Source organism: Coffea arabica, chromosome 1c, assembly GCF_036785885.1.
Source record: "Coffea arabica cultivar ET-39 chromosome 1c, Coffea Arabica ET-39 HiFi, whole genome shotgun sequence".
NCBI classification, from domain to species: Eukaryota; Viridiplantae; Streptophyta; class Magnoliopsida; order Gentianales; family Rubiaceae; genus Coffea; species Coffea arabica.
The window spans coordinates 3,645,044-3,717,132 of NC_092310.1; the positions used below are offsets into that span (position 1 = coordinate 3,645,044).

Sequence of the window (72,089 nt, forward strand, 5' to 3'; positions counted from 1 at the left end):
GCCAGGAAGCGCGGCAACTTGCAGCCACTTGCAGACGCAATTGGAACACGCGATTGATCCTTATTAGGTGCTGTTAGAAGTTGTTAGGAGCTGATAACTATATAAAGTAGGCCTAATTGCTTTGTAGAGTAGTTTTTGAATCATTTCCATTCCAGATTGGTTGTAACAGTCTGAGGAGCAATCCTCAGAGTTTCCCTCTCAAATTTTCCTTCAGTTCTTACACCTTCTTAGCTAAATTCATCATCTCTGTTCTTGTATTTTGTATTTCTCGGATTCATTAATGAAATTGAGCTCAGTTCAATCACTGTTTCATTGATTCACTGTTAATTAGCTCTCTATTCGAATTGTTCTTTCTGGTTTTCTCCAAAGCTCTGGCTTCTCTGGTTTCTGATCCATAACAAGGGATTGCATTTAAAGTGGGGATTTTTGTCTGAGAAGTTGCCTTCCGAGAGATTCCATCTTGTAGGGATAAAAGACTTCCAGCAGTCTCTGCTCGCATCAATTTTAGGTAAAGTTTGCATCTTTGTGCATTTTTTTTTACTGATTTACATCGTAATTGGTATAAAAGAATAAAATTTTGTTTGCTCCTTTCCTTTGCTGACATATAAGTGTTTAAATTACTTGAATTCTGTTGATTCTTTTATCTCTGTGCATGAATTGGGTAAATTTTGTCTAGTTTTTTTGTGGAAAGGTTTGTGTTTTGTGGATTGGAAATCAGCTAAAGTTTTCCAAGTCACGTGTTGGTCAGATCATATATAGCGGTTTCTTTCCTGTTATAGCTTTTGATGTTTTACATTCAGCATCAAATGGGCTGTTCAGTACTGGAAATGGAGTTAGGATGGGGATATTTTCCTCAAAGTTGGGAAGGGGAAAATGCTGGAACAGCATTTATGTTACCAAGTCTATATAAAAACATTTTTTTCAAAAATATCTTGAAGGGTAAGTTCAGAGCAAGTTGGAAGAGGGCTTCAATTTTATTCCGGCCTTCGTGGTGCAATCTGATCATTTGTTTGTGCTTTATATATTGGCGAAACGCAAATTCTGCTCCTGTTTTTCACTTTGCTTGCTGCAATAAAAGTTGATCAAGTTGAAATGTAGAAAGATTGAAGAAAGCTGGATTTGTGATCATTTGAGGTCAATTAAGTGGTATAGGATGATGCCAGTTCAAAGAATGTATACCCATTCAAAATTTTGGTGCATCTTTCTCTGTCTATGTATTTTTAGGCAACTCAATAATGAATCTTTGCAATCTCTACTTTCTTCAGTATATTCGAGCCTATAATAAAAAAATTTATACATGGGCATCATTAGAAATTTGGCATTACCAACAACACTTGGGGTTTAATCGTGGGTTATCCACAGCAGTATGTTATAAGGTACCAAAAGACGGTAAATCTATCTGCTTCCCAAGCTTCACTCTTTAGCTGTTGCTACATTTCCAAATTCTCTTTCGGCTTGTTGAAAGAATTACACTTTTATTGTTAAAATCTAGTTGGTAAACTTAAAACATTTTGTCTTTTGTGAGTAATTGTTATAAGAATCTGAATACTGGCCTTTACTAAAGTACCATATGCTAAACTCTTTTCCATTAAAACCAATATCTAAACAGATGATTTGAGCACAATCAGGTCAACAGAAGAAAGGTGCTTACCTATTTTACCATTTGTATTCAAAGGTACTGAAATTTCTTTTAATGTTCAAATTTTTTATAATTTTCCCTGTTATTCTTATAAGGATGAAAATCATTGGCAGAGCAGCAACCATGAGTAGTTCACCATGTGTCCTCCCAAATTATATATGGATGAACATCGCTGTTGAAAAGTTTGCATCCTTGCCTATTAACATCCCTTTCTTGGATGAAGTAAAGGCTACTCCTTCAGTTGTCTTTGTTGAATCTTCTCAAGGAAACTAGAGACAGAATTTCTCGTTTTGTTTTCTTGTTGTCACTCTAGAAATGCTCTCAGGTTCCATGACAAGGTGCACAAGATGGAACCTTATAAGATATGATCAGTAAGTTGCACGTGTAGATACCATTAAGCCTTACAATAGTCCTCATGTGACGAAACATTTGCTTAATGGAACTTATGACATGTATATGAGCCCTTATAAATATCTTGTCAGATAAGCTTCAGTACATCATTTATCTCATGTAATGGACAACCAGATGGAAGTACTCTACTTGAACAACAAAATTGGACAACACTGACTCCGGTATTTATGCACCATCAAGTGTTGAATATTCTACAGGTTAAGTATGCTCTTCGTAAGGTCATCTCTTTTTCACGAGTTCTTGGCTGATTAACCTTCACAATTTATTTATTTTTTTCACTATTCAACTTTTACAAAAGTAGGGAGCAGCTTCTCGAGATTTTCCTGGGACCGTGACTTCAGCGTGCCCACGCGCACCCCCAGCCCACGCGCGTCCAGCACCGCCACCTGCATCACAGCCGTGCACCATCCGTGCGTTTCAACCACGCACTTCGCCACCTCCACTGCCATCTCCACCACACCCCTGCCTGCTCCCAAACTCCGGTTATCTCTTTCCCTCATTTTATCTTTCTTTTAGCTTAGGACATTTAATTTTTAGCCGAGGACAGACATTTAATTTTTAGCTGATGACAGATAATTGGTGCCTATTTGGGATGCTGTGAATTCGTATTTTGCAACTCCTGACTGTCTACTTAATTTTATATCAAAATCGTTTGTATTTGGAGAGTTTTGCTGTGTTGGTTTGTTTAATTCGTATTTGTGTGTTTGCTGTGTGTAGGTAGTCATCGTTAATTGTTTTGTTTGTCTGGTTGTCTGTATTCGAAGTTGTGATCAGGGACCCCTTATTTAATTGAGGTGCTGGTTGACTTATTTTGAGTGTTTGTACCTTGCTCTTGTCCTGTTTACTGGTGTCAATGGCTAAAACAAACAATCCACTTTGTCCCCACAACCCACTATCCCTTTGAGTGGACCTTCCCAAGCAACTGCTTCGGCGGTCCCCGAACCCGCCTTGGGAGGAATAGGGAGGTTCACTTCTCTTCTCCGCCCCACTTTGGCGGACATTTGACTTTCACCAGGGCAGCCGATAAGGAACGGTATGCCGCTGCGTGTACAAGGAAAATTATTCCTTGTAAATTCATCCATGGCCCCACACTCGACCTTTTAAACATTAGGGATGAGGTCCTTAGGAGGATAACCGCCATTGGTTGGACAAATTATGCTTCCATTGTTTTACTTGCTTTCACTGAGTTAACATGGAAATTCTATGCCACTTTCGAGTTCAATGTACCTGATGAATTCTCTGTTACGACTCCTGAGGTGATTCGGTTTAGATTGATGGGTAGGGAATTCAAACAGTCCATCACTGAATTCAATTTAGCTCTTGATTTCATTGACATCCCCTATTCCCAAACTGATGAATATATGGCGAGTGCCTGCGAGTACATTGAGCCCTTTTTCTCCCATAACACTGGCTACTGGAAAGAATTGTCGATTGACACTCAATCTTAGCCTCTTTCCTTAAGAACTCCGTTTTTCGTTATTTACACCGTTTTATGGCTTATAACTTCTTAGGTAGGAAAGACAGTTCGGGTAGTTTTTTTCTATTAGGTAGGGAAGCCATTGTTTTTTTTTTTTCTCTAGAATGGCCGGGCTATAAGGCCCCAGTTAAAGACCTGTTTACTAGATATCCTAGTATGCTTTATTTAATCAGATATACCAAGAGAATAGTTTTTGTTTTTCTTTTTAATCTTTAATCTTATTTTTCTATCAGAGTCTAGAATTTCCTTAGTTCTTAATTCTGAATATCTATGGTATATTAAGTCTATCTTAGCTTGTCTAATATTTCTAAGGAATGATGTGGGATGGTGGTGTGCCACTTTTGATAATCTAGATTTTTCTATATCTATGTATGCCAAACACTGATCTGGTGTTTCTAAATCTTCTAAAATTTTATCAAAATAATAATATGTATCTGGTTGTCTAAGAGTTGCTAATGCTAGTCTATATGCGTTTTCTGGAGTGGTTGTGAATTGAAATGGTGGTTCAAAATTCATGTAGATGTATGCAAATGTCAGCCTCCCAAATATGCAATCAATTATATCAGAACTATATTTTTTTGAGTACTTGGTACTTGAGAAAGGTTAAAGAAATTATACCTTCCTTGCTTTTAACCCAAAGTTTCCTTCTGATGCTATAAGAGTTAGAATCTTGTTCTTGGAGATTTGCCTCACCAGATCTTCCCCTAACGCCTTGACGCCCTTTTGGCTGAACGGCTTAAATGGATACTACACTGTTTTTTGGACTTTTAAGACTCAAAAACAGGGTATCTCTCTCAAAGTTTTCGGTTATTTGAATTAAATTTAGGGTTGGTTGCACTAATTTCTACTCTCTGTTTCCCTTTCCTCTTTATGCTAAGAATTGATAAGAATGAAAAATTTGAAGTATGAAAGATTTTTTTTTTTGGATGCTCTGTTACTTAGTAGATATGATCGCATCGTACTCAACATTAGTTTGAGACTGATGCTTATATAGACCTATAGTGCGGATTTCAAATCCGGACTTATACTTTCTAAAAATTTGTGCGGATTTCAGCTTAGGTGGAATCTGGATTCTTTTCTAAAAATGAGGTCGATAGATGGCAAAAAAAAATTCTAATTTTTAGTCAGCTGATGGATATGTACAGCTTCTTTTTCGGATTTCAAAATGGTGGAATTCGTAAAGTGCTTTCCAACTGGTTGTCTTCTATCTTGGTGGTCGACAAGGTTAAGTGTCTGGGTCTTACTATCCTACCATCATATTTTTTATGTTGTGAAATTCTTCTGTGCTGTTGAAATAATGTGCTGCGTCCCAAAAGTCTTCCATTTCTTCTTGTTCTTGTCCTGGTGCTATAACTAATGGTTCTATATCTAGATTTTTTCGGTCTTCTCCCATATAATCATCAAGATGTTTTTGGAATAACTCTGGATAAGTGGTATGGATTGTAAAATTTTTTTTTAGATTAAATCTATATGGAACATAAATTTTTTGAATTCTGTTTTCTGAAACCAGCCGCATGTTACTCCATTCTGCTTTGAAGTGTTTGTATGCTAATTGTACTGCTTCTCTGAGTTGTTCTTCTAGCAAGAGTGGACATTCTACGATTTGAGTGCCTGGTATTATTTCAAAAACTGGTCTAATATTGTTAACTGAGATTTTAATTCGATGGATTGCTGGTTCTAAATCAAATAACCCTACCCATTCTGATGGTGCTGATCTAATTTGTACTTTTACCCAATTGCCATAATCTAACATTCTTCTGACAAAATATCCCAAATGTGTCCCCATTCTAAAAGTATCATCAGGTCTTATGAAATATATGTTTTCAAGAAATCCACAAATCCATAAGAAATTGTGGGGTTAACACTACCCTTTCTCCATTGACATTTATTTTAGGGGTTTTAGAATATCTATGCATGATAATTGAGGCTTTAAGGAGAAAATAATCAAGATATATACACAATGGTTATTGATTTTGGTATGTTGGCAGGATTGATTTGTAATATCTGGACAATGTTTTGTTGGGTTAATAAAATAATTGCAGGAAATTTTTAGGTTTCTATTTGAGGCTTCTATTGGGTTAAGTGCTAGGTTTCTGAGGTAATTTTTTACTGCTACTAACTTTGCAAAGTGCTGGTTTTGTACTTTGTGGCTAATAATTTTTATTATGGGTAAAGGAAGGAATTCTAACATTTGATGGATTTTAAAGAATAGTCTGGGTTTCAACTATTCAAAAGGCCTTTCAGAGGTGGGTTTTTCGTTGATAAAAACTTCTTTTATTAGGCCGGATGAAGAACTGACCATTTGTGATATTGTATAAGACAATCTTCCTTGTAACTCTCCAATTTCAGAGATTTGTGCAATTATAGTGTCACTTTGTGGCCCTGATATTTTGCACATTTCTTTAAGTTGTCCTATCAAAGACTGGACCTTTTCTTTAAAAGATTTATTTTCTTCTTCTAAATGTCTACATTTAAAATTTAAACTTCTAATTGCTTCTTTCATTATTTTATAATGTCTACAAAATTGAATGCAATGAGTATTATTATATGCTACTGAATCAGAATAACTTCTACCGCTTGTACTGTTACTAGGGGCTTCTGTACTAGTTTGTATTGGCACCCTCATACTATCCATGCTAGCTTTACTATCTATATGAAAACTGATGCCAATGTGTTTTCTAGCAAATTCTAAGACTTCATGAACGTTATGAAAAGCTTTCCACAAAGGATTTTGAAAATTTTTAATTTGTTCAACAACTGTAATACACTTGGAATAAATTCCAGGCATTTTTCCTTGGACTACTACATAATATGAAAAACTTTGTTTTGGAAGATTATTGAAATAAAATGCTAAAACTTTTAAATTTTTAATTCTATAAGAATTACTTCTACTGTTCCAGAGGTTATCTAGGATATTCTATTGGATTTCTTCTAAATTACGTTCTTCACAACTGAAAAAAATGTAAATTGGATCTTTTGGGGTACTTGTTAAGTTCCCATTGACCAATCTGTATTCTGGGTAACTGTTGTGCCATCTTCTAAAAGATCAAGAGAATTGTTAAGTAAGCGAGATAAAAAATCTGCTAAATTATTATTTTTTCCTTTAATGTGTTAAAAAATTACTTTATATCCATGATCTATGATGCTATCTACAAAATTTAACCATCTAAGAGTAGAACTTCTTTTTTCATTATGCTTGTCAAAAAACTTTTTTATTGCCTCACAGTCTGTTCTAATAGTAATTTCTGATTTGTTAAGAATAAAGAGTCTGCAATTATCTAGACTATATTTAACTGCTAACAATTCATCATCTATGCTACTTCTATTACCTTTTTCTTTGTATTTACCACTAGCATATCTACAAATCTGTTCGCTATTGTTGTTACTATATTTATTGGGTTTTGCAAAAAGAACTGTTCCCCATCCTGTACTACTACCATCACATTCTATTATTAAATAATCTGTATCTAGAGGTAATTTTAAATCTGTTAATTTTCTTACTGTTTGTTTAATTTTTCGAACTAATTTCATATCTTCTTTATTAAAAAACTTTTGTCCTTTTAAAGATGCTTTGTTATATAATGGTGCTACTAAATTGTTTGAATTTTTAATAAAAGGTCTGGCATAATTTAATAATCTTAAAAATTGTTGTAATTTCTTTGTTTCTTCTATTTTATCTGAAAATTCTAGCACTTTTTTACAGATATGTGGTTGTAATTTTATTTTTCCTTGTCCTATTTCTGTTCCTAAAAATTCTGTATTTCTTCTAAAAAATTGTGCCTTTTTATTACTAATTATTATTCCATGTTTAATAAATTCAGCGAAGACTAATTTTAAGTGTCCTACATGTTCTTTATTTCTTGAGAATACTAAAATACCGTCTATGTATACTATGACAAAATCTTTATATTTGCTAAAAATATTATCTATTTTTCTTTGAAATATTGCCGGTGCATTTTTTAATCCAGAAGGTATGACTAACCATTCAAATGTCCTAAAGGACATGTAAAAGCTGTCCATTCTATACTATCTATATGCATCTTAACTTGTCAAAATCCTGATTTACAATCAAATTTACTTAAAATATATCGATACTGAATTCTATTTATTAGCTCATTTTTATCTGGTATGTCATAACTATCTTCATTAGTATTATCATTTAACCTTTTATAATTAATTACCATTCTACTTTTTCCTCAGGCTATTTCACTGTGTTTTCTAACTATAAATGCTGCACTTCTATATGGACTGATACTTCTTCTAATTATTTTTAATTTATTCAGATCTTCTATATGCATTTCAAATTCTTTTATATCTTCATTACTAGCTTCTATTTTGGTTGTACTAATTTTTAAATTTGGATTTAAAATTTCCAACTTACATTCTGTCTTATCTAGGTCCCAATGAATTGTTGGGTTTTCTTCAAAAATTTCTAGTTTTTCTAACTCACTTATTAATTGATCTATATCTTTATGTTTTGTTTCTAACATATTATAAATTTTTTTCATTTTCTAAGAGATCTAGACTAATTTCTATTTCATCAAATTCTTCTGTACTTTCTAAATGATTTTCTATCATTTCTATAGTTTCTATGTGATTACACTTGCAATTTTCTATGCTTTTGCAATTACATTCTTTTATTTTTTTTATGTGCTATTCCCATAATTTTTTCTATTTTTTTTATCATCTCCTAGGATTTTTATTGCTTTTTTCCCTTCTTTCTCTGAAAAACTATTAGGGAATCCCTTCTTTCGCAGTTCTGATGTAATGAATGTATTATATGGTAAGGTATGATCTCTTAAAAATGTAATCCTATCCTTGTAAGAATCATGCCATGATATGCTTGTAATATGAATGCTAAACCTAAAATCATTTGGTATGGAAAATTTCTAACATATATTTCTTCTACTAGATAAGGTGCTGTGCAATGGTTGTTGTTAATTTCAAATTGTAAAATGCTATTGTGAATCGCAGTGTCATAAGTATATGTGTTTCCATCCATCTGTCTTGCTGTTCTAATATTATATGCTTTTTCATAATATTTTTCTGGTATTAGTTCTTGTTGAATTACTATATTGCTGGCTCTTGTATCTACTACTGCTAAAACTTCCGTTTCAAAATTTTCTATTATTATTCTAGCTCTTATTTCTATAGAAGTTACTGTTGGCATTCTTGCCTGTAATAATTCAGAATCATAATTATGTTTTATTAATTCTATATCTGGGAGAATTTCTATATCTATATTTTCTATAGATACTTCTTTTTCTACTAATATTGATTTTCTTTTATCTAATTTTTCTATTTTGCTCTAATTGTTCTACTTTATTTTCTAAGATTCTTATTCTTCTTTCTAGATAATGTTCTAAAGATGTAGTTTCTTTAGCTTTATCTTTTTTAATGGTTTCTATTAAAACATATATTTGTGCTAATTTATCTAAGTAAAATTTACATCCTTCTATATAACATAATTGGCATTGGAATCTTAATTCTATTGCTGGGTATTTATTGCAATTATAACAAGCTCTACTATAGTTACCTTTTCTATGTTTCCATTTATGAATACATTCTACTTATGCTAGTTCTAAGTCTTCTATTTTTTTTTTAAAATCTTCTTTCATATCTTCTAAGTATATGTTCTCCATGATGGTTTTATTTTCTGATTTTTCTAAAATTTCATCTATGAATCTTATATCTTCTTGTTCTACAAAATTTGTTAAATCTAAATATTCTGATACTATACTATAAATGCTTTCTGTTTCTAGTATATTATCATCTATTTCTATTAAGTCTTCTGAAAATAATTCTACTAAATGAACTTCCCTGTTAAATGAATTATGTTTATTTGGACAATTAGTTGCTAAATGATTGGATTGTTTGCAAATAAAACAAGATAACCTATTTCCATAAGTTTGTTCTGGTCTATATCTCCTAACATGATGTTCTTTTTTAAGAAATGGTTTTCTAGCTTTGCTTTTCCGAAGATAATATTGTTTTCTAGGATACCTTTTATACTTTTTATATGGTTTTCTTTGTTTTCTTTTTTCTTTATCTCTTTCTCCAAATCTTAGTGGTGTGTATATTTCTGAACAAAAACTATATTCTCCTTTTAGTTGTCTTTGTATTTTTATAAATGTACATTCTTCTACTAACCTATTAATTATAAATCTGACTGCTGTACTTACATTTTTTAATGTTGGTTCCATAGGTGTTGCTTTATATAAAGTATATATTTTCTTTCCTAAATCATCTGGTAATTTTGCAAATAATTTTTCTATAACTCCTTTATCATAAAAACATCCTGCTAAACAGTTATAATACAAGAAATCTTGTGAAAATGGTTTAATATATTTTCAATTTCTAATTGATAATTATTCTAATTTTCTGACAGATTCTATTTGTGTCATTACTCCCTCTCTATTTGGATTTGTTGCTAAAAAAATTTCTTCTACTCTGTTAACAAAATTCATAGGATTAACTCCATGTGCCTAGTTTCGTTGTAATCTATTTGGGAATTTTTGTTTAAATGCTTCCCATGCTGCTCCTGCTATTCCTCCTAAGAATGTTTCTAAGTACGTATACATTTCTGTTACACTTTTGGTCAAATCCTTTTTGTATATAATTTCTAACTACTCTTGCTTTCCAACTACTTATTACGTCTTCTATCATTTGTGGATCATAAGATGTTAACATTAAAATTTTTCCTTCATCTACTGAATTTTCTTTTATTTCTAATTCTAATGGTCTTCTCTTATCTTTAGAGTTATATTTTTCTTCTGGTTCTTGGTATTCATTATAAATTATTCTGGGTGGTTGTCCTGATTCGTATGTTCTAACATTTCCTGCTTGACTAGTATCAGTCTGCATGTCTGTTGGTTAATTGCTTCCACTACTTTATTGTTGTTGATTTCTATCCATTAATTCTCTATATGATGTTATACTAGATGTTTCTATATTATCTTCTGAATTTTCTTCTTCTTTTTTAACTCTAATATTTCCTATATTATCATAATATAAAATTTTATCTAATGCTATTTGTCCTTCTGATTCTAATTTTCTTTCTAAGTCGAACAATTCTTTTTCTGTTAAAATCATATTTAATTCTGTTGGGTATATAATTCTATGTTCCAATTCCAATTCTACTAATTCTTCTTCTACCAAATTAATTTCTATAAGATCTAATTCTATATTTGATCTATCTAATTCTTCATTATCGGTTCCCAAAGATGTTGATTCATAATTACAAAATCTAAGACGTTTTTCCTTGACCATTTTTATATATTATGCTATCTCTAGGTATTATTGGGTTATTTTCTTCTATGAATTTGCTAATTTCTCATTCTTCTCCTGCCAAGTTTTCTGAATTGACTTCTATTAGTTTTATTAATTTTATTCCTTTACTGGCCATAGCTTCTACTATTGGTTTAATTTCTACCTTATATCTGGTCTTACTACTATTTGTTAATCTTCTTATAAATTCTATACTGATTGTTAAATTATCTCTTTGAAAGTTTTCGTACCCTTTAGTTTGTATTCCTGTTTCTAAATTTTTAATATTTTCTAGGGTTATCATAAAATCTGGACTGCAATAAAATATACCTTCATTTTGGTTCATGTCTATTTCTATACTAGCTATTAATGCATCTTCTACTTTTTTATGCCTTTTATCTAATACTGCTAATAGTACCTTTTTCCCAATCCTTTTCTTGTTAAACCTTTTATTCCTATAACTATTAATCCTATATGCATATATGTATATTGTTTTCTAATTTGATTTATGTTTTACTGTGTTATTATTCTAAGATTTACCGGATTTATTAATGCACTTACTGGTTCTTCTCTACTTTGTGTAAATAATCCTATATTACTTCTAAGAAATCCTACTGAGTATAAAATTCTTGGATTTAATAAATTTATTTCATTATTTCAATATATTTCTAAATTTCTATCTATATCTATTGCTTCTTCTAAATGCATGCTTTTATTTCTTCTTAACTGTCTTCCTATATTTAATATATTAGTTCCTACTTGTGCATTTTCATTAACTGTTCGACTGGATCCTGTGAATGACCTTCTACTTGTCATTTTAAAATTTTTGTGGTTTAGGATTTACTGAGAATACGTTACTAAGATGTGGCTTATTTTCTTTCTTTGTTACTGGTAATCTTTTAAACTGATATGTGATTTCTTCTAAATTCTTTTCAAATTTATCTATCTATAAGACTCTTAACTTTTTTTGTTACTGTATCTATCTTCTTATGTAATGATACTAATAAAGCTATTATCACGTTATTTTGTTTAGGATATGTTTTATCTAATGTATTGGTTCCTAAATAGTTTGTTAAGCCTAATGTTTCCTGGTGATAATATTTTAATTTTTCTAATATTTTTATATATTCTGGATAAAAAGCATATTGTGAAGGAAGTGGTTTGTTATTACTACTACTCATATATTAACTTAAAATTATTTTTTCTATTTTATGTAATAATACTTCTACTTGATTATCAGATTGTTTTAACTCTACAGATTTTTGCCTAATTTCTTCTAATACTTCTTTGGTTGTTTTTCCTAAATTAACTTTATGTTCTATTTTTAATTCTTCTAAATATTTAATTATTTAATTATTTTGATTCTTTATATAGTCCTGATTTTCTACTAGAGTTTTTAATATTTTATTTTTATTTTTGAATGATTTAAATAAATTTTCTATTATTCTAGAGTTACTTTCTTTATGTTTTTCTAAAGATTCTCCTAAAGATATTATCAATTCAACAAGATTGTTATAATTTTTATTTTCTTTACTATGTAAATTATGCTTGTATGTGTTGCTTAAAGTAACAAGTATGTGATTATCTAAAGTTATTATATTCCTAGATTTATTTTTAATTTTTAAACCTAAATGTTCTAATTTTTTTATCTATTGCTAGACTTATTTTATGGATCAGGCTTATCAGAAAGGCAAGCTCTGATACCAACTCTTTTGAGGATGGATCCCTAGAATGGCCAGGCTATAAGGCCCCAGTTAAAGACCTATTTACTAGATATCCTAGTATGCTTTGTTTAATCAGATTTATGCTTTTCTTTTTAACCTTATTTTTCTATTAGAGTCTAGAATTTCCTTAGTTCTTAATTTTGAATATCTATGATATATTAAATCTATCTTAGCTTGTCTAATATTTCTAAGGAATGATGTGGGATGGTGGTGTGCTACCTTTGGTAATTTAGATTTTTCTATGTCTATGTATGCCAAACACTGATCTGGTGTTTTTAAATCTTCTAAAATTTTATCAAAATAATAATATATATCTGGTTGTCTAAGAGTTGCTAATGCTAGTCTATATGCGTTTTCTGGAGTGGTTATGAATTGAAATGGTGGTTCAAAATTCATGTAGATGTATGCAAATGTCAGCCTCCCAAATATGCAATCAATTATATCAGAGCTATATTTTTATGAGTGCTTGGTAATTGAGAGGGGTAAAAGAAATTATACCTTCCTTGCTTTTAACTCAAAGTTTCTTTCTGATGCTATACGAGTTAGAATCTTGTTTTTGGAGGTTTGCCTCACTAGATTTTCCCCTAACGCCTTGACGCCCTTTTGGCTGAACGGCTTAAATGGGTACTACATTGTCTTTTGGACTTTTAAGACTCCAAAACAGGGTATATCTCTCAAAGTTTTCAATTATTTGAATTAAATCTAGGGATGGTTGCACTAATTTCTACTCTCTGTTTCCCTTTCCTCTTTATGCTAAGAATTGATAAGTGTGAAAGATTTGAAGTATGAAAGATTTTTTTTTTATTGGATGCTCTGTTATTTACAAGATATGATCGCACCGTACTCAACATTGGTTTGAGACTGATGCTTATATAGACCTGTAGTGCGGATTTCAAATCCGGACTTATACTTTCTAAATATTTGTGTGAATTTCAATTTAGGTGGAATCTGGACTTTTTTTAAAAATGAGGCCGACAGATGGCCAAAAAAATATTCTAATTTCTAGTTAGCTGATGGATATGTTCAGCTTCTTTTTCGGATTTCAAAATGGTGGAATCCGTAAAGTGCTTTCCATCTGGTTGTCTTCTATCTTGGTGGTCAACAAGGTTTAGTGTTTGGGTCCCACTATCCTTCCATCATATTTTTTATATTGTGAAGTTCTTCTGGGGTCATGTTGTCGAAATAATGTGCTGTGTCTCAAAAGTCTTCCATTTCTTCTTGTCCTGGTGCTATAACTAATGGTTCTATATCTAGATTTCTTCAGTCTTCTCCCATATAATCATCAAGATGTTTTGGAATAACTCTGGTTAAGTGATCTGGATTGTAAAATCTTTTTCTAGATTAAATCTATATGGAACATAAATTTTTTGAATTCTGGTTTCTGAGATCAGCCGCATGTTACTCCATTCTGCTTTGAAGTGTCTATATGTTAATTGTACTGCTTTTGTTTCTTTGAATTGTTCTTCTAGCGATAGTGGACATTCTACGATTTGAATGTTTGGTATTATTTCAAAAACTGATATAATATTGTTAACTAAGATTTTAATACGATGAATTGTTGGTTCTAAATCGAATAACCCTATCCATTCTGATGGTGCTGATCTAATTTGTACTTTTATCCAATTGCCATAATCTAACATTCTTCTGACAAAATATCTCAAATGTGTCCACATTCTAAAAGTGTCACCAGGTCTCATGAAATATATGTTTTCAAGAAACCCGCAATCCATAATTTAACAATCAGTATTAGTTTGGATCTCTAAAAAATTAGTCTGGAACTCTTAGAAAATGAAAAATTTTATAATATGTTAAAAACAGGACATAGAGATATAGATCAATTAATAAGTGAGTTAGAAAAATTAGAAATATTTGGAGAAAATCCAACAATTCATTGGGATAGATAAAGCAGAATGTAAGTTGGAAATTTTTAATCCAAATTTAAAAATTGGTACAGCAAAAATAGAAGCTAGTAATGAAGATACAAAAGAATTTGAAATGCATATGGGAGATCTGAATAAGTTAAAATAATTAAAAGAAGTATCAGTTCACATAGAAGTGCAGTATTTATAGTTAAAAAATATAGTGAAATAGTTCGAGAAAAAAGTAAAATGGTAATTAATTATAAAAGATTAAATGATAATACTAATAAAGATAGTTATGACATACTAGATAAAAATAAGCTAATAAATAGAATTCAATATTGATATATTTTCAGTAAATTTGATTGTAAAGCAAGATTTTGACAAGTTAAGATGCATATAGATAGTATAGAATGGACACCTTTTACATGTCCTTTAAGATATTTTGAATGGTTTGTAATGCCTTTTGGATTAAAAAATGCACCGGCAATATTTCAAAGAAAAATGGATAATAATTTTAGCAAATATAAAGATTTTGTCATAGTATACATAGCCGATATTTTAGTATTCTCAAGAAATAAAGAAGAACATGTATGACACTTAGTCTTCGCAGAATTTATTAAACATGAAATAATAATTAGTAATAAAAAGGCACAATTTTTTAGAAGAAATATAGAATTTTTAGGAACAAAAATAGGACAAGAAAAAATAAAATTACAACCACATATCTGTAAAAGAGTGTTAGAATTTTCGGATAAAGTAGAAGAAATAAAGAAATTACAACAATTTTTAGAATTATTAAATTATACTAGACCTTTTATTAAAAATTTAAACAATTTAGTAGCACTATTATATAACAAAACATCTTTAAAAGGACAAAAGTTTTTAATAAAGAAGATATAAAATTAGTTCGGAAAATTAAACAAACAGTAAGAAAATTAACAGATTTAAAATTACGTCTAATAATAGAATGTGATTGTAGTAGTACAGAATGTGGAGTAGTTCTTTTTGCAAAACCCAATAAATATAGTAATAAAATTAGCGAACAAATTTATAGATATATTAATGGTAAATACAAAGAAAAAGTTAATAGAAGTAGCATAGATGATGAATTGTTAGCAGTTAAATATAGTTTAGATAATTTCAGACTCTTTATTCTTAACAAACTAGAAATTACTATTAGAACAGATTGTGAAACAATAAAAATGTTTTTTAACAAGCATAATGAAAAAAGAAGTTCTACTGGTAGATGGTTAAATTTTGTAGATAGCATCATAGGTAATGGATATAAAGTAGTTTTTGAACACATTAAAGAAAAAAAAATAATTTAGCAGATTTTTTATGTCGCTTATTTAACAAGTCTCTTGTTCTTTTAGAAGATGGCACAACAATTACCCAGAATACAGATTGGCCAATGAGAACTTAACAAGTACCCCAAAGGATTCAATTTACATTTTTTCAACCGTGAATAAGGTAATTTAGAAGAAATCTAGTAGGATATCCTAGACAATCTCTGGAACAATAGAAGTAATTCTTATAGAATTAAAAATTTAAATATTTTAGCATTTTATTTCAATAATCTTTCAAAACAAAGTTTTTCATATTATGTGGTAGTCCAATGAATAACATCTGAAATTTATTCTGAGTGGGTTACAGTTGTTGAACAAATTAAAAATTTTCAAAATCCTTTGTGGAAAGCTTTTCATAGCATTTATGAAGCCTTAGAATTTGCTAGAAAACACATTAGCATCAGTTTTCATATAGATAGTAAAGCTATCATGGATAGTATGAGGGTGCCAGTACAAACTAGTACAGAAGTCCCCAGTAGCAGTACAAGCGGTAGAAGTTATTCTGATTGAGTAGCATATGATAATACTCATAGCATTCAATTTTATAGATATTATAAAATTATGGAAGAAGCAATTAGAAGTTTAAATTTTAAATGTAGAAATTTAGAAGAAAATAAATCTTTTAAAGAAAAGGTCCAGTTTTTTGACAGGACAACTCAAAAAAATGTACAAAATATCAGGGTCACAAAGTGACACTATAATTGCACAAATCTCTGAAATTGGAGAGTTATAAGGAAGACTGTCTCATATAATATCACAAATGGCCAGTTCTTCGTTCGGCCCAATAAAAGAAGTCTTTATCAAAGAAAAACCCATCTCTGAAAGGCCTTTTGAATATTTGAAACCCAGACTGTTCTTCAAAACCCATCAAATGTTAGAATTCCTTCCTTTACCCATAATAGAAATTATTAGCTACAAAGTACAAAACCAGCACTTTGCAAAGTTAGTAACAGTACAAAGTGATCTTAGAAACCTAGCACTTAACTAGGGATAGCAATGGGGCCGGGTGACCGCGGGCACCCGCCCCGCCGGGGGTTGGGCCGGGGACGGGGGAAATTTTTTTCCCCCCGCTTAGGGGCAATGGGGCGGGGGGTGGGGGAGTGTACCTTCGCCCCATCCCCCGCCCCGCCCCCCGCTTAAAAAAATAATGTATAAAATATATGTGTTAGTGTGTGTTGTGTGTGTAAGAGAGAGAGAGTGTGTGTGTGTGTGTGAGGGAGTTGCGAGATGATAGATGGGGTTGGTCATGGGGTAGTCAAAAGAACCCATGTGACTAGCGGGAACAATCTTCCATGGATGGATCTGCCTTCTCCGATCATGAGGCAACAGTCTCAAACCCAATACATCAAAAACCTCTGTCCGTATCTGTATCTCTGCCCCTCTCTGCTCTGTCACTGCCACCCTCCCAATGAAAATGGAAAATGCCCCAAACTCACTCCGCCCCACCCTTCTTCAACGTCGTCCATCTCATGGGCTCAATTGCCAAGGCCTTTTACGGAGTATTTGGTTTTGTATCAGTAAAAAAGAAAGAAAATTTGTACTCATTTTTGCCTTTATCAGCTATGGTGTTCTTCTTAATTAGCAGAAGCACAGCTAAGTCCAAACACAATATTTGAATAAGTGGTGATCAAAGAACTCTCAAACACAAATTTTTATTAGCCCCGCGGGTGCCCCCGCGAGGGAAGCGAGGTGGGGCGGGGACGGAGCGGGGGACGGGGCGGGGGCGGGGGGAGTTTGTAGGCAGCGGGGCGGGGGATGGGGGAGGAGTCCCCCGCCCCAACCCCGCCCCGTTGCCATCCCTACACTTAACCCAGCAGAAGCCTCAAATAGAAACCTAAAAATTTCCTGTAGTTATTTTATTAACCCAACAAAACATTGTCCAGATATTACAAATTAATCCTACCAACATACCAAAATAAATAACCATTTGGTATATACTCTTGATTATTTTCTCTTTAAAACCTCAATTATCATGTATAGATATTCTAAAGCCCCTAGAATAAATGTCAATGGAGAAAGGGTAGTGTTAAGCTCACAATTTCTTATGGATTGTGGGTTTGTTGAAAACATATATTTCATGAGACCTGATGACACTTTTAGAATGGGGACACATTTGAAATATTTTTCAGAAGAATGTTAGATTATGGCGATTGGGTAAAAGTACAAATTAGATCAGCACCATCAGAATGGATAGGGTTATTTGATTTAGAACCAACAATCTGTCGGATTAAAATCTCAGTTAGCAATATTAGACCAGTTTTTGAAATAATACTAGACACTCAAATCGTAGAATGTCCACTCTCGCTAGAAGAACAATTCAGAGAAACAAAAACAATACAATTAGGATACAGACACTTCAAAACAGAATGGAGTGACATGCGGCTGGTCTCAGAAATCAGAATTCAAAAAATTTATGTTCCATATAGATTTAATCTCGAAAAAGATATTACAATCCAAATCACTTATCCAGAGTTATTCTAAAAATATTTTGGTGATTATATGGGAGAAGACGGAAGAAATCTGGATATAAAACCATTAGTTATAGCACCTGAACAAGAAAAAGAAGAAATTGAAGACTTTTGGATCACAGCACATTATTTCAACAGCATGCCCCCAGAAGAACTTCACAACATAGAAAATATGATGGAAGGATAGTGTGACTCATATACTAAATTTTGTCGACCACCAACATAGAAGACAACCAACTAGAAAGCACTTTACGGATTTCACCATTTTGAAATCCGAAAAAGTAGCTGTACATATCAATCAGCTGACTAGAAATTAGAATATATTTTTGGCCATCTGTCGGCCTCATTTTAAGAAAAATTTCGGATTCCACCTAAGTTGAAATTTGCACAAATATTTAGAAAATATAAGTCCGGATTTGAAATTCACACTATAGGTCTATAAAAGCATCGGTCTCAAACCCATATTGAATAAGATGCGATCATATCTTGTAAGTAACAGAGCATCTAATAGAAGAATCTTTCATACTTCAAATCTTTCATAGTTATCAATTCTTAGCATAAAGAGTAAAGGGAAACAGAGAGTAAAAATTAGTGCAACTAACCCTAGATTTAATTCAAATAACCGGAAACTTTAAGAGAGATACCCGATTTTGGAGTCGTAAAAGTCCAAAAGACAGTGTAGTACCCATTTAAGCTGTTCAGCCAAAAGGGCGTCAAGACGTTAGGGGAAGATCTGGTGAGGCAAACCTCCAAGAACAAGATTCTAACTCTTATAGCATCAGAAGGAAACTTTGGGTTAAAAGAAAGGAAGGTATAATTCCTTTAACCTCTCTCAAGTACCAAGTACTCATAAAAATATAGGTCTGATATAATTGATTGCATATTTGGGAGGCTGATATTTGCATACATCTACATGTTTTTTGAACCACCATTTCAATTCACAACCACTCCAGAAGATGCATATAGACTAGCATTAGCAACTCTTAAACAACCAGATATATATTATTATTTTGATAAAATTTTAGAAGATTTAGAAACACCATATCAGTGTTTGGCATATATAGACATAGAAAAATCTAAATTATCAAAAGTAGCACACTACCATCCCGCATCATTCCTTAGAAATATCAGACAAGCTAAGATAGACTTATATACCATATATATTCAGAATTAAGAACTAAGGAAATTCTAGACTCTGATAGAAAAATAAGATTAAAGATTAAAAAGAAAAACATAAACTATTCTCTTGGTATATCTGATTAAACAAAGCATACTAGGATATCTAGTAAACAGGTCTTTAACCGGGGCCTTATAGCCCGGCCATTCTGGGGATCCATCCTCAAAAGAGTTGCTCACATAATTGAAATATACATATTAATATACATATTATAAAACAAAACTGAAATAAATATATTTATATATTTATGTAAATATATTTTAAACAAAATATGAATATTTATATATATTTATTTCAATTGATATAATATACATAATTGAAATATACATATTAATATTAATATAATTTATATATATAATATAATATACATAATTGAAATATACATATTGTAAAATAAAATTGAAATAAAAAATATTATGTATATAAATAAATATTAATATATATAATATAAAACGAAGTTGAAATCGAAAAATCTGATTTCTATTTCCAATTTCAAAAACTCCATTACCGAATTCGAACCAAATTCGCATAATTTGAAATCGAAAATTTTGATTTTTTTTTTTTTGTATATTTGGAGTTGTTTTTGATATAATGTTTGAATATGGTGTTTTTGGAGTTGTTTTTGTTTGTGTATTACTGTAGCATTGTAGATGAAAAAATTGTTTTTCAAAAAATGTTAAATCCAAACAGAGCCTAATATACATTTATTAAGCAAATCGTGAAATGAAACTTGTCGAGCTTTCATTGTTGCTATCTATACTTTCAAAAACTATATACATTTACTAAGCAAATCATGAAATGAAACTATACGGCTTGGTTTAATTCTTGAAGCATAATCAGCTACTCTATAACCAAGGACCATTAGCTATTTGGTTATCAACAAGAGGAACATATGTGAAAAATGGCTAAGCACTATAGTTCCTCCAAAGTAGTTGCTAATCTTCAACGGGAGATGCACGGTATTTGTGATTCAATGCGCAATTGAGGCTTTGGATATCAATTTTTTTCAAATAATATTTTGCTTATATCATAAATATATTTTTATCTCATTTTTTAAATATTTTTAACCACATTTTTACCTCATTTTTTATATTTTCAACCAATTATTGGTGTAAATGGACCCCAATAACAGGTCCAATCAAAGTACTCTCATGGCCTGGCCCTTACAATCAATTATATGAGCATAGGTAATTTGGTCGAAGCAACAAGGTGGTCAAAATTCATATTATTATATCTTTTTTTACCTTTAAAATTTAATTCTGTGTAGGCTTCATGATAATTCCAAGCATTAGAGCTTGGATCAATTTTCAATTTGGTGTGCTTCAATTTTGTGATGAAGATAAACTCATCATTCTCTTTAGGGATTGAATCTTCTTTTCTTTTCTTTTCTCTTTTTTTTTTTAATAAAAATACTTTCACCATATTTGAAGAATAGCATACCACAAATTTAGAGAATTGATAAAAATTACACTGTAAAACCATAGTTATTAAATCCGGCCCGGCCCGGCGGTTCGATTGGTCAATCCGGTGAACCGGCCATTAAACCGGACTGGTTCTCTAATTAGATCATTTCTGCAAGTGAACCGTTGACTTTTCAACGGACCGGCGATTCAATCGGATTAAACCGAAAATCCGACCGGTTTTGTGCCGGTTTTGAGGAAAAAAAGCTTTCCAAGCATTTGCTTGGATTCAATCCCAAGCCTTTGGCTTTGTTTATGTCGCTCACCACCAGGCCACTTTGTGACTTGTTCGTTAATGGCCATTCTTATGCTATATGAACGTTTTGTTAATTTTATCTTTATTTTTTTAAAATTCTCCAAAACAAATTTATTTGAAATCTTTTAATAAAACTTATGACCCCTATATTCTATAAATTATAAAATAGATTTCAAAAATAACATATTACATAATTTATTTTAAAGAGAAATATTGTTTTTAATAATTTTTTGCACTTAAAACTCGTAAATAACCTAGATAATTACAGTAAACATATAAAATTTTACACTTGAAGTTTGGTGGATTACTAATTAAATTTATGTTTTGTTGATTCTTATATGAATTAAATATTCTATAGCAAATTAAATTAAATGAATATTTGTTATGACATTATTTATTACAATTTATATCATATATCCTATATCAAAATTTATAAGATATAATATTTAAATATATTTAGTGATCCACTGGTTCAACCACTCACCTACCGGTTGAACCAGTGACCCGTTGACTCACCTCCTTCGCCGGTCCCCTCTCCGGGTCGGGTTTAATAACTATGTGTAAAACTCATATACCGTTCAAAAATCAATGTTATAGACAACACAATTTTTAGAGATTTGTTGAGATAGATGTAGAGAATCTCAATTTGAGAACCAAATGTAAAAAACTCAAATCTAACAACAAAATAGAAAAATGTACCAAAAACTCTTATTTGGAATCCTTAGGAGAGAAAAACACTCTCACTTAAAAATCAACGAAACTCTTATTTAAAATCCTAAGAAAGAATTGAAAAGAAAAAATCGAAAGCCATGAGAGGAAGGGAGACCAATGGTCTCCTCTCCCGCCCTAGTAGGAAGATCAAACGTTAGAGAAGGAGGAGGGTTTAAATTAGGAAAAAACAAAAGTTGTTCACTAAAATTAAGAAGAATGTTTGCATATTCTCTTTAGGGATTTAGAGATAGAAGACTTAAGTCTCAATGTGAGAGAATTTTTTTTCTTCTTCCACAATTGTGGATTAATTTGGAGAAATTTTATCTCTAACCAGACTAGACCAATTACTTGAGAAACTTAGTAATTAATTTTGATCAGTAAAAGTGCTGCAAATTATGAGCCTACTAGTGTTACATTGAATCAATCCAAATAAAATTATTAGATCCCAATATGTCCAATTACGGATCGATCAAAAAGCCACTACTACTAAATTTCTCATGTAATTGGTCTAAATCGAGATAAGGATTTCTTGTTTATTTGTGGGTTTCTTGTAATCTTGAAACGGGAAAAAAAAAGGTTCCCCTCAGCTTGCAATAATATTTTACATTTTGCCTCGTAAACAGCAAAGGAGGCAGGATCTTGAGGAGATAGCATCCAGATTTGAGATAAGATTGGATTTGGTTCTCACAAGTCGTGTTCTTGTCCAGTCATTGTATAATTCTTACAACATGTGATATAAAATAAAATAGCATGCAAGTGTGATTTTTTATTCAGTTCAAATCGGTTATAGTAAAATTCTTACCATAATATGTAGCGTAAAAAATCACAAGATAGAAATTCTAATAATTTAAGTTCCATATCTTTATGTTTACACTGTTGTTGTTCTGAACTTGAACTTATGAGCCTCAAATCCAAAGACCTACCCTTCAATTATTTTCCAATGATCGTCAAAATCTTCAACTAGTATTAGAAGAACTCCTCATCCTCCAACTCTACCATGACATCAAGAAACAACAAACAATTGATCCTCATCACCAAATAAACTCGTCAGTCTCTTTAGGTATTTAGACATCACGTAGATTTAAAATTCACTATAAGTTTTTTTTTCACTATTTATAAATTGATTCAGAGAAATTTTATTTCGATTCGAACCAATTACTCGAAAAAACCTAATAAATAGTCTTTGATCAATAAAAGTGCTCCAAATTTTCGTTTATTTGTAAGCTTTTGCAAAAAAAAAAAAGAGGAAAAATCATTCAAAATATCTTTCACATTCTGTAAAATGACTTTTTTCATCCGTCACTTTTAAAAATGTAATTTTACATTCCTTGCAAATTCACATTGATTAATTTTGGTTACTATCTAGGTTTTTGACTAATTTTTTATCGGAATCCACCACGTGTCTTACACGTGATCATTTTTAAGGACAAAATTATCAAATTAAATTTTACATAATTCGATTCATAGTCTCTTACGTTTCACAAAATAAAATTTTTCATCCTTAACATTTTATAAAATAAATTGTTTCCTCCCTAATATTTTTTCAAACCACGGTCGGAGAACTAGCATCTGGCTATCAATAACCCAAGGACCCCCTTTATAAATCCGTTCCCTATCCCTCGCATTGGGTATGAAGAATTGAAAGGTATTAAACTCCTACCTCCACCACCCTCAGACCTTTGGGGGTAGCCCCGTGCTAATGTTACAAAGTTTTCACTCTCACAAAGTTGATGATTTTTTCACCTTTTATCTATCCCACTAGACTTTCTTGACACTCCTTTACACTTGGACCTACATCCCCCAAGTCTAGTTCTGTACGACCCATTAGTGCAAATTTTTGAGTATCTCAGCTATTTCCTCCGCCATAGAGCTCCTGCTAGGGTTCTATAAGGGAATATCACAGATCAGCTCCAGACCAGGAGAGTGAACCAGCGTTTAGTGAAGCGAAAACAGGGGTGACCCTCTAAACTCTTCCTTCTCAATTTTTGGGTTTCCACTGAAGGTAAAAACAGCTAAGGTGAATAAGGCCAAAGTTTCTAAAGACTTACCACCTTACAGCATCAGTAAAACAAACCAGATGAAAAACAACAATTCGTTCCCCCTTTTTTTTATACGATATAAAAAGTAAACCAGAGGCTTTCCTTTTTTGCAGATGTTTTTTAGAGTTTCCTTTTTTTTTTTTTTTTTAAATCAAGAAAGAAAACTGATGGATGAAAAGCGAGAAAAAAACAATTCTTACTGCTACCCCTCAAGAGTACTTACAGGAGCTGGTAAGATCCTTGTGGTGAAGGCTTTAAAGTTACCTGTCTAAACTTGAGACCCAGCATCTGACAGAGTTAGTAGTGGAGTCCTCCTTTTGCGTCTTCTTTGGACTCGCCAATCAAAAACTAAAGATGAGATCTTGTCGGGTGTTCTTTAATGCTGGAATTAAGCCTGTCGGAGTTCGCTGAAGCAGCGGGTTTTGTTGTCTTCAAGATGTTTATTTTAGTGCTATGTTGTTTGGCTGGCTTCAGACAAAGAGAGTTCAGCCAACCTCCCAAGGAGGGAGACTCGCACATTTCTCAATAGAGAGAAAATTTGAACTCTCACGCGGGAGAGAGACTTTAATGGGCGTGCTTCACGTGGCTAATTTCTACCCATCTTAACAGCAAGGGTTAATGAAATGGTCAAGATAAAAGCACTTCTAAGAGTTTAACAGGCTAGCAAGCGGTTTGGCACAAAAAAGATAGTTTAGTGGAAAAATGAGAATTTTGAAAAGTTTATTTTCCAATAGGAAAACTTCGGTGCGTGATTTGATGGTAGATTATTTCGAATAATTTTTTTATATAAAAAATTATTACTTTTTTAATGTAATGTGTTGAGATAAAATGATGATTAAAAAAGATATACCGATGATGTAAACAAATAAATTTTTACAAATAATCCATTATACAAACAATACATTGGCAAATCCGATGAGACACGATAATAATTGTCAAAGCAGATGCAACACGTGTTTAGGCAGGTAATCAATTCTCTTTCGCTTTTCCTCTTCATATTATGCATAGCAAATCTGTTGGAAATAGTTAGTGATGGATCCCACATCGAAAAGATACGAAGTAAGAGGTTTATAATCAAGTGCACACCTTTTCAAATCAATTTGGATAATAGGAAATTTTGGAAGGAAACTTCAAAATTTCACATACATTTGTCATGTTGACTATTAAATTAAAATATAAATTTAATGGTCAAAAGATTGGCACTTGGATCTTAAGAAAAATTAATTTTGTTTTAATATTTCTTCCTAACTAAAAATACAACACATACAACCATTCATTTTTAAAAAGGTACCTATTCATGAAGAAATACGTTTCCAAAAGACATGACATTTCTTTTGGCGTATCTGAATGTCATAAATAATAGTGTCCAGATAACAGAGGTCTCACTTTTTTTTTTACTTTCTTACTATTCTGCGATTTTCGTTCAAAACAATATTCTCTAAATCGTCTTGGGAGAGTTTCTGCATACTACTGTGTGGAAATTTTGGTTGGCTTTCTTATTCCTAGAGGAAATTGCTGCAAACCCGGTAGTAGAATAGTAGGGACAAATTGCCTTAAGAAAAGCGAATTTTCACGTCAAAGCCGTATTTTATTATTGTAGTTATTACTGTAGTTATTACTGTTTTCCATAACAAAATCACCCAAACGACCAATTAGGTGCTCTGATTATTTGCCAAGACAATGGACAAGGTGCGTCGGCTCTTCTGTTCTTTCTGCGGCAACCTTTTCTTGCCGCTTGTTCTTGTTTCAGTACGTCCAAACCTTGCTGTGGCTGGTTCCGTGGTTAAGTTTCTTCCAGGATTCGAAGGCCCTCTCCCGTTTGAGCTCGAAACAGGGTGAGTCGCTAAGGATAACATGATATGCAGCAAACTGATACTGAACTAATGTTGATCAAATTTACAAGAAACAGTTGATTCATTCTCTGACATTTCCAGGTACATTGGAGTTGGTGAATCAGAAGATGTGCAACTCTTCTACCACTTTGTCAAGTCAGAGTCAAATCCTCAAACAGATCCCCTTTTGATTTGGTTAACTGGAGGCCCTGGCTGCTCTTCATTTGGTGGGCTCACTTCTGGGATAGGTTGGCTTTTATGCCTCAGCCTTTGCATTTACGTGTCAACTCCCTTCCCCCAAGTTCACCTCCTTTGCATTTTGATCTTGATTTTCTATAGTTTTGACGAAGTTTTATGCTAACCTTGTTCGTCTCAAATCTTCAAGTGATGAATAGATGATGAACTGGAGCGGGATTCAACCAAATCACTGATTTGTGAGTTTTTGCAGGACCACTGAAATTCCAGCCAGTACCGTATAATGGGACATTGCCCAAGTTGGTGACAAATCCCTATTCTTGGACCAAGGTACACAATAATTGAGTTTTTTTTACTTTAAATTATTTTTGTAAGGTAAACAGAGGTTTAAATTGACAGGGTATATCATAGCTCACAGAAGTGTTTCATTTGTGTAATTTCCAAGATTTAAGAACCTAATTGAGTGCAAGATTCGGAATAATTTGTTATCATTTGTTAGGTTGCAAGCATCATCTTCCTGGATTCGCCGGTGGGAGCTGGCTTTTCTTATGCCAGGACTGCTAAAGCTTCTCAGTCTACAGATTTGCAAGCTTCTGAACACAACTATGAATTTCTTAGGAAGGTACACATATACCGTTACTCAGCTAATTAATGAATCAGAAGGCTTTGTGTTCATATATGCTGGCAAATTTGTATGGATGTCACAGATACAATACATCCAAACCTGGTAGTTTTAGGAAAAATTGATCCTTAAAACGAACTTGAAAACTGCTGTATTTGTCGACAAACCCTTTTTAGCAAACTGATCATTGGTTTATAGTCTCACTAATTCTTTTCCTTTTGTATCTAGGATTCTGCATAACTCTAACCCAACAAATCTGCCTCCAATATGGGGAGTCGGGATCCTCTATCCAATATTTTGTGTACCCAACAAATCTGCCTCTATTATGGGGAGCCGGAATCCTCTGTTCAATATTTTGTGTCCACTTTCCTGTCAAAATACAAAACTATGTAGTTCCACTTATCATATTTGCTGATGCGGCACATGTGAGGTGTGCGGAATAGAAAATTTTATATCGGTCCGAAACAATTACTAGGCATGTCTAGTAGTTGTTTCTAGACCAATGAAAAAGTTACACATGAATATATAAGGGTCTCACTTGATTTAATTTAGCATATTAAGTGGATTTTTTCTAGTAGATGTAAAAATCAAAGAAAGAAGTGAACAGGGATGGGTTTTCTTCCTCTCTTCCTCTCCCAAAATTTCCTACCCAGAGTTTATTTCTTTTTCCATTTTCGTCTGCTTTCTTTGTTTAAAAGGAAAATGGAAGTGCCACCATTTTGTTCCTACAGATTTGCGTCCTTAAGAATCAGTTCCAATGACTTAGTACAGCATGAATATGGTTGCAAAGGGAAAACTCTTTGATACTTAATAGTAGTAAAAGACCAAAGCAAAAATAGGAAACAAAAAAAAAAAATAAGAGTTTAGATCTATGAATATTCAATGCACTTATTATGACTCGTAATGGAGCACGTGCGTTGGACGTGAACATGATGCTTTTACATTTTTCTGCTTAAAAATTTTTAAAAAATTAATTATTTTGAAGGAATAAATATAATTGAGACAAACAAATGTGATATTTAATATTTAAATTATTTTATATTTTTTTGGAACTTAGTGTGCCCTAATCAATGCAAATGTAAAAGCAATGAATCATTCATTGTTCCAAGAGCACTTTTATTTTGTAACAGTATCAATATTTTTTTTGCATTTTACTTAAATTTAGATGACCTAAAATGTTCATTTTTATGCCATTTGAGTTTAAATTTTTTTTTTGAATAGTTTGTTGCTCCCCTTTAAATTATTCTATGAATTGTTTATTAGTTTTAGTGAGACTTTTTAATTATTATTACTTTTTTGTTAGCTGTGGATTGTAAAATGATCTATTGTACTATTGTAATTATAATAGTATCTAAATATATTGAAATTCCATTGTTTCAATTTAAATCGCTTAACTTTGAAGAGAAATGTTTTGATTTAGTGAAATTTATTTGCATTTCTTATTGAAGACATGCTTTATGATTATAGAGTTTATATGATTAAAATTATAAGACATTAAAATTATTTATTATATAATAGTTTAATATTATTAGTTGTTACAAGAATATGATTGATAAAATTCATTAAATTTAATCTTTATTGCAATTTAAATAAATAAATTCCCAACATAAAAGTCTTTGCCTACCTTGGTACTCCATTTGCTATTATATATTGTATTAAAGTTTTCTTACTCAATACTAATATACGCATATTAAAAAGGTGCTCTTAAGACTTAATTTATTTATATCCTAAAAATAAAAAGGCTTGCAGTACTTTTTAAGAGATTCATAGTAACAATTTGTTATGTTTTGTTTCATATTTGAAATACTCTCTAAGCTTGGATTTTGTAAACAAATTTGTTCTTCTTTCTTTTGATAAATAAAAAAAGTAAGCAATTTTTCCTTTTTGTAGCTGCTTGCATGTTTGATATTATTTATTAACGATGAAATGCAATGCAATTTGTTCATTTATTAGAGGGGAGTATAATTTTGGCAACACAAAAACTAATATCATTTTTCACTTACACTATTAACCACTAAGATTCACCATACTTTATTATAATTTATAAATAAAATTTGTTCTTCATTTTTTTATTTAATTCACTATAACTCAAGGGAATTTTTTCATTCTTGTAATTGTTGGCATAACTGATATTAATTATTGATGAAATGCAATGAATTGGTTGTTTCATTTTTGGTTTAATTCACCACAATTCAAAAAATGTTTCTTTATAACGTTTAGCATAATTTTGATTAATTATTGAGGAAATGCAATGTAATTTGTCCATTTATTAGTGTCAAGGATAATATTGGTATAACAAAAACTAAGATCAATTTTTGCTTACACTCATACTATAGGTTCATCATGCTTTTTATATAGTATATATAATATATAATATAATAATGGTAATTTTTTTTTTTACCAAGTCCAAAGACTTTTGTAAGTTAGAACTCAACCCTTAATCCACAGGGAACCACAAAAGCCGGAACTCTTGAGATTCCTGAGGAGACTTAAATACTAACCCCAAACCCCCCCAACGCTCGATGTGGAACAAACCTAAGCAGACGAGCTGCTGCTAGACCTTAACTAAGAATCCACTCGCCCGGACAGTTTGTCTTTTTTACCAAGTCCAAAATATAATAATGGTAATAGATGTGGCAAATTGTGGACTGCTTCGCCTACAGGCCCACCTTGCTGTCAACCCTCATTTATTAGTAGAAAAAAGAAAGGACCCGGGACTTTCAACTTTAAATAGAAAAAAAAAAAATCATAAAAGAGATTATTACCTTTCATAAGATTGCTTTTAATTGTTGATTGTGTCGCAGTGGCTACATGATAACCCCGAGTACATATCCAATTCATTCTACATTGGAGGAGGCTCCTATGCAGGCATTACTGTTCCAATTTTAGCTCAACTCGTCTCAAATGGTATGAAGTTGTTCTTTATTTAGGCAAGTTTCCTGCGAATGCTATAATCTGATAGTGGAGATTGCCAACGCCTTTGTAAGCAAATTGTATATATTACTAGGGGTCTTGCCCGCTTACTTCAAGTAGGTTGAGCATTAAGAGGAACAAATACAAAGATTCCTTCAAGTTTTGCAGGCTTTTTATTCTTTTCTGTGAGTATATTAACTCCAAGATGCTTGGGGAATAAAGAAAGAAACTGTTGCTTTGGAATTCTAGGTTATATAATAATTCTAAGAGAAAAATATTCCTTTTTCCTTTTCCTCGTTATAGTTGATGAACAAGTGCTCGTGATGGCATTACTCTCTCAAGTTGGACCTTAATGGTTCAGAGCGTTCTGCCACAAGATAATCCATCGAAGTTGCCATAAACAAAAGTAAAACTACAAGTTTTATTTCTCCAGGACAATTCTTGTCCCTAAAACTTCCATAATCTGGTGTCCTTGTAGGAAATGTTGCTGGGATTGAGCCGCATATTCATCTCAAGGTCCTGTAACTTTCGTAATCTTCTCTCTTTGTAGTCTACCTAGCTAGATCATTACATACTTGGACAAAATATCATTTTTAATCCTGGTCTGATAATCGCTTTTTAGATTGTTCATATATATGCTTCACTGATAACATGTCACTCACGGCTCTCAAAATCAATGGCTTCAGGGATACTTACTTGGAAACCCAGCACCGACCACTCAAGGCGATGGAAACCATGCAATCCCATTTGCTCATAGGACGGCGCTAATCTCTGATGAACTCTATGAGGTTGAATATTCTTTAATTACACGCTGCTGAGCTGAATGATGATCTTTTAAAACATTGTGTCACATATATTTTTTTACTGTACAATTACCCTTGATCTATATTATAATTTTACAGTCCTTGAAAGTTACCTGTAAAGGAGAATATGTAAATATAGACCCCAGCAATGCGCCCTGCTTGAAGAATATCCAGGCATACAATAAGGTCAGCAATCCTTTTCTCCTCTGTGTTTCTGTAAGCTGTTATCCTACTTTATAAATCAAAGCGCCTACGCCTCCTACAAAGGTTGAAAAAAAAATTAAAAAAAACGATTAATCTTCTATATACTATATACTAACGATATATATATTTATACTGTTAAAATAATTTGGTAAAATATGTGCTTCTGCAGCTGATTGATAACATCAACATTGAGCATGTGCTGGAGCCCACTTGTCCTGATGTTTCACCAAAACCAAATAGCTTATTCAGTGGCAGGAGATCAACTGTTGAAACGTTCTATAAGAAGTTTGAGGAGCTTGACGTTCTGGAATTTAATCCAGTTCAATGTCGTGTAAGATACTGCTATTATCTTTTTAAAATCGCGTGTAAAGTAATAAATTTGGATAGGAGATTATTTGGAATAAATTTGTTAAAAATATATTATGACACTTTTTGATATCATATATATAAGATAAAATAATGATTGAAAAATGTGTTTATAATTTCAGTAGATAAATTTATGTAAATGATTTTCTATCCAAACACAACATTGTGATTAATTGTTGCCCACATGGTTATCGTAGGCGGCGACTGCAGAAAAGCTTATATACTACTGGGCTAATGACATGAGTGTTCAAGAGGCCCTCCATGTGCGAAAGGCATGTCAAAATTTGATTTTCTATTTGAAGCCAGCTTCCTTAACCTGGGCACGAACATGTACAGTTATGATTGATGCAATTGTATCTGATTATTGTAGTTTTTACAATAATTGATGTACAGTTACATAAAGCAAAATATATATGTTTAACAAAGTAATCTAAGTGTACATCAAAACTTGTAACAAATACAATATCAAAGACATAATTGCACCTAACACAACTGTACCTACCATAATTCTCTAAATATTCTTGTTGTCTTCATGTGATTCTGCATATATTTTGTTTAATTACATGACAGGGGACTATTAAAGAGTGGATTGGATGCAACTATAGCATACTATACACAAAAAATGCAGGGAGCGTTGTACCATATCACGCAAATCTCAGCACTAAAGGTTACAGATCTCTCATATACAGGTTTGGTAACAAAATATTCGTATTGTAGAATTTATATCATCACACTCGCGGATTAATGGCAATTATATATGTTGAAAGCACAATATTTGTATTAATTTCAGTGGTGACCATGATATGATCTCACCATATTTGGGAACTGAAGAATGGATAAGATCTCTAAATTACCCAATTATTGATGATTGGAGACAATGGATTCATCAAGGCCAAGTTGCAGGGTTGGTTGAAAATTGAAGATTTCTCCTAGTTACCTTTAACATGAAGTTAAACAAATTAATTCTCTTTTCTACTTGCAGTTATACAAGGACTTATGCAAATAAGATGACATTTGCAACTGTAAAGGCAAGAAATCCCTCTTTCTCTTGCTTTAGTGTAGGTTTTCAGGTTGTATTAATTTAAGAACACCGTTAGATTTGATTGTATATCTTGCTTCATTTTTATCAGGGAGCAGGCCATATTGCTTCATATAATAAGCCAGCGGAATGTAGATCCATGTTTGGAAGGTGGATATCCTATCAGCCTCTCTAGCCAATTGGGAGATGGGTATGAAAGTATTAGATTTCAAAAATGTCGAGTGTTAAATGTTATTTCAAACGCCATCTGATTCTAGTTAATAAGCATTTACTTCAAGAGAATGCTTTCTTGATGAAAGATGAGTAAGATACTAAGATGTAGTCATTGAAGAACGTGTCTTTTCAAAAAATGGATGTATCGAATTTTTATTGGATAAAATTTGTTTTGACCATGGTCGATTTTGAATTTGCGAGTATATAGTAATATGTTATAAAAGAACTCCAAAAACACAATAAAAATAAAAAAATTATTAATAAAATAAATCTACTACCTCTTTCTTTTTCACTAACCACCACCCACCGCTGTCTCTCCCTCCCTCCACTGCCGTCAATCGTTCCTTCCTTCTTTCTCTTCCCTTTTCCTCCATCTTGCTATTCCTTCTCCTCCACCATTTTCCTTTTCCTCCCATTCTTTGCTTCACGCAATTCCTCTTTGCTTCCTCCACACCTATGGCTCGCTCAACCAAAGAGAGAGAGAGGGGGGGAGATGTGTTGCGGGGGAATAGGAAGGGAGGATAAAGGAAGAGGGAGAAGGAGAGGAGAGAGGAGAGGAAAAAAAGATGGTGACAGTGGAGGAGAGGGGCAGTGGTTGGTAGTGGTGGTGAAAATTTAATAAATTTTTAAAAATATCCCAATATAATTTTAAAAATATTTCAAAATATATCTTTAAAAACACCTAATTTAAACGGACTATCAACACAAAAATGTGATTAACATACACCATTACAGTACATTTATTTTTAAAAAATATTTTTAAAAATACCTAATCCATATGAATCCATTCAATTTATAGCTTGCATATGGGCAAATTTCTTGAAAATATTGACTAAAAATTAAAAACTCCAAAAATGTAGTTGAGATAAAGTTTTTTCTCTGTCTATGTCCATCGTGTCTCTGACACACACCGGACTATTTTATTAGTTGGATTTTTTTTTTTTTGTTAAAAAAAGGAAACTCGCGATGTTTGAGAAACATAGTGGACTCTAATTACAAATTGGTCCCAGCCAATAAAAAGAGGCCACTAACAAATTAATAAAACTCGCCATGCTTGAGCCCACTGGCAAAGACCAATTAATAAAAAGAGCCCGCTGACAAATTAATAAAAAGAAGCATGCAATGGGCACCGTTTCAAATTTTTTGTCTGCCGTACAAACACGGCAACTTAATATATTCCTTTTTTTAAATCTTTTTGACGACCAATTGGAACTAATGATTTAACAAATATAAAGTATCCAAAATTGTAACAAATGTGAAATTTAAATTATGCAAGAATTTTGTTATTTGTTTTTAGTATTTAATTTTAAATTATTTTATTATGGAACTTTAATTATATTAATCTTAAATCATTTTAATTATGCGAAGCCAAACATTGGGATCAAAAATTCAATTCTCCTTAAGTAATTAGATGAGATGTACCGGTGCATTATGGTATCAAATCCCCATATGGGATTCTTGGTTTCACTTTTCGGTGACAACTCTATGACATTTCTATATTTATGCCAAACGTCCTATTTATTTAACTTGTCATATGTAATTTATTTAAATTTCTTCTACCCTCATATAATAAGTGAAATTGACACTGAATTTGACACTGGATCGGATAGTGGTACAGAGGATCCGAAAGCAGCAATATAGATCCTATGTGCACATTTATTCCATGAAACTACATTATTTAATGGTATTGGTGCTAATCCTGGACCATACATTCATCATGTGGCATCTAATTTAATTCTCCACTTTCAAAGTTGCCCTGTTTTCCCCTTCATTCCCTAGATCAATACCTCAAATCACCAATTCATGAGGTTGTAATAACAGTGGCGATCTCTAAGGAAGACATGATAGAAATATTGTAAAGAACTGATTTAAACTAAGCAGACGTTGAGACTTTGAGGCGTGAAAAAAAAAACACTTTCCTTAAAGTGTTATTGGCTTCTATACTAGACAAATTACCTCTAGGATACAACAAAGTCTAAGAACTATCAATAAAAGTAGTTTAATTCTATCAAAGTTCTACAATTTTAAAGAATTGAAGCACCTATTCAGGACACCATTAAGGATGCAACTCTTAATGAAGAGTTGTATAGGTAGTTAACCATTTAACAGACGTATCTGTTGTAATTGTCATTAACTGCCTCTAATTAATTACCTAAAATAAATATTTCACACAATCAATTAGCACCCCTCCCTAATCAGAAAGCCCCAAGTGCCCTTGTCAAGATGTTTTATATATCTTTTAATTCATATTCAAGTGAATGAAATATAAATTGAAATAACTTTTCCACCAAACTTTTCCTCCAAAGTAATATTTGAAACAAATTTGTTAAGGAAAGAAAACAAAGACATATTTAAACAATGAGCACTCTATCCTCTTTCAATGTGGAACAATGAACTTCAACTTTCTCATTACAAATTATTACCAACAATCCCCCACTTAGTTTGTAATGAAATTAAATCAGCACTGACATTATCTTGTATAGAAAAAGGTGTTTGTGAACTTAAATCCTTTTCTCAGTGCAAATATTTCACTTGTTCTAACAAGTAAAGGTGGCTACAAAGCTTAAACCATGACTTTAAAATTAAAATAGAAATAGCACACACAAGATTATATCCCTTTCGTAGAATAGTTCACGAAATGATTTAGCACTTTTTCTGGCCCTGTGCTCCATCTTCGATTCATGATAATTTACAAAAGAAAATCCCCACTTTTGGTAGGAGCAGCACCACTCCCATGATCATATAGGTGAAGCACTTTTCAAGCCTTTATTATGAAGGCACTATGAAAGTATATTTAACTTCATTAAGAGTATGATGCTCATTCTCTTAAGTACCAAACTGCACTAGTACCTTGGAATAGTATAATACAATATCTAGTGCTCACAATCACTTATTAATAATTTGTTATTACCTTTTTAACCTTTTATCTAGTGTTAGTACTAGAAGAAAGGTTGGGTTATGTGAGTATCCGTAAAAATTTCCTTATTTTATATCATTTAATTCTATTCATTTTCATGCATTTTCTTTATTTTATTTTACTATCTTAATTTTCTAGACATTTTATAAGTGAATATAGTTTTTAAAACATTTTTCTAGTATAAGTTAGTTCGGGTTAATTTGGAAGTGTATTAAGGACGTGGGACCCGCTAGTGCGGTGAGTGCGATAAAATTTTGACGACTAGGTTAAGTTTCATATTGAGGGATATTATTTTACAAGATGCTAGGGGATAATTAGAGATTAGCTAGATATAGGGGTGGCAATTCGAGTCCAAATCAGGTTGGCGGGTCGGGGTCTGACCCGACCTGTCAGAAAATATGTTGATCCGAACCCGACCCGCCAACCCGTGACGGGTCAAGTACACTGACCCGAACCCGAAAATTTCAGGTTGACAGGTTGGCGGGTCGACCCGAAATGATCCGAAACTTAATTTTAATTTATTAATTTATCACTGTAATTTTTAATAAAATTAATTTCTCACAAAACTAATTACATAATCAAGTAATAAAAATTTAAATAAATAATTCCAAACCAAATCTAAAATAAATTAAACGCCGTAAAAGTGTTTTATCCCAAACAAAATATAAAATAAATTAAAACAGTATAAAAGTATAAAATAATATAATATATTATTTGTCCAAATATAATAATTTCAACTTCACACAAATTAAATAAATTCATTTAGGATTAAGTAATTAATGCCTTTGAAAAAAAGAATAACTTAGTTTAGTTAGATAAAATTATTTTTATGTTTATTAAATTATTTTTAATTCGTAAACGGGTCATATCGGGTCACCACGGGTTGACCCGAAATCGACCTGTTTTCTTTTCGGGTTCATCGGGTTCAACCCGATTCTGACCCGAATTCCCGAAATCTCAACCCAAACCCATTAATTTCGTGTTAGGTTCGTGTCGTGTTTTCAGGTCGTGTCGAAAATTGCCACCCCTAACTAGATAGATGAACCATTGGTAGACTAAAGGATGAGATTAAACTTAAGAAAGGCCAAGTGTCATGGTGCCATTGGATGTTGGACTTTTGACCAAGACCTTCTTACTTTACTAAAACCCAAATTTGACCAAAATTCCTCTCATTTTTTCTTCATGCTTGGTCGGCCACCTTGAGAGGAAAAAATCAAGGGAGTTTCTTCAACTTCAACTTCAATTTTTGTCCAAATCTTGAGTTTCAATCGTTGAATTATCAAATTATTCCATCAAAGTTGCTTACTAAGGAGGATTAAAGCTTTTAGTGGAGAGATTTGTGAAGGGAAAACCCTAAGCAATCATCTTTCTTGAGGTATCAAAGTACTTTATTTAGAAATTTCCTCTTTGTTCTTGATGATGTCAAATTAGTAGTTTGTAGTGGCTAAATATGCCATTTTATGGAAGATTTTATGGTTTGAGGTAGAGTTAGCTAAATTTCAGATTTTTTTTTTGTGATTTTTCTGCCCTCATATGATAATTATTGGTTGGCCATGGAATGATAGCTTGATATGGTGTAAAATGAAGCTTTTATGTGTTAGTTGTGGTTGTTTACGGAACATTTCAGTTTGTACGGAAAATTTCAGCTTTAGGATTTCAATTTGGGGGCTTTCTTGTGATTGATCTTGGAGCTATTAATTGGATCAAATTGAAGGGTATTAAGACCCTAATTCGGTGTATTAAATAGCTTGTGAGTTATATGTGCAATTGTGGTTGGTTTGAGATGAAACTTGGTGTTGATTGTAGGAGGGAAAAATAGAGAATTTAAGGGGAGGTGCTGTCCAATTGTTTAAGTTGTTTGTATCCTACAAGTTTGAGTTGAATTTTGGAAGAAATGAAGGGTTTTGAGGTCGTTCTTGTCCCTACCTAGGACCAAATATTACCTTTTTACTCAAAAGTTATATTTTATCTCTTTGCATTTGTAGTCCATTAGAATAGGCATACGACTAGTAGTCGAGCCTCACTTATGCATTCTGTTTACTGGATTTGTGGATGTGGAAACCATAATTATTTTACCTTGGTTATTCTAGGGTTTCTCTATGATTAAAGCCATACGTTGGGTGAAGATTTTTGACGTATCCTTGCTTGAATTGGTGAGTGTGCCACTCACATGATTTGTTGCTTAACTGTTTTACCTGTACCTGCAACATGTGACTGGATTGACAGTAATACCTGCTTAATTTTGGACGAGATGAGGGTGTACTTTATCACACTCGTCTCTCTTGCTTATTTGTCAAGTCACTGTATGTGCTTGTACCTGTTACTTGAACTTGTTGCCCGTTCTCTTGCCTGTGTGACTGCTCACTGTATAAACTGGAAATTAGTATTGTGCTTGACCTGAGTGTATCCAACAACCTTCTTGTTAACCTTGAGCTCAAACTTCATGGAGAGTTAATCGAATTGAGCCAGCGAGGGCTTGGTCGAGGAAATTGACAAACCATAGGGACTGTTCCTGGGAAATTCTGGGTATTGGAGACTCTGAATTCCCAGTATACTCGAGTATTACCATTCTTGTTCTTGTTTGGAGTTCGGGCCCGGCAAGGGGTATGTTTGGTGAACGGGATTTGGCGTTCTAAGAGCGGTCTATGGACATGTTTATTTCATTAAACGTTGACGGAAGGTCAACGAGTTTGGATCAAATACTGCAAATGGAAATTTGGCTCCTGAGAGCCACCTGTATCCTTTCCATTTGAGATGTTTATTTACTTCTTTATTTGTTGTGTCTATTTGAGTGAATGAAAATAAATCTCCATGGTTCATGATTGCTTGTATTTTGGGTACCTCAGTAAGCGTAAGCTCACCCCTTCCCGTTACCTTTGTTTTCCTTACAGGGTTCACCATGTTGGAAGTCATGATTTTGAAGATATCAAAGTACAGTTCAGTTGTTTTCCTAGTCAAAAGTCGAAATACAGAAGTGCAATTTCAGGGTCAAAAGCTAAAACAAGGGATTGACCAGTCGTGGTAGTTTGGCCATTTCGTAGTTCACAGAGCTCCAAATTGGATGATTTTTAATGTATTGGAAAGTTAACTCAAAGCACTACAACTTTCATGTTTTATACAAGAGCTAATTTAGCTTCTAACATCGAGAAAATATCACTAGAAATTGGAACAAAAATAAAGCAAGAATGAAATCTGGCCAGAATTAGCAAACCTGCAAAAAGAGAAAAACGAGGGCTTAAAATGCTAGCATAGGCCGCATTTTTTACCCTCGTTTTAGTAGATTTTGGCTGCAACTTACTCTAAAACTTGTGCATTTTTCACACAAGCTTTTGGACCACTTTTTCTGCCAAGATTCCAGTTGGAAATGATTGATGCATGGAAACTTTGAGAAGCAAACTTGGAGAGTTTCAAGAGTCAAAAATGACAACTAGAAACAACTCATTTGATTCTTAAATCCTCTATATATATAAGCCTTTGAAGGACATTTTCACAACTTTGGAAGGCTAGAGACACTCATAAAAAATGTAGCTTTCACTAGAATTTCCTTAGTTCATTAGTTAGGGTAGTATAGAGTAATTAGTGTAGTTTATCTATCTTGTATTTGTAGCTAGATTTGGATGAAGATTGAAGGAGCAAAGATGGAGAGTTTGAAACTTATTTGACGGGTGACATCTCTCCTATCACTTTCTTTTTTGTATTTGATTTCATGTTTAACTATAATACAAATTTGGATCTTATTTCATGTTTTGCTAAAGTTTATGCCTAGAGTATGGATGAACTTTCTATATCTTGTTAGTGATGTTTATTTGGTTATTTGATGATATTATTTTGAGCAAGTTATTTATCATTTTTACTTTTCTAGTCATGATTAACCGGCCATTAGTTGTGATTATCTAAAGGTGTTAAGTTTGCAATGAGAATTGTAATTTAACACTAATTCAAGAAAGTGATAAACCTAGGGAGTTCACTCACGAGAGTAGAGGAGCACTTTTATGGCTTTAGTGACTTGTTCATATAATTTCATAGAAAAAATAAACTTATAGTTAATTTCATAACCATGAGAGTAGGTATGGTTTAGTTACAAGTATAGTTGATTCACTACGAGGGTATATTTCACATACATTAGGAAATTACACCATAACTAATTAAGATAATAGCATTCACTTAACCGGTAATCTCATTTGCAAGAGTAGTAAGGAATTCCATATCTGTAGGAACTTTCTAGTGTTATTTTCATTAATTATATATATATGGTAGTCTAACTAATAAAGGAGTTCGAAAAACACCGGTAATTATCACTCTTCTCTATAGGATCGACCCTTAATACCCTATACTCGCTTACGATTCATATGCTTGTGATAAGTTGCATGTGAGGTATTTAGGAATTATAAATATAAAACTTGATTGTGGGTAAACTTATTATATATGTATACCTCACGCACGTTGTGACAGCCCCACCTTTCCCTAAGGCGAACCAAAGGGGTTAGCGGACTGCCTGCCCAACTCTTGCCAGGACTAACGGTTCAGTTTAGAGCGATCTAAAACGTTCCGGACCATACAACGCGCGTAAACAAGTCAAAATCCCAAAATAAAAAAAAATGAAATCGGAGTCGGCCACGAATAGTAACCGACACGTCAAAATCCAACCAAACGTCAAGCGAGTATTTACATGTTGAAATTTAGTATATACAATCCAAAGTGGCATACCAAAGTTATTCAAAAGTGGATACAAGTACAGTTTACCAAATCAAAAGAGAAATCGACCCAAAAGTACATTTAGGGTTTCAATCAATGAGTTATACAAAAGATATGTCCAACTAGCTCAATTCGGCAACCAACTATCAATTGCAGTCCAAAAGTATTTATTTTTCTGTAAGGAAAACAAAAGGGAATAGGGTGAGCTAATTGCCCAGTGAGATAATACTACTCAAGCAACCAAGTTCATAGATGCATCAAGCTTTTCAGTCCAATTCATCAAAAGTAAATAAAGACACACATCAATAATGATGATAAAAGGATACGGGCGGCTCTCAAGAGCCCTTTTCCTCGTTTGCATTCTTGATCGGATCTCATTGACTCTCCATCAATGTTTAAAAGTAACCAACCGTAGACTTCACTTTACTTCCATTCCTTCCACCTAACATTCCCCTACCGGGCCCGAACTCCAAACACTTGCACTGTGGTATTACTCGAGTATACCGGAATCGAGAGTCTCTTATACTACAAGATTCCATAACAGTCCCCAAGGTTCATTAATTGGCACGACCAAGCCCTTGCCGGCTCGATTCAATCAACTACCAATGGGGTTGAGCTCAATGGTAGTTAAATCATGGTCGTTGGATACTCGTCCAAACGACACCAACTCAAGTACTTTCATTTCATGTAACATTTCATGTAACATTCCAATAACATGATAAGCAATAAGTGAGAGTGATAAAGTACGCTCTCACTTCAATCATTTAACATTCAACGCATCAATTTCAAGTATCAAAGCCATATAGTAACACACAAGTGAGTAGTACACTCACCAAGCTTGCAAATGGTGTTTCATGCACTTCCGTCAAAAGAACGTCGTGAACCACCGTCACGCCCTAAAACATGCAAAAAAGTACAATGAGACTCGATAACGAGTCATAAACCAATGCCAAATACGACCCCAATAGGGTTCCATAAGCATATACAAGCATTAGAGGAAACCAGAAAAATCCGGAAATGGAATTATCTTTAGCTCTGAAAAAAATAGTTTTTGACCTCATTTTACGGTAATGGCACCAAAGGCACTACGATTATCGGATGAAGGTAAAAGACCCACCGTTTCGAAGCTAAGAGATAGGGCTACAATGTTCCAGAAGGCAACTCTATCCCGTTTCGAGTGTAACAAGGTCAAAAATGCAAGATACTACACCAGAACCGGAAAAACAGATTCACAAAACACATTCTGGTGTAAACATCATAAAACAAGCTACCTAAGTCCAAATCCAGTAATTCCAAAGCCATCCGAAAGCTTAGAAACAGGGCTACATTTCATCAGAAGACCTCAACAACCAATTCTGAAGCATTCCTAACCAAAATAACCAATTACAGACGCAATTCTCAAATTCAGGTAAAACCAGAACAGCAAGGGTAATTTTGACTTTTCTCAAGCTACACTATTCCGATTGACCTGAAATTTTAGAGGCCTCTCTAAAATATCATTCCCTACAACTTTTATGTTTTAACCCAAGGCCAATTCGGCCCCTAACTATGAGCTACTGTGCCGAGCAGAATGTAGATCAAAGAAACCCTACTTTCCAATTTTCTTTCTAAAACAGAAATTGCTTGCAATTATCCACTTTTTCCACCTCCTAGATCCCTTACATATCATTTCCAATCATCATACATAGCCACACAATCATATTCATATTAAAACAGAAAAATCACCAATAATTATAAACTTCACCAATTCAACCAAAATCAAAATATAATCCATAAAGTTGCATCTTATACCACCACTAATCATAAATTAAGCATCATTAGAGGGAGGAGAGTGGTTCTTCACAACTCACCTTAGAAACAAGAGAGAGAGAGCAACTAGTCCTAGCTTTCCAAATAACTCCACAAAACACCTCACTATCACTCCCTTAATGTTTTCTATGGAGCAAAAACAAGATTCAATGGTTGATTTAGTAGATTGGAGCAAATCTTGGAGAGTTTTCTTTCTTTTGCTTAGAGAGAGAGAGAGAGAAAGAGAGAGAGAGAGCCGGCCACAATAGGTAATATTTTTGATGATTTTTGGTTTATTTAAGTCAAATGGTAAAACAAGAAATAATGGTCAAAAGTTTCTACCAACCCTATGGTGACACTTGTCACCTAATTAATGCATCTCTATCTTTTTGTTTTCCCTCAAACCAATCTAATTAGCAACCTCTACTTATCTCTTAACACCCGATAATTTAAACCCAGTATCCAAAACTTAACTTAGTTGGCCGAATTTTTCCGAACTTTTCGCACTAGCGGGTCCCACGTCCAGTATACGCTCTTAATTTCTCAAAACTATTCGATACTAGAAAAATCACCTAAAAACTCTATTTACTCACAAAAATTATCTAGAAATTTTTCCTAATCACGAAAATGCAGAAAACAAGCCATGAAAGATACTAAAACCTAGAAAATGAAAAAAAAATTATGGGTTCTCACACACGTCATGAATCATGCAAGTTACCATTATGTTAAAGAGATTAATTGCTGACAGATGCCGAACCTGTGCAATAATAATAAATAAATCCTAACTACCACCTGAAACAGTCAGTAATCAATTCGAGTACTGGAGCAGGGACTCTAGGTGTGCAATGGGTTACTTGATTCACCCTGTTCCCGAAGAGTTTGCTTAATCCGATATACCTGAATTAATTATCTAACTGAATTCCCTAACTAGTAGACAGTGGTAAGCAGGGTCGTCTCCTCAGGGACTGGAGAGATATTTGTTTCTCTTCAAATCAAGATTAATGGGGGGTTTTGGTATCAAATGCCAACTGAACAAATTAAATGCAGAAAATAATTAATTTAAAGAAATAACTGAGAGGAACTCTAGCCAAGGGTATACTTCAGAAATGGTTCATGCACTGATCATTGATGCAGAAATAATTCCAACATTTATTAATAAATTGGTTATAGTTGTCTCGCACGCGCTAAACAACCAACCCTTCCTTAATTTATCGAAAGCTAAGGTACGACCGTTAGCTATTTCTCTAACCCAAAAACAACCCTAGGTACGACCGTAGGATTTAATTTCTAGATTGCATTATTTATTAGAAAGGCCCAATCCTAACTAACAAACACGCTACGAGGGTTTATTTAATCTAGATCGCATGTTCCCCTGACATAAACCCAATTACGCCAGTTGCTACAAAGACAGAGATAACGAACGATTACGGATTTAATTACCTCTAGTTAGCAAAATAACCTATATGAATAATTAATTACTGCGCACTAACCAATCATACACAAGGCTATAGCGATAAAAAGCAAGGAACATGTAAATATCAATAAATGAAGAAAACAATTAACAATGGTTTAGATCTCACAGTATTAGTTGAACCAATTCATCAGTTACTCCCTTGACTAGAGTTAGGAGGTTTAGTTCCCCATAATTAGAGTACAGGCCATGCGGCAGAGCTGGGGGAAGCCGTCAATTCTTCAATCAAAGCAAACGGAAGACTTGACCCTTCGTTCACTTCGGTCAGCCGAAGAAAGAAAAAAACAACAATGGATTACGATTGCTTTCAATTGATTTCCAAGGCTTCAATTTCCTTCGGTCAAAGCCAGAATCAAAAGCAGTTTCAAAGGTCCACAATTGCGGCTCCTTTTAGCTTTCTTTCTTTTCTCACACAAGAATCATACAAGAGATAGGAAGATTGTTTGATTCCTCAATTTGGTCCAAACAAAAGAAAAACTCACAGGCTTCCCAAAGTCAACAAAAGTGGCTATTGCCTTTCTCCCTACAAAGCTGCGGCTGTCTAGTCTCCTTCCAGAGCCAAGGAAAAACCAAAACAAAGAGAAAAAAAAAGAACTCTCCTCTAACCTAAGCCGCGCGAGAGATAAATAGTATCCCCAATAGCCGGAAATTGTTACTTGTCCAAAATTGCAGCCAGACTCCCTAGAAATATATTAAAATAAAATCTATTACAATTAGGTTTCTTCAGCTTCTCAAGCGGGCCCCACGTCCGATGAATCTTCTTAAAGTTGAATTTAAGCACTTTTCAGCAACCATTCCTGCAATTAGCACCAAAATAAAATATCAGTAGAATCCACCCAATTAACGAAAATATTCAGTCAATTAATTGTGCAATAATGCCCAAAATACCCACTAAAATGCAACCTATCAATCTCCCCCACACCTGAACTATGCTTGCCCTCAAGCATAATTAACTCAGAAGTACAATCAAGATGCTAAGCAAATCACAGCAGTTCATACCAAGAATGGCATTCCAAGATCCCCAATAACCTTATCGAAATCAGAATATACCAAATCAACACTACTCGCAGTTTAAAGTGCACTCATTCACTCCAAAATGTATATGAAATATATATAAGATGGCTCTCAAAACAACACAATAGAATGACACTACCATAAGCTTGCTCATATATCATATCGCCACCACTTACTGATGAATTTAGATGCAGCAATCAAGGGACTTTGCAGGGTTGTAATGGGGCTAGGGTGAGAAGGTAGGATAAAAGGAGTCAAAATGGTGCAAAAGTATAAAGAAAGTGCCCGGAAATTCATTACATAGATTCTTGCACATTTTAAATTTAAAGGCATCTCCACCATAACACAAGTGAAGTGAATTAGAGCTTGCCACAACCTTCGACCTTTCTTTCTCCTCCCTTTTTTTTTCTTTTGCTTTTACCTTCTTTTCTTCTTTTTTTTTTATCTTTCTTTCCCCTTTTTTCTTTTGCTTTTTTCAATACTCCCAACCAGCACCCTAAAAGTCAGCTTTACCTGCTGGTTCCCTGCACTTTGTCTTCTTTTCACATCCCCTTTTTTTCCCCCTTTTTTTTTTGATACATAAATGGGTGTAATGCCCTTCGAATAATACTCCAAAAGTCTGTATAATGAAATCAAAGCACTTCTTCACACGAGGTTCAAAAGAAAGTCTAAAGAGGTTTCACGGCTAAAAGCTGGGGTCTCAAGCAAAGAATAGGGGTTAAGGCTCAACTTGGCTCCTTAACGGTAGTAAATAATCCAAGGGCTGGTTTTGAGAAGGTCCAAAAGTGGCTCATTCCTAGGTGCCCTATCATTTCAATGTATTAAATTCATTTAAATGTGGTCTTGACATGCATAACCGAGCAAGTTCTAGAATGACAATACCATATGCAATAACCACTCAAACAAACGAAAAATTAGGCTCAAAAATCGCACGAGTGGTCAAATTTATGTCAAGTTTAGCATATTCATCAATCAATTCGTCATCGAGGAAAATAGAACACCCCATGGCATGAATTTGCTACGTACACTCATATCTCAATTGCATTCATCACAGTTTAAAGAAAGGAACTACTAAGGCAAGGGAAAAATTTAATCAAACAACTAAAAACACAACCAAAGCATAGTTAACCCTCCCCCACACCTAAATCTTACATTGCCCTCAATGTAAGCAAAGTAAGACCAAATCAGAGGTATTGGGGCAACGACACTTCCCTTAAAACGGAGGAGGGCAGAAATGAATCACGGCTGCGGAGGAAAAGGCGGGCGGAAGCCCACGTGATGGAGATACTGCGCTATATTCTGGGCCATCCCGCCCATTTGTCGCTCCATCCGATCCATACGAGTGTCCATGTGCTGCATCTGGAACCGGAGGGCTGCAAGCTGGCTATCGACGGAGGAAGATGGTGGGGGTGCCGAAGAGGATGGTCCGGGTACATCCGTGGACGGGCCACCAGCCTCCGTGGCATTGGATTTGGATGCTCTGCGCTTCGGAGGAACGGAGATTGGCCCCGGAGGGGCAAACTGGAAAGCACCATTTACCTGTCGCACAAGACCCATTTTTTCTAAACAAACCAAATCAAGGGGCTCCATAATACAAGCACGATGTAAGTTATGATTATTCAAGTTCAAAACCCCAAGATTTACAGCTAACTGAGTGATAAAGGAGCCTAAGATTAATGGCTTATTTTTCTTATTTAGCACAGTTCGGAGGTGGAGGGCAAACCAGCTACCCAAATTGATCCTAGTCCGAGTGATCATGCACCAAACGAAAAAGAATTCGGGCTTAGTCAGAGTACCCGAGCTATCCTTCCTACCTGAGAAACTATAGGCCATGAATCTATGTAAATAGCGGTAGGCGGCACTCTTAAGATAAGAAGCCTTAGACTGACTGGGGTCATAGCATTGCTGGTCAACTGACAAATCACTCCAATAATCGAGGTAATGAGAGAAAAATGGCTCTATATATTCGCACGCACTGTGCATATATTCCTCACTCTGGGAGTAAGGAATATCAATAAACCCAAGAGCCAAATTAAACTCAGTGATAGATTGGTTGAACTCTCTACCCATTAATCGAAACCTCACTACCCCAGGAGTGGTAACGGAGAATTCATCAGGAATATTAAATTCAAAAGTAGCATAGAATTCCCATGTGGGTTCAGTAAAAGCAGGTAGATTGATAGAAGCATAGCGGGCCCAACCTACATTAGTCAAGTGCTGCGTGACCTCATCCCTCAGGTTTATCAAATCAAGTGTAGGGCCATGGATGTATTTACAAGGAATTATCTTCCTTGTGCAAGCCGAGGCATACCGCTCCTTGTCGGCAGTCCGGGTGAAGGTCAAATGACCGCCAAAATGGGCCGGAGAGGAGATATGAACCTCCCTATTCCGTCCAAGGCGGGTACGGGGCCTTCCAGGCCCAGTCGATGGGGCAGGTCCCTCTAAGGGGACCGTAGGCTGAGAGGTAGAAGTGGAAGGCTTGTTCTTGCCTTTGATTTTTGGTTTTGTCATTTGAGATCAAAGGGCAGTGCAAAAGTCAAGGTGAAGTTGGGTAAAATGGAGCGGTACTAGTCAACAAAGCAAGGGGTCCCCAAACACAGCTCCAAACACCAACATTTGCACAAATAGAAACTAAACAACCCAAAAATCAATTAAGTTGCTAAATAATAAGATCTTCACCCAAAAACCAATTAAACATGGAAACCACGAAGATTTCCCCAAATGCTACCAAATAACCCCAAAAATTACTTAATTATTTAAACTCAGCAAAATTCCCTCTAAAACTAATTAACCAAGTACCAGAGTAAAAACTTTCTCCAAATATCTCTGATTGAGCACAAAGTTGAACAACAAATCAACATTCAGCTACAAACATATCACAGCACCCAAACGGCAAGAAATTAACAATCTGGCCTCATCTAACAAATTAAAAGAAATCTGGCCTCAGCTAAGAAATTGAAATCTGGCCTCAGCTAACAAGTGACAGAAAATAAAGAAAGAAATCACCGGAGTTGATTTTCGACTGGCAGTGGTGAAGTAGAGAGTAGGGGCGGCAGAGAGGTCACGGCTAGGACAGAGGTGACGGCTGGTCGCGTCTGGGTCGCGCACTGCCAGAGGTGACGGCCGGAGCCAGGCGGGCTCTGTACGCATGGAGGAGGTGCACTGTCTGGGCTTGGCTGCTGGGCGCGCAGGTGGCGAGGCGCTGTGGGCGCGAGGCTGAGAGGTCGCGCGAGGCTTCTGGAGCTCGCGCGCCTGGTGGCGTGCGGCACTGCAAGTGGCGGCGCGCAGCTGGGCAGCAGGCGTGGTGGGCGGCGACGGGGAGCGAGGAGCGGCGGCGTGCTGTGCGGGGGAGGACCAAGCAAAAGAAGGAAAAGAAGAAAAGAAAGAAGAGGAAGAAGAAAGAAGAAAGAAAGAAAAAGGGAAGGAAAGAAGGAGTAGGGCTACGGGTCTTCTGAAAATTTTTTTTTTTAATTATTAGCGAGACCACCTAGCGTGGGCACGCTCAACTGCCATAGAGTCCGCAGATTCTGAACGAAAAGTTCTTCCCATCAGGCGTGACCACCTGGCGTGGGCACGTCTAACTGCTATGGAGTCTGCAGATTCTGAACAAAAGTTTCTTTCCCTCCGGCGTGACCATTTGGCGTGGGCACGCCTAACTGCCATAGAGCCCGCAGAACCTGATCAAAAATTTCCTCCGTCAGGCGTGACCATCTGGCGTGGGCACGCCTAACTACTATGGAGTTCGCAGAACCTGAGCGAAAATTCCTTTTCTTCAGGCGTGACCACCTGGCGTGGGCACGCCTAAACGCTAATTCCCTGCCACCAAATATCAAACCATTAATTGACACTAACACTTAACTAAAACTTCAAAAATGCATGAAAACTAAAACAAATAGTCTTGGGTTGCCTCCCAAGTAGCGCCTTTCTTTACTGTCTTTGGTTAGACATGGCCAAAACCCTCAAGCATGATAAAGTGGATCTTGGAGGTGTTCAACTTCTATTTCTTCAACATAGAAACCCTCATAATAAGGTTTGAGACGATGGCCATTCACCACGAACTTTTTCTCCGTTTTTAAACTTTGGATCTCCACTGCACCATAATGGAACACATTAGAAACAACAAATGGACCAATCCAACGAGAACGCAACTTACCGGGAAAAAGTTTAAGCCTTGAGTGATACAAGAGGACTTTTTGCCCCACTACAAAAGTTTTCCTAAAAACCTGCTGATCATGAAAGATTTTACTCTTTTCCTTATAGATCGTGGCATTCTCATACGCTTCATTTCTTATCTCCTCTAACTCCTGTAGCTGCAATTTCCTTTGGACCCCTGCTTCATCTAATCTCATGTTACACTACTTCACTGCCCAAAACGCCTTGTGTTCGAATTCCACGGAGAGATGGCAAGCCTTACCGAAGACAAGTCTATACGGAGACATCCCAATCGGCGTCTTATACGCAGTTCTATAAGCCCATAGTGCGTCTTCTAGCTTTAAATTCCAATCCTTCCTGTCCAAACGCACCATCTTCTCCAAGATCGACTTGATTTCCCGGTTTGACACTTCGGCCTGACCGTTTGCCTGCGGGTGATACGGTGTGGATACCTTATGCAGCACACCGTATTTTCGAAACAAGGCCGTGATAGTCTTGTTGCAGAAATGTGTCCCTCTATCACTAACCACAGCTCTTGGCATTCCAAAACGGACAAAGATATTAGACTTTAAGAAATCTGCAACCACTCTAGAATCATTAGTACGGGTGGCTTTTGCTTCCACCCATTTAGAGACATAATCCACAGCAAGTAAAATGTATATGAAACCAAAAGATGAGGGAAAAGGACCCATAAAATCTATTCTCCAAACATCAAAAATTTCAACAAAGAACATGGGGGTTTGAAGCATTTGGTCCCTACGAAAAATATTCTCCACCCTTTGACACCTATCACAGGATTTACAGAATAAATAAGTATCTTTAAACAGGGTAGGCCAGTAAAAGCCACTCTCTAACACTTTGCGAGCTGTTCGCTTGGGCCCAAAATGCCCTCCACATGCAAACGAATGACAGAAATTTAAAATGGAGTGAAATTCACCTGCACTTACACACCTCCTGAGCACTTGATCCGAACATTGTCTCCAAAGGTACGGATCGTCCCAAATGTAATATTTGGCATCACTTTTCAACTTGTCTCTCTTAGCCTTCGGCCACCCTGCGGGCAATTGATTAGTCACTAAGAAATTTACTAAATCGGCATATCAGGGTACAGACGCGTTCACAACAAGTAGTTGTTCCTCTGAAAATGCCTCCCTCAATGGTGGCTCCTCCTTATGAGCAAGTAAGCGGCTCAAGTGGTCAGCAACTAAATTTTCTGCCCCACTTTTATCCTTAATCTCCAAGTTGAACTCCTGAAGGAGCAGGATCCATCTGATGAGCCTTGGTTTAGTATCCTTCTTCGTCATCAAGTATCTCAATGCTGCATGATCAGAGAAAACTGTTATTTTTGCACCTAACAAATAAGGTCTAAATTTTTCTAATGCAAAAACCACAGCTAGCAATTCTTTTTCTGTTGTAGAGTAGTTGAGTTGAGCTCCATTTAACGCCTTCGATGCATAATAGATTGCATGTGCAGCTCTGCCAATCCGTTGCCCCAGCACCGCTCCCACTGCATAATCACTCGCGTCACACATTATCTCAAATGGGAGGCTCCAGTCTGGAGGTTGGATAACAGGTGGTGATGTCAATGACTCTCTCAAGCTGTCAAATGCCACCTTGCACTCTTTGGTGAAATCAAATGCCACATCTTTTTGCAACAATTTAAACAGGGGCGCTCCAATTTTGGAGAAATCTTTGATGAATCACCTGTAGAACCCTGCATGACCAAAAAAGGAGCGCACCTCCCGCACACTTGCGGGGTAAGGTAAAGCAGAAATAATATCGATTTTTGCCTTGTCTACTTCTATACCTCTGGCCGACACTACATGCCCTAAAACAATGCCCTGGTCCACCATGAAATGACACTTTTCCCAATTTAAAACTAAATTTACCTCAATGCACCTCTTCAAAATTAAAGCTAAATTATCCAGGCATTCATCAAAACTATCTCCATAAACACTAAAATCATCCATAAACATCTCAATAATCTTTTCTACATATTCAGAGAATATACTTACCATACACCTCTGAAAAGTTGCTGGGGCATTGCAGAGGCCGAAAGGCATCCGCCGATATGCAAATGTACCGAAGGGGCAGGTGAAGGTAGTTTTCTCCTGATCCTCTGGTGCTATTGCGATCTGAAAATAACCAGAGAAACCATCAAGAAAACAGTAATAGACACGGCCAGCTAACCTTTCTATCATCTGATCAATAAAAGGTAGAGGGAAGTGGTCCTTCTTTGTCACAGCATTCAGACGCCGATAGTCAATGCATTGGCGCCATCCTGTGGGTTTTCTCACCGGGACCATCTCACCCTCTCGGTTCTCTTCAACTGTTACTCCCGTCTTTTTCGGGACTACTTGCACTGGGCTCACCCAGGGACTATCTGAGATGGCGAAAATGATCCCCACTTCTAGGAGTTTAAGCATCTCCTTCTTGACCACTTCCATCATCAGTGGGTTCAATCTCCGTTGCGCCTGCCTCACTGGTTTTGCATCCTCCTCAAGCCGGATCCGATGCATGCATAAAGAGGGGCTAATTCCCTTGATATCTGCTACGCTCCACCCAATTGCCTCCTTATGATCCCGAAGAAGACGAATTAGTCTGTCTTCTTGCCCTGGTGACAGGTGTGCAGATATGATGACTGGCAGTGTCTCATTGTCCCCGAGAAAAGCATACTTCAAATGCTTTGGGAGAGGCTTGAGCTCCAACTCAGGCGCCTGCACAATAGAAGGCAACAATTTTGCCTGAGTTTCTGGTACAAAAACAGAAGTAAACTCATACATTGGAGAAATTGGTGGGAGCGAATGAAGTGCTCCAACAGCCCGGTATAACTCATCACTCAATTCTACATCAAGAGTTGCTCCCAACTCAAGATGTTTGGCTAATGCCACTGCCAGTGCATCAACCCCATCCAATTCAAATATTTCCTGTACAAGGGGCTCAACAACACTTAAAGCATAAACAGAGTTAGTCTCATCCGGGTACTTCATCGCCTCAAAAATATTAAAATTTACAATTTTCCCATCAAACTCCATCGACAAGGTACCCTCATTTACATCTATTTTCGTCCTAGCAGTGCTTAAAAATGGCCTACCTAACAGAATAGGAGACGGATTTAGTGCCCTTTCATCCCCCATGTCTAGGACATAGAAATCTGCAGGAAAAACTAACTCATTGACCTGTACCAAAACATTTTCAACTAACCCTTCTGGGTAAGCACTGGTACGGTCTGCAAGTTGGATTATAATGCCGGTGCCTTTTAACGGGTCAAGATTTAAAGAAGCATAAATTGTCTTAGGCATAACATTAATTGACGCCCCCAAATCCAACATTGCTTTCCTAATTGGAGTACCTCCTATCTTGCAGGGAATGGTGAACATACCTGGGTCTCCACATTTTGGTGGGAGTTTTCTCTGGAGTATAGCTGACACGTTTTCTCCCACCGCCACTCGTTCATCTCCCCTTAGCTTCCTCTTGTGGGTGCACAAGTCTTTCAAAAATTTAGCATACTTCGGTATCTGCTTGATTGCATCCAACAGGGGAATGTTGATCTCCACTTTCCGAAACACATCCAAGAGCTCTTTTTCCTTCTCTACCTTCTTTGTCTTTTCCAACCTGCAAGGAAAATGGGGTAAGTTAGAACTAATAGTGAGTGGAGAGGTGGAGGTTACCTTAGGATCCTCACGAACACGTCCTTCCTCCTCAATTTCCTTTTCTATCTCTTCCTCGCTTTTGCTTTTTGAATTTTTCACTTTAGGCCCTTCCAACTCCTTGTCACTCCTCAGCGTCATGACACTTACATTTCTGGGATTTACCTCGGGTTGCGATGGCAGTTTCCCATAAACGTGAGATTCCAAGCGGTTGATGGCAGTTGCCAGTTGACTTATTCGAACATCTTGGTCCTTCTTGTCAGCTTTGGTGTCCTGCTGGAGCTGCGCGGTATTCGCGGCCAAGGATCTGATCTCCTGTTGAAGCTGTGTAGTAGTCGTGGCCAGGTTGGTAGTAGTCGTGGCCAGGTTCTTGACTAGGTCCTCCAAGGAGATTCCTGAATTTGAGGATGATGGTTGAGATTTTGGTTGCCACGGCTGGTGGAATCCTGGTGGACGATTCGAGAATGAATTTGGTTGCCTGTTCCCATAACTGAGATTGGGATGGTCTCTCCAACCGGGGTTGTATGTGTTGGAATACGGGTCATACTGCATGCGGGGCGCGGGCACGCCTCCGGCCATATTTACCTGTTCCGCCCCGTCCTCTTGCAGAATGGGGCACGAATCCGTGCAGTGGTCCATGCTAGTACAGATTCCACACACCTTTGCTCGCGGTGTGTCTCTCATGGCCAATTGTCTGACTGCAGACGTCAACTCTGACAGTTGCTGCTGGATGGATGACGTCTCTGCCTTATTTACTCTATGGGTAGGATTGCTCTCACGGAAGCCGAACTGCTGAAAATTTTCTGCCATGGCTTCAATAAGGTCCCATGCTTCCCTCGGTGTCTTGTTCGCCAGGGCTCCTCCACTCGCAGCGTCAATAATACTCCTGTCAGTTGACTGGAGTCCCTCATAGAAATACTGGATCAACAGTTGTTCACTAATCTGATGCTGTGGGTATCTAGCGCACAACTTGTTGAACCTTTCTCAAAAATCGTACAATGACTCCCCGAAGTACTGCTTGATGCTGCAAATCTCCTTCCTCAAACTTGCAGCCCGAGATGCGGGGAAAAATTTCTTCAGGAATTTCTTTTTCAATTGTGCCCACGTGGTGATACTACCTGCAGGCAGGTAGTATAGCCAATCCTTCGCTGCATCCTTGAGAGAGAAAGGGAAGGCTCTCAGTCTTATTTGCTCCTCAGTGATCCCAGGAGGTTTCATGCTAGAGCAAACTACTTCGAATTCCTTGACATGTTTGTGGGGTTCTTCACCAGAAAGACCATGGAACGAAGGCAGGAGCTGAATCAACCCCGATTTCAGCTCGAAAGAGGTATTTTCAGCCAGAGTTGGGAACGTGATGCACAAGGGCTGATGAGTCAGGTTTGGGGTAACCAGCTCCCTTAATGTCTGGGTGTTGGCCATGCTAAATTCGTTTTCTACTGGCTCGTTTGCAGAAAATAAATGCCCTTCTTTTCGTCTCTTGGTCTCTTGCCTTCGCCTACGCGCTACCTTCTCAACCTCAGGATCGTATACCAAGTCACCTGTGCGAGAAGAATGGGGCATAAACTAGCAAAAATACCAAGAAAAAGAAAAATATAATAAAACAAAATAAAAACTGAATTCAAAAAAAAGCAAATAATTCAAACGCCAGTCCCCGGCAACGGCGCCAAAAATTGACAGGTGCCGAACCTGTGCAATAATAATAAATAAATCCTAACTACCACCTGAAACAGTCAGTAATCAATTCGAGTACTGGAGCAGCGACTCTAGGTGTGCAATGGGTTACTTGATTCACCCTGTTCCCGAAGAGTTTGCTTAATCCGATATACCTGAATTAATTATCTAACTGAATTCCCTAACTAGTAGACAGTGGTAAGTAGGGTCGTCTCCTCAGGGACTGGAGAGATATTTGTTTCTCTTCAAATCAAGATTAATGGGGGGTTTTGGTATCAAATGCCAACTGAACAAATTAAATGCAGAAAATAATTAATTTAAAAAAATAACTGAGAGGAACTCTAGCCAAGGGTATACTTCAGAAATGGTTCATGCACTGATCATTGATGCAGAAATAATTCCAATATTTATTAATAAATTGGTTATAGTTGTCTCGCACGCGCTAAACAACCAACCCTTCCTTAATTTATTGAAAGCTAAGGTACGACCGTTAGCTATTTCTCTAACCCAAAAATAACCCTAGATACGACCGTAGGATTTAATTTCTAGATTGCATTATTTATTAGAAAGGCCCAATCCTAGCTAACAAACACGCTACGAGGGTTTATTTAAGCTAGATCGCATGTTCCCCTGACATAAACCCAATTACGCCAGTTGCTACAAAGACAGAGATAACGAACGATTACGGATTTAATTACCTCTAGTTAGCAAAATAACCTATATGAATAATTAATTACTACGCACTAACCAATCATACACAAGGCTATAGCGATAAAAAGCAAGGAACATGTAAATATCAATAAATGAAGAAAACAATTAACAATGGTTTAGATCTCACAGTATTAGTTGAACCAATTCATCAGTTACTCCCTTGACTAGAGTTAGGAGGTTTAGTTCCCCATAATTAGAGTACAGGCCATGCGGCAGAGCTGGGGGAAGCCGTCAATTCTTCAATCAAAGCAAACGGAAGACTTGACCCTTCGTTCACTTCGGTCAGCCGAAGAAAGAAAAAAACAACAATGGATTACGATTGCTTTCAATTGATTTCCAAGGCTTCAATTTCCTTCGGTCAAAGCCAGAATCAAAAGCAGTTTCAAAGGTCCACAATTGCGGCTCCTTTTAGCTTTCTTTCTTTTCTCACACAAGAATCATACAAGAGATAGGAAGATTGTTTGATTCCTCAATTTGGTCCAAACAAAAGAAAAACTCACAGGCTTCCCAAAGTCAACAAAAGTGGCTATTGCCTTTCTCCCTACAAAGCTGCGGCTGTCTAGTCTCCTTCCAGAGCCAAGGAAAAACCAAAACAAAGAGAAAAAAAAAGAACTCTCCTCTAACCTAAGCCGCGCGAGAGATAAATAGTATCCCCAATAGCCGGAAATTGTTACTTGTCCAAAATTGCAGCCAGACTCCCTAGAAATATATTAAAATAAAATCTATTACAATTAGGTTTCTTCAGCTTCTCAAGCGGGCCCCACGTCCGATGAATCTTCTTAAAGTTGAATTTAAGCACTTTTCAGCAACCATTCCTGCAATTAGTACCAAAACAAAATATCAGTAGAATCCACCCAATTAACGAAAATATTCAGTCAATTAATTGTGCAATAATGCCCAAAATACCCACTAAAATGCAACCTATCAATTGCTTTTCAAGAGAAATTTAAAATTTCAACAATTGGCTCAATATGACTCCAGTTGAGAGATCATATAAAGAACATTCTATTATAAAACCCACTAGTCAAATTATTAAGGAAATAGTGGAATCAGGAAATTCTCAATTCAAGTGAACTTGCTAATATCTATGTTTATAAATTCAAGAGTTTATGTGTGTTTTTAGGTTTAATTGTTATAAAGCCAAAATTTCAACAATTGTCTCAACATGACTCTAGTTGAGAGATCATATAAGGAACATTCTATTATAAACCCACTAGTCAAATTATTAAGGAAATAATGGGAGTCAGGAAATTCTCAATTCAATTGAACTTGCTAATATCTATGTTTATAAATTCAAGAGTTTATGTGTGTTTTTAGGTTTAATTGTTATAAAGCTATTTTCACAACTACATTTAAGTTTGGTGCTACAATAGAAGATATTGTTCAACACTGCCGATAATGCATGGTCTATTAGGATCATTAAGATCTATTGGTAATGTTAAATGATATAATGATATACTTGTTGGTGACTTAATCAACTTAAAGTGTACAAATATAGTAAATCTCTTATAATGTTAATAAGAGTGTTTGCTGATATTGGTTGTGGCAATTATAGTTCATTATATTTGGAGCTATGTTAAAGTAGATGTGATTTATATATCTCTATAATAAATGCCTACCTTATGTTCTTGTAAAAGAGAGGATAGTCTATTGATTACAAGTGATAGAGAATCTTTATCTAAACCAAATTGATATCCCATTAATGATTTATTTTTTACTAATATATGCTTCATATTTTTTTAAGAAGAATGATATTAGTAAATTGTTATACATTAAGATTAGTGGGAATAACGTGTATTTGGTTTGTATATAGATAATAACTTCTTTCATATTTTGGATAATAAGAAATTCTTTTCTTAAAAATATTAACTGAAAGATATATGTAATACCTTTAATGTATCTAGTATTAATAGAGATAGAAAATGAATATTTTGAACTGTCTCATCTAGCCTTTACTAAAGAGTTTTTTAAGAATCTAAGGACCCGTTTGACAAGTAAGTTTTTTTGAGTGTTTGTCTAAAATTTTACTGTAGCATATTGTAGAAATTTTTTAAAAAATGTTTGAAGTGTGTAAATTTTTGAATATTTTGAAGTGCATAGTTTAAAAACTTTGAGAAGTTTTTTGAGGTTACTGTAGCTAAAGTTTTTAAAAAAATTATAGCAGACAAACTTGGTAAAAAACTTGCCTGCCAAACAAGGCCTAAGATTGTAAGATTGTATTTTGAAATAATTGCAAGTTATATGAATGCTGTAATACTGTAATTAGGTATTTGTTGTTTGGCCTATATTTTGTCGTTTTTATACTATTGGCCTTTCAACTTTGACAGTTTTTTTAAATTATATATGGAAAAGTAGGAGTTGAATATTAATGACAAAATAGCTACAACTATTTGAGTTCGTTAAATTGAGTCTTGATCATTAATGTTACAACTTAAGGATGCCGGCTAAGTTGTTGTTACGATCATATGACTCATAAAAAACTCATTAGTTTATTGTATAGTTGCTATTATGTTTCTAACTAATTGTGGATAATTAAGCCCATTATATTTTGTTGAGACTTTCTACTATTATATTTTTATAGAACAGTATGTGCTTTAATGGATTTAAATACATTAAAGTGAATTATATATTACATTGTTATATAAAATATGTCAAATTTAAGGTGTTCATTTGACCATACCCATTAATGAAATTTTGGTGCCAAAATATTTTGTGAACATATAAGTTCAATGGGGTTTGGCTATTATTGATGTTTGGACATATAAGTGTAATATATTAAATCATGTTGTTTGTGCACATTATCATGAGAATTATGCACAGAATTAATATTTGGACCATTAAATGGATATCAAAATTGTTGTCCATTTCTTCCCTGTTAGTTTTATCTACATTAAGTTGTTAGAATTGTGATACATGGAAGGAAATATATTCAAATTGATATATGACCGCCATGATTCATTCTAATAATGGTGTAGGATAAACATAATTAAATGTTGTGGCCACTCTACTTTATTTATCTGATTTTGTACGGTTATTATTTATGTGATCATTTGTCCAAGTGGGAGAATGTTAGAATATTTATGTGGCCTACATGACCACATATAATATTATTAAGATAAATCCCGTTAATCAGAAGGATAAATAACTGTATGAATAAATATGAATAACTAATTACAGAATTCTAATGAGAATAGATGATTGGAGGAAGTAGGAAGTCCCATATTTATTGTATGTGGACGTATTATATGATATTTATTGTGATACTTTATCTGATAATTATAGTAATTATTAAAGTATATCTTATCATCGTGATTAACAAATAAAGTATGATAAGAATATTAGAATCTATCATTATCCCATGATAGGAGGGATTATGACTCTATAAATGCTCTAGGGTTCCTGATCCCTCTCACCACTCTGACATACGTTATTTTTACCCATCACTAAAATAACATAATACTTCTTCCGTCCTGAAATAATTGTCGCACTTCGGGTCTTGAGCTTATTTTCAACAGCGACAAGATTTCAAATGATTTTGGTATAAGTTCCAACAATACCCTTTCTATGCATTACTCCATTGTGTGGCAGAAAGATAATGGAGTGGTGACAAAACGTGTGGGACCCGTGCCTCAAGAATGTCTCCAGCCGTCTTTTGGGAAAGTATCTTGCATGACCATTGTTTGCACTTGCTGTGGGACTCATGCGTATCAATGCAATTCTTGTAGTTTTTTTGAGGCCCACCAAAAGCTTAAAAGAATCTGGTATATTTAAGGGCATGAGATGGAAATGGGGGAAGTTTTCATTGCCAATTGTGGTAAGTGACATTAATTTTGGAACATACCAAAAAGGAAAGCATGACACTTTCAATGGGACGGATGGAATAGAAGAGTAGGTGAGGGAAGGTTTGATAGGGAAGGTACCTTGTAATTAGAAAATGCATGGTTCTTCCACAAGGATGTCGGACCTAGAAGCCATATCAATAATGGGCACTTGACATCAGTTAATTGTGGAGTCGTGACAGTCATAAGGTATGCCTCAAATTACTGAGTTATGATTTACAAGTCTAAACTGCGATCCTACTTTTATGTCTAACAAAATGAACATGAGATGCTCCAAGAAAATTGTGCTGGTTCTTGAAACGAAACCAAGAGACTTTTGTCGCAGAAATTTCAGCATTGACGAGCTCACTATTTTGGGCTGCAATTTGAAAGGGTTAGGATGTTGTTTCCTAATATTTTCAAAACAAGAGTTGCTCTACTACTATCAGGGATAGTGCAGAAACAAAGAAATCATTCAAAAGGTTAGAATCAAGGTCAGAATTTGATTGGAAATGAGGCTGGTCCATCGGCCTGGTAGGAGAGTTTTTGCAGAAATTTTTTCTTGTTCTTCCTCTTTTCATTTTCTCCCTTTTATTTTTTTGCTGTTTTTGCTTTTTCTGCCGCTCTCCCCTCTTGTCCTTGCCCTAATGGCTCCGTTTTGTTCTATTTATATGAAACAAAGAGCTCCTAAACCCTCACCTCAAAGGTGAGGAGGAAAGCTGGGTTTCTTGGGCTTTTTTTGAGCCATTTGATCCTCCCTCTTCTAGTATTTTCTTGATGATTCTGGTTGGGGTGGGGTGGCTCTTTTACTAGCCATGTACAAGAGGAAAAAAAAGAAAAACAACAAAAAATGCTCCATATGACAACTGCAAATTTCCGATACTATGGCCTCGTCCATGGCCATCTACGAAGGGCTGGAAGATGATGTGCGCGTGGGTTCTCTTTTTTTTTTTTGTTTTCAAAAACTGATTTGACTTTTTTCCTTTTCTTTTCTTTCTTTTTCTTTCTGATTTTTCTAAAAATGATTTGAAATGATTTTTCTTTTAGAAAAAGTAATAAATAGACATAAAATAAACTAAAATAAAATAAATATACCTAAACAAAATAAAACAAAAATAAACTAAAAATGAGCAAAAAATAGGAATAAAATGATAAAATTTTTGGTGTCTACAGTTTCAAATCGTGGTTCAAATCACTTTTATTTAGACTTTATTTGTCTAGTATTTTTGTGCAATAAAACTTGGACAAATATTTTAGGATAATTTGAAGGTCGTTTATCTTTAATCCTTGAACTAAGTATGACAAACCCCACTTATATTATGGAGCATCTTTTGCAGAGTATTTTAGAGTGTAGGAAAGTGAATTTCTGTAACAAATAACTCTCTACATGATTTTTTATAAAATGAGATTGTTTTGTGTCAAGAGCTGTAACTTGATTCATGTCTTCTCCTTGATTTGTGTTAGCCGATAGGTTCCTCTATACTAACACAAGTAATCAGTGTTTTCAAGATGTTTTAGATACTATTGGAAAGATATTAACTGTCAAAATATGAAAAGGTGCCAAAATAGAATAGTTAAACTTTTTTACCATTACTAAGGATCCATCCACGAATCCTAATGGATTTGCCCACTGATCCAATTTGACAGAACTTCGCAATTCTCTTGATGGAATTCGGTCCACAAATTTCAACTAATTTTGGGCCGGGGTTATGGATACTTGGACTGATCCAACAAGATTCCATTCGCGCAGATCCTTTATAAATTTTGAAAATTTCTAACAAATATAGTACGGTGAGATTTTGTTTAGGCGAAAGGTAGAAAAATATTAGGATGCTTGGGCCCTTACTTGGAAAAATATAAGAAAGATTACTATTTAAAGACATGTAGTGATGCAAAATAATTTCACATCCTAAAACAATACAATCACATGCTGAGGGCTGCATGCATGAGAGACCGAATTCTTGATCCTTGGTGTTCTTTTATTACAAGGAGTATTGATATCACTTTTGTTTTCTGGGCACAAAATGTAAAGCCAGTCTGGACTACTTTGTGGTTTGTGGATCATTCAGATAAACACAATAATTCGTGAAAGAGTAGTAAAACTGGCAGTATCCTATATTTTATAGTAAATTAATACACGATCAATACAAGAGACAACTATTTGGTTCACACACTTACCTTTCATTCTAATTTGTCGAATGTGTTCATGAGGACGCAATCCGCTCCATCAAGATTGGAGAATTGACTGGTCATGAAGGCTTCGAGGACGCTTGGGTATCGGTCGAAACCATGAATAAATGAAGGCAAATCTGTAGGTTCAAGAATTGGTAATCCTGGAGTAGCAATACTATTGCAAATTTGCAATCCTTTGTGAGAGGATGGTTCAATTTTCCCTCATACACACATTTATGTATGTTGGTAACTACACATAATTGAGTGAAGAAAACAGCCCCAAATAACTCTTACATCTTGACAACATGAAGAACCTGAGGCATGAATGCATCATAAACAATCCCATTGACTGGAAAATCCGAGCTGTGACATTTTTCAACCAAAATTTTCAGGGTTCTTTCTGCTTTGACACTTTGAACCATGTGCTGTAGTTTTGGTGGTCAAGCTTCTCTTTGCCATTTGACTTGGTGTCAATTGCAATATTGGAAGTGATTGAATCAAGTCTAGAGGATTTCTTGAGTGCAAGCTGAAGCTTGAATTCGTAACAGAAAGGCTGATAAATATCCAAACTTTCGCAAATTTATATTTGAATCCGAGAAAGTGTAACTCACAATCAACTAGATACTCAAGCATTGCATTGAAATAAAATGATTAAAAAAGCTTGGTATGTGATCTTAATTAAAATAAAAACATTTGAATCATGAAATCGTGAGGCAGTATGAAAAGTAAATCAAGGTTTAGATGCATAATGTCGGGATGAATATAAGTTAATTATGTGGTATTCTTTAGTAGGATTCATTGAGTATTTATAAGTTTAAATTTTGACTTTTGAATGACCTTTCTAAATTATTAAGAACATTTAGATGTAACCCTAGACAACTAACACCAAGATCTGAAATCTTCTGCCTTGGATGATTTTATGACATTTGTCATATCATCTTATCATATGGAAGTAAGTGTTGAATTTGCAGATTTTTTTTAAAGAATTATTTACACTAAAAATATGTGTTGATACAGACACATACGCATAGTCACGTCCAATTGAATAAATCTGACAACATCTCAGTCCAACCCTAAACGCATTGAAAGTTGGCAGGCAGTGGCCATTATGAGTTGGTCAGTCAACCATATTTTGATATTGATTTAGTTTGTGCTATGAATAGCATAGTTTCCTAAAGCCTACAATGTAGGCTTATTTATCGCAGAATGAATGAATTGAGCTGCCTTTGGTTGGGAATATGAATAGCATGGATGAATATCAAAAGGGGTATATTTTGTATACCGCTTTTGGCGAGGAAAAGTGCATGATGAAAGTTGATACAAAGCAACTAATATTACACATCATCAATTTTGGTAAACTCAAACTCTAGGATTTTATGAAAAAAAAAAAAACCAAATGTACGTGTGCATATGCAGCAACCTTTTAGACAAAAAATAAAACTTTTTCCTTACAAAGTTGAATAGAGCACATACTAATAGGAAACTAATTATCTTCTCTAATCTATTGTTTATTGCTTTCTGGAATCTATGCTTGTCTTTAGTAAACTGAAAACCACTGACTACTTTTAAATAGAACAGCAGTACTACTGTACTACAACTTACATTATTGTGGTGGTTTTGTTTTAGCAATGGCTTAAAAGCTTTTGATGGATGGTTCAGAATTTCTGAACTTTGAACCTCTTACCTCTCTACATTAGAAGTATTCCTTACATATAATTTCTTTTCACCAACTTTGACACAGTGCTTTTTATCAATTTGATTGTTTCTAAAAGATAACTAAAGGAAAATGTAGCCAATAAGAATTGCAGAAAAATAAAACGAAGCATTGACTCTAGCCGTTACCATGTTTGAACATTTAAAATCCCTCTCTAAAGAGTGTACTTATAATCTACTTTTCTTTGGCATTTTTCCCCTTTGCGCAAAAAATAGAAAGATGGGAGTTGGCTTTTATTTTTTTTCCTAGCAAAGGAAGAGTGGAATTTAAGAAACGGGATGAGAAGGGAGATAGAAACAGACTATGAATTTAGCTGGATTGGGAAAGTATTCAGCCAACGTTGAGTGAAAGTTCACTCCTTTTCTTGTGACGTAAACGACGAGTCTTCATTGTTTCAATCTATATTTCAAAAACTATACATTTATTAAGTAAATTGTGTAACGAAACTTGTCAAGTTTTCATTGTTGCTATCTCTGCTTTTAAAAACTATACATTTACTAAGCATATCATGCAATAAAACCATACGATCGGTTTAATTCTTGAAGCATAATCAGCTACTCTATAACCAAAGACCATTAGCCATTTGGTTATCAACAGAAGGAACAGGGGTGAAACATGGCCAAGCACTATAGTTCCTCCAAAGTAGTTGCTAATCTTCAACAGGAGATGCACGGTATTTGTGATTCAGTGTGCAATTGAGGATTTGGATATCAAATTTTTTTTAAATAATATTTCACTTGTATCATAAATATATTTTTTACTCAGTTTTTTATATTTTTAATCACTTTTTTATGTTACATATATCATATCATAAAAAACATTACAATAATTATTTTAAATAATACTATGTCCAATGTCCAAACAAACCCTTAATTGTCTTGAATGAGTGCAACTTGCGGTTGAGGTCCCTCTTATCCCAGTGAAAAGCATTTGTTTTTCTAAGCTCATTGAATCAAACAAACTTGTGCCAGCATGCACATTCACATGACACCAACGCAATTGAAAGTGTGTTGAGTACTTAATGTGCTTAAAAATGAGTGAAATAATTGCGTTCGAGAAGGAAAGAAGTGGACAAACCAAATGTCAGAGTCAATGAAGCTAACTGCTACGGACGAAGGTAGGAACGGTTGCAGGCAGTTATGTACATTTTGCACACGACGTAACTTTGTTTGCGTATGGTGTAACTTACTTTTAATAATGTGTAACTTTAAAATAAAATTTTGTGGGTCTCACACATGTTAAAATTGAGATACAAGATGAAATCTGAACCGTATAATTTTTTTGGTCAAATCTTGACCGTGAACTGCCAAGAACGGTTGCTTCTGACAATCGTTACTACCCCGGCTCCAACTGCTACTTCTTCCGTCCTGGTAATCTTGTTTTTCTTTTTCATCCATTTTAAATTATAGTCCACTTCTCATTTAAAAAATATAGTTACTATTAATTTCTCTAATATACCTTTATTTAATGTACTTTGTTATCGGTGAGTATAACCTACTTTATTCAATAACTGTTCTAATTCATATCTTAAATGATGTAATTTTTCATTAATGTTGTTATTGTAATTAATGTGAAATTACAATGATTAATCATATTCCTAATATTAACGTAAAAATATTTTAGTAAAATGGTAGATTTGTTTTACTCTTCTAATAAAATTAATTAATTTTTCTTAAAGTATGTGAGCAAAAAATCAAGAGGATGAAAATGAAACGAAGGGAGTATTACTTTTGCAGCGTCGGTTGACAATTACTGCTCCCGCAACTGCATTCGCCATTTTTGTATTAATTTGAGGTGCATATGAGAGAGGAACAGTGGTGTTTGGTTTGAATTGCTAAATAAAAAGAAGAGAAATACACACATAAAGGGTGAAAAAAGAAGAAGAAGTTTTACTGCCATCTCTTTAATTAGAACCAAACATACACCAAATAGAAATTTCAACATTTCTTGTATTTGGAATAGACATAAAGTTACTAAATGATTATTATAGTGGTGTAAATGGACCCTAACAACAGGTCCAATCAAAGTACTCTCATGGCCTAGCCCTTAAAATCAATTATATGAGCATAGGGTAAATTGGTAATAACAGGGTGGTCAAAACATATTATTCTATCTTTTTTTACCTTTAAAATTTAGTTCTGTGTAGGCTTCATGATAATTCCAGGCATTAGAGCCTGGACCAATTTTCAATTTGGTGACGAAGGTAAACTCGTCATTCTCTTTAGGGATTTTTTGTCTTTTTTTTTCTTTTTATAAAATATCATACTTTCATTAAATTCGAAGAATAGCATACTGTAGATTTGGAGAATTGATAAAAATTACACTATAAAACTCATATATTTCAATCATTCCCCATTCACTCGCTAGGAAAAACCTCAAAAATCAATGTTATGCATATAACACTTATAAGCTCAAGAAAGTGTGCATAGTTTAATCGTCAAATCTATGGAGATTTGTTGAGATAGATGTAGAGAATCTCAAGTTGAGAACCAAATCTAAAATACTCAAATCTAACAACAAAATAGAAAAGCGTATAAAAAACTCTTATTTGGAATCCTTAGGAAAGAAGAACATTCTTACTAAAAAAATCAATGAGACTCTTATTAGAAAATTCTAAGAGAGATTTGAAAAGGAAAAAAATGGAAATCCATGAGAGGAAGGGAGATCAATGGTCTAGCTCTCCCTCCTGGTAGGAAGATCTTCTTAGGGAGAAAAAAAAAAGTTAAAGAGGAGGAGGTGAGTTCAAATTAAGAAAAAGCAAAAGTTGTTCACTAGAATTAAGAAGAATGTTTACATATTCTTTTTAGGGATTTAGGGATAGGAGACTTAAGTCTCAATGTGAAAATTTTTTTTCTTCTTCCACTATTGTGGATTAATTTGGAGAAATTTTATCTTGAACCAGACTAGACCAATTACTTGAGAAACTTAGTCATTAAGTTTTGATCAATAAAAGTGCTCCAAATTATGAGCCCACTAATTTTACATTGAATACAATCCAAATAAATTAGATCCTAATATGCCCAATTACGGATCGATTAAAAAGCCACCACTACTAAATTTCTCATGTAATTGGTCTAAATAGAGATAAGGATTTCTTGTAATCTTGAAAAGACAAAAAAAAAAAAAAAAAAAAAAGGGTTCCCCTCAGGTTGCAATACTATTTTAAAATTTGCCTTGCAAACAGCAAAGCAGGCAGATCCCCAGGGGATGGGAGAAACCTTTATGGAAGGAAGCCTTTCGCCTTTTCTACCGTACGCAACTCCTCATAGCATGACATATGTATTTGTAAAATGAGGAGTTAAGGACCGTTATGTTGCAGTGGTAACGCGCATGGAAATAAACCAAACAAGACATGTTCGGATGCAGCCTTTTTTTCCCTTCAATTCCTCCGTTCACTGTGCATTATTTCCCCACTGCTTTATTACATTTAAAAAACTGTGAAACTATAGTTTTATGCACCTAATATACCAAACAATTTAATAAAATTAATAACAACATACTAACAATATATATCCATGGCATAAATATACTAAGCAATTATAAAAATTATTAGGATTATATAGTTACTTTAGAAGTTGCTCCCAAACACCATGCAACTAAATTTTTCATTCAAACTAACGATAGTAAGAAAAAAAAAGACTAATTAATGAAAATACGATCTCGAAAAATTTTTAATTCACAGTCACAATATGAGAATTCGTGATAAATACAAAAAAGTATGGTACTTTGATCATATAATAAAGGAAAGCCATAAAGAATAGGTCATTTACGAGAAAAGTTTTCATTAATAAAAATACCAGCTCTTCACGGCTTTCTTACCAGTCCTCCAACGTATGAGCAAAGTGCCAATAATTAAATTAGTAATTTTTTCAACTTATACATAATTAAATTTTTTTTTTTTTGCATTTTCACAAAAAACAAATGAAAATTTTTTATCAGAAAGCACAAAAGTCAAAATAATTGGTCTAAAAGGGAAAGGAATAGCAAATATGTACAGTACTTGTATATCATGTTCGAAATACTACAGTGCTATTTTTAAAAAATATTCCAAAAAATATCTAATTCAAACGGAACCAATTAATAAGTAGTCTTTGATCAATAAAAGTGCTCCAAAATTTTCCGTTTACTTGCAAGCTTTTGAAAAAAATATTAATAAAAGAAGTGAGGGACAATTATCTCTAGTACATTCACATTCGGTGCACAGTAATAACAGCAAGGCAGACATGGTCACGGGAGATCTATGTTTTCAGAACCGGACCGGATAGCGACTCGGCCGAGGTCAGGGGTCAATGGGTTCGACCGGGGGTCGATAGGGGTCGAATCGGATGACGTCATAAATAAAAATTATTTTAAAATTAAAATGTTATATATATAATATCTAATAATATATTGATATTAATAAAGGCATATTCATATATATTTGATGTTTCAAATATATTTAACAAGAAAATACAAAGAAATTAGAACAATCAAGTAGCAATTTATATTATTTAATAAATATTAACAAGTTTAGAATTAAAATTATGAATTTAATTGAAAAATAACATCAAATTTTAGGACAATATTTATAAAGTATCAAATATTTGAGGTATATCAATAAGTTTTAACAATTTAGGGGGTCAAAACATAATATTAAAAAGTTTGAATTTTTTTTTTAAAAAAATACTGTTGAACCGGAAAAACCGGTTTTTTCCCGGTCAAACCCGGTCAAACCCGGTTTTTGACCGGCTTTGACCGGGTTTTAAATTTCCGGTTTTCTAATGTGACTCGGACCGGCTACCTGGCCGGTTCCCGGTTCAACCGGTTCGACCGGCCGGTCCGGTCCGAGTTTGAAAACAGAGCGGGAGATAGCATTATCGACATTTGAGAATTGAGGGAAGACTTGACCTTCGATTATTCTCCATCGACGTACACGACAAAAATAAATTAATGAATAATCATTTCTTTAATTTTAGAATTTGTACGTTTGTAGCTATCACTTGACAATTAACAATGAATTTGTTTGGATAAAAATTTATTTGAATAATTTATTTAAAATAATTATTGATATTTTTTGTGATGTAATGTATGTGGGATAAAAAATAAAATAAAAAATAAAAAATAAAAAATTATTAAAATTTATGAAATAAATTTTTTTATTTGAAATTATATCAATCCTTTCCCTTAACAATATGTTGACAATGCCACGATTTGGATTCTCTGTGTATAGGTGGACTCGATCTTCATCTATTGATATAAAGCTCCTCATTCTTCAGCTCTACCATCAAGAACCCACAAAACACTTGATCCTCATTAACAATGGCCATGGCCTTCTCTTCAAAGCTACAGCTTCTGTTCTTGATCTCCATTTCCCTGATCCCCATCTCCCTTTGCAGTACTCCCAACAGTCCACTGAGCTCCTTCAAAACGTCAACCCCGGATGTCCATGACCTCCTCCCAAACTACAGCCTCCCAAAGGGTCTCATCCCAGGAAATGTCAAGTCCTATTCTCTTAACTCAGACAGCACTTTCACCATCAAACTCACTCACGAGTGTTATGTTAAGTTCACTGACTTGGTTTACTATAACACTGTTTTGACTGGAAAGTTGGGTGATGGGAAGGTTTCTGATGTTAGTGGAATTCAGGTGAAGAAGTTGTTCGCATGGCTGCCTATTACTGGTATTCAAGTTGATGGAAGCTCGATTGAATTTCAAGTTGGGTTTTTGTCTGAGAAGCTTCCTGCTTCTTTGTTCCAAGAGATTCCAACTTGTCGGAATAAAGAGTTCCAGCAATCTCTGCTTGCATCAAATTGAGGTAAAGTTTGCATCTTTATTGTTTTTTATGTTTTCTTTGTCCTTTTTATTTTATTTTTTTGGTCTTGTAATTAGCATAAAAGGATAAAAGTAAAAATTATGTGTATCTGATGGGGTTCTGGGAATCTGGAGTGGTTTTGCCCTTTCCCTTGGAGTACATGTAAAGAGTTTAAATTCACGTACTTCTGTTGGACCATCTGTATATCTGCATGAAGTAGGTAAATTCGATCTAATAGTAAGGAAATATTTTGTCTTTTGTGGTTTAGAAACTAGCAGGTCTTCTGAAATCTATGATGGGCAGATAATCAAAAAGTACTGTTCTAGATTTGGATGTTATCAATTGAGGATAAAATGACTTGTTAACTAGTGGAAATGCAGTGAGGATTGGGGAGATTTTCCTCGAAGTTGGAAACTTTGAGGAAAAATTGACCTTTGGATTGGGGATAGAAAAAACAGCTGGAACTGCATTAATGTTGCTGACTCCATTTGGAAAAATTGACCTTTTTTCCTCAAAGTGGAAGGTTTCCAACTTGGAGGAAAAATTGACCTTTGGATTGGGGATAGAAAAAACAGCTGGAACTGCATTAATGTTGCTGACTCCATTGGAAAAATTGACCTTTTTTCCTGGAAGTGGAAGGTTAAGATAAGCTGCAAGAGTTTTTTGTGTTTTGATGTGTTGACAGAGTGTTCAATTGTTCTCTGGTTTTCATTTCGTTTTCTGCAATGAATTCGATCAACTTGAACTGACAAAAATTGAAATTTCAGAGAAACTGGATTTGGTCATTAGGTAAATTACACACTACAGGATACTGCCACTTCAAAGAATGTAAATGTATGGAATGAAAAGTGGGTCCATGTAAATGCCAAGACTTAGCAAACAGTAACAGCTCCTATCTGACTGCTGGGGTGGGGCTCGGCCTCCGAATCGTACGGGGGATGAATTTCTGCCTCATACAGCTTAGGCCGAAGACTGCAGGAAGTTTACGAGAGACGAAAATACTTAGCAGCTGATGGTTTTTTTTGGGGGGGGGGGGGGGGGGGCATAAGCTTTCTTCTTCATATTATCCCCTCCAAGAAAAACAACCCTTCAGCTCTAGCACTTTTCATTCTTTCTATTCCATTAGGGAATTGGTGGCTAAACTAATTGAATAAGCGAAGTGATTGTTGTCTGACCAATTGGCTCGGACACCAGCTGCCCATGCCTGCCCAATTTGTCTTGCCCTAAATGCAATGTCTCTCTTAGTTACGCTGCACCTGGATCTAAGTCCCTGCATAAGCTTTTCACCTTCTGCAACCCAAGAATTTGGCTTTGCCAACATAATAATAGGGTCATCGGCCTTTCCAAGCCAAATCCACATCTCTCGCCTCTAAAAAAAATCCAATCAATCCTATCATAAGCTTTTGAAATTTTTTCGTCTATACACATCACATAAGTTTGATATATTTCTTAGCATCCCTTAACAGATACTTCAGACTCTACTTTCCTTGATATGTTTTTGCCTACAATCAAGAATTTTATATTTTAGGCATCAGCAGTAATTGGTTTTAGTAATACCATTAGGGATATTATTGTGGACTACAGACAGTTAGCATGTTGTTAGGTTCAAAAAAAGACTGAATATGTTTGCTTCCCAAGCTTCACTCTTTAGCTCTCCGTATCTGTATCTGCCTAAATTCTGAATTCAGTTTGTTGAAAGAATTGCTCTTCTTAATGAAAATCTTGTTGACAACCTTGGAGTAATCATCTCTTTGTGTGTGAGTAGTGGCTTCTAAGCATTTGAATACTGAACTTGACTGAAGTACTGGGTACTTAACTCTATTCTGTAGAAAACAGAATTGAAACACATTATTTGTGAAGGATAGTTTTACCCTTCTGTATTAGCAGTAGTGGAATTTCTTTCAGTGGTTGGATTCTTGATGATTTTTTGTATGCCTTCTAGTAAAGATGAAAATTCATTGGCAAAGCATAAACCCTAGGTAGGTCTTCACCTGGATTCGCAAGTGCAAACTATAATATTTCTGATACAGAGTGATTTAGCTTTTGAAGTTTAAACATTTGTCTGCTGACAACCTTTTTGGATGTAGTTAAGGTTGCTTCTTGTATTGGCCAAATTTTGTCAAGGTTTCTCAAGAAAATGAGCTAGAATTTCTTCTTTTGTTTTATTTGTGTTATCTTCTGGTCTTCACTCTAGAGGTGCTTTTGTGGTCAATGACATGGTGGATCAGATAGAACCTTTAGAGATGTTGACTAATAAGTTGCACATGCATATACAACTATTTGGCTGTACCATAGTCGTCATGTAACTAAAAGTTTGGTTGTGGGAAATTATCATGCACATATGGTTGTCTTTATATACAGGCTTGTGGGGTACGTTATGACATCACATCTGCTTCATGCATTGCAAAAAAACTGATGGAAGTAACTTGAAGGTCAGAAGTTGGAGGACATTTAGTCTCCTATTTTGAACTTAATTGCACCTATCAAAGTGTTGAAGATTTCACAAATAATTGTCCTCTTTGGGTGAGTGTTATGTTTGCCAAATTCTTGGCTGATTAATTTTTACAATACCTTTCAGTATATACCTTTTGCAAAAGCAAGAAGCAGCATATTTGAGTCTTAAGAAAAAGCATTTGCAAAGTGTCAAATGTTAACTGGAAGAAAAAGAAAGTTTTCCTGGCTTCATATCCATTCTTTGAGATTGGCATTAACTGGAATATGTGGCAGAGATGCAGTTGATCAACGCTAAGAACAGGAACAGAGAGACATTAAAACACACTCAGAGACGGGGTGTTTAGAAAATCAAACATCTTGGATCTATTTAATACTGCATTTTTTGTAACGTTGGTGGGTTGGTAATTCAGACGCGTGCACATACATGCATAGACATTTACGTGAACATTTCTTTGTATTTATAGTATAAAATACACGTCTAGTTGGACAAGTATGAGCACCAGTACTTAGACAGAGGTTTACAGAGTTTGTGTAGTAGTAGAGGAGAGGTGATGATTAAGCAGGCCAGTCTGGTGCTGTTCTCAACAGCTGGTAAGCTGCTGAAACCAGAAGGCACTATACAAGCTTAAGAATGGCCTGATGCTTTGACCAATATTACTAGTCCAACAGCAGATTGCAGAGTGATTTTCCAATACCTGCATAGCTTTCCTAAAGGCTACATTCTATGCTTATAACTGTGTAATTGGGATGAGATGCTTTTAGGTATGGAATATAAATAGCATTGTATTAACATCAAAATTGGTATGTTAAATATATCTCTCTTGATGAAGAAAAGACATAACAAAAGTTGATAGAAAGCAACTTATTTATCACACGATCAATTTTCAAGAAACTAGCGCTCAAATTTTAATTTAAAAAATAGTCACATATAAAGCAAAAGTAAATTTTCTTTCCAGAGTTGAAAATGAAAAACACATAAAAACATGTTAACAATTACCTTCTCTAATATATGATTTATTGCTTCCTGGCATCTATACTTGTCATCATATAAGAAACTGTTGTAATTGACATACTTTTGCTCTCCAGAGTGTGTGTATGTGTGTGTGTTTGACATTTGGCATAATTTTCTTGTTGACATCCAATGATATGGTGCTTTCACTTCCCTTTTATCTGTTCTTTTGTCATCCTTTGGGTTTTGAAAGTATTTAAAAAATTTAGTTCTCCGCTCAGTGTAATTAATTTGATTTTCTTTCTTTTTCTATCTTCATAGCTGCCAACTGAATGGATAATAGCCAGTTGCTTATAAAATGATGATGGTTGAAGACACTGTACCCTGAGCTAGCAGCAGCTGGAGGTATCCTCTAGGGCATATTTTCGTTTTTCAGTCTTGAGACATCAGGATTTAGCTGGAAGCTGTACTCCTACGTATATTAGAGCTCGTTTCCTAGCTGATGTTCTTGGTGTACTCTTTTGGAATAAAGTTTCAGTTCATCCAAAAAACTCCCTCTCTCTGTATGCAGGATCATTCATAGCGTTTAGTTCCTATATCCTGCTAAAACTCGTTATCAAATGTTAAATAATGCGTTGGCTTTGGTAAGCTGACAATCGCTAACTTGTTGATGGAGAGAAAGAAAAGTGTACTGTATGACTTACAGAGATATGGTTGCTTGGTAATAACATGTTTCTCGCAATAGCCTCAAAGCTTTTGATGTGTGTTTCTGAATTCCTAGACAGGCTGAACTTTGCTAACTTCTCTAGTTCTTTTGTTTTCAATTCCAGTCTTCATCTAAAATAAAAAATAAAAAATCCAGTTTTAGAGGTAGCTTTGTGACTTGTTGCAATATTATGCAGGAAAAAGTAAAAGAATCATGAATCATCTGAGTGAACCTTGGCATTCAGATATAGACTAACTTCTAACTCCCCTGCAGTAAGCATCGCTAACTATGATTCCTATGTCATTTGGAAAAGTTGGTTGGCTGCGAGAACTCTATAAAATAGGGAAAAGAAAGTAGTTCTATAGAATTTTTTTGGTCAAAAGTCAACTGTAT

General features: G+C 34.7%; 2 protein-coding genes and 2 long non-coding RNA genes across 4 annotated transcripts; 3 read left to right on the forward strand and 1 right to left on the reverse strand.

The window, feature by feature from the left end:
• Nucleotides 1-445: 445 nt before the first annotated feature.
• On the forward strand, nt 446-2,192 carry LOC140006146 (uncharacterized). Its single transcript, XR_011813782.1, has 4 exons — nt 446-508; nt 1,610-1,643; nt 1,735-2,010; nt 2,122-2,192. It is a non-coding gene; the product is annotated as an uncharacterized lncRNA (long non-coding RNA).
• A 23,300-nt stretch (nt 2,193-25,492) lies between these two features.
• LOC113700714 (serine carboxypeptidase-like 11) lies at nt 25,493-32,202 on the forward strand. Its single transcript, XM_072047115.1, has 14 exons — nt 25,493-25,671; nt 25,771-25,916; nt 26,117-26,193; nt 26,363-26,485; nt 29,290-29,392; nt 29,877-29,914; nt 30,085-30,186; nt 30,301-30,387; nt 30,575-30,736; nt 30,969-31,043; nt 31,342-31,460; nt 31,562-31,675; nt 31,754-31,799; nt 31,902-32,202. Exons 1-14 carry the CDS (start codon nt 25,517-25,519, stop codon nt 31,983-31,985), a joined length of 1,431 nt encoding a protein of 476 aa, XP_071903216.1. The 5' UTR covers nt 25,493-25,516; the 3' UTR covers nt 31,986-32,202.
• A 15,665-nt stretch (nt 32,203-47,867) lies between these two features.
• LOC140038386 (uncharacterized) lies at nt 47,868-48,257 on the reverse strand. Its single transcript, XM_072083727.1, has 2 exons — nt 48,062-48,257; nt 47,868-47,998 (listed from the first exon to the last, which is right to left on the reverse strand). The coding sequence occupies exons 1-2, from the start codon at nt 48,255-48,257 to the stop codon at nt 47,868-47,870; spliced, it is 327 nt and encodes a 108-aa protein (XP_071939828.1).
• An 18,748-nt stretch (nt 48,258-67,005) lies between these two features.
• On the forward strand, nt 67,006-71,742 carry LOC113700785 (uncharacterized). Its single transcript, XR_003450753.2, has 2 exons — nt 67,006-67,590; nt 71,312-71,742. It is a non-coding gene; the product is annotated as an uncharacterized lncRNA (long non-coding RNA).
• The last annotated feature ends 347 nt before the right edge of the window (nt 71,743-72,089 follow it).

What these genes read in the sequence shown, in the direction of transcription:
- LOC113700714 (XM_072047115.1), top strand. Translation starts at nt 25,517, where the DNA reads ATGGACAAGGTGCGTCGGCTCTTCTGTTCTTTCTGCGGCAACCTTTTC. An exon ending in TGGGCTCACTTCTGGGATAG is followed by an intron (nt 25,917 to 26,116) that starts GTTGGCTTTTAT and finishes GAGTTTTTGCAG; the next exon opens with GACCACTGAAATTCCAGCCA. An exon ending in CATCAAGGCCAAGTTGCAGG is followed by an intron (nt 31,676 to 31,753) that starts GTTGGTTGAAAA and finishes TTCTACTTGCAG; the next exon opens with TTATACAAGGACTTATGCAA.
- LOC140038386 (XM_072083727.1), bottom strand. Translation starts at nt 48,257, where the DNA reads ATGAGATTAGATGAAGCAGGGGTCCAAAGGAAATTGCAGCTACAGGAG. An exon ending in AAGGCTTAAACTTTTTCCCG is followed by an intron (nt 47,999 to 48,061) that starts GTAAGTTGCGTT and finishes ATTATGGTGCAG; the next exon opens with TGGAGATCCAAAGTTTAAAA.